Source organism: Bufo bufo, chromosome 3 (genome assembly GCF_905171765.1).
Source record: "Bufo bufo chromosome 3, aBufBuf1.1, whole genome shotgun sequence".
In the NCBI taxonomy this organism is placed as follows: Eukaryota; Metazoa; Chordata; class Amphibia; order Anura; family Bufonidae; genus Bufo; species Bufo bufo.
In genome coordinates, this window is record NC_053391.1 from 109,092,326 (window position 1) to 109,164,414 (window position 72,089).

At 41.9% G+C, this 72,089-nt stretch overlaps 1 pseudogene; it reads left to right on the top strand.

Moving 5' to 3' along the window:
- Positions 1-24,989: 24,989 nt before the first annotated feature.
- LOC120993646 lies at positions 24,990-44,698 on the top strand (annotated as a pseudogene).
- The last annotated feature ends 27,391 nt before the right edge of the window (positions 44,699-72,089 follow it).

A 72,089-nucleotide genomic window follows, 5' to 3' on the forward strand; every position in this document is an offset into this window, starting at 1 on the left:
CCACATGCCTTCTGCATTTTGCGGAACAGAATGGCCGTTCCCTTAATAGGAAAGTTCTATCCTTGTCCGTAATGCGGACAATAATAGGACATGTTCTATTTTTTGCAGAACGGCCATGCAGACATACCGAAGCAGAATGCACATGGAGTCATTTCCATTTTTTTAGCGGCCCCATTGAAGTGAATGGCTCCGCATATAAAAAATATGTTTGTGTGCATGAGCCCTTATACTGAAGCTAGCCAAATGCATAAGATAATGATCGGCAGCGAGACCGCTAATGCTACAAGCAAGATGAGGGACTACACTGAAATTGCTATGGGCAACTAAGCCAGTTTTCCGTCACACCAGTTTTGATAAGTCCCCCCTCTGTGATTGACCCTGTAGGTCTCTTTCACACAGCATTATTGTTTTGCATCAGTGTTTATAAGACAAAACTACTTATGGTTCCAGTACACAGATCTTTCTAAGATACTTTTTCTTTGTTTCGAGCATTTGTCCAGGATAAGCCATCAAATTAGATATCCTGGAGAACCCCTTTAATTTTTATTTCTGGTTTTGGCTTACACATACCGATCCAGGGCAATTCTGTCCTCTCTGTTGTCCAAGGTGGAATTTGCCATTTACACAAAATATTTTACCAGATCAGTATCCGTACACATTATTGTAGTAGATGATTTGAACTTTTATCTGGTTACATGGCCATTTAATTGTACTGTATATTTACACAAAAACTGAATTACTGAATAAATCTCTTATAATATGGCCACATGGGGCAGATTTTTCCATAGTGGAATTTCTGTGCAGATTTTGTCACACTTCTGCTGAAAAGTCCAAGATTACTCTACATCACACTCCACTTACATGAAGATTTGTTGCAGATTGCTGTGGATTTCACTCTCTGCAGTGTGCAAAAAATTAAATCCAAGGTGAACACTGCAGCATTAATTGACATGCTGCAAATTTTAAGGGGGTTCTCCAGTTTAATTATTATTTTTAATCTTCATTCTGTACGCAAAAAACTTCATATTTATGCACCAGGTACCTGTTTTTCATGCCTTGGCATTCCGTCCCCTGTTATTTGCATCATTTCATCTGAGCAGGATGTTTACATGCAGAACTTCCTGGTGAAACAATTACAAACATCAGATTGCAAAGCATGCTGGGTTTGGTTAGCAAACCCTGAAGGAAGCTGAGGAAAACAGGAAGTTCTGCATGTAAACATCCTGTCCAGATGAACTAATGCTGAAAGCAGGGGACGGAAAGCACAGACATGAAAAACAGGTACTTGAGGCAAAAATATACAGTGTTTGGAGTTCTGAATAGAGATGATTACATATGTACCACAGGTCAATTATTGCTGGGGACTGTTTCTGCAGGGTGTGGCTGAGATTTTTTTTAAAATATCATTTACTTTGTTGCTATTATAATACACTGCAGAATTTCTGCCCACAAATCTGTGGTGGTAAATCTGCAGTGTATCCCCAAGTGTGAACATGCCCTAGATGTTTTATTCAGTTTATAATGGTTATACCATTATCTTAAATGTATATTTTATTAAAACCAATTATTAAATATTATGAATACATTTTATATTCAGTATGTGGTCTGTATTTTTTTTTATCTTTTGAAAGAAACCAGCAATTTGAGCAATGTCTAAAAAAATGAATGCTTGTAATGTTATGTAAGCATGCAGTAATGTAATAGGTATTAGGCCCCATTCTAACAACCGTATTTTTGGTCCACATTTTTTTTGATTGGATGCAGACCCATTCATTTCAATTTGAACAGCCCACCGTGTGGTGTCCGCAAATCAGATAGAACATGTCCTATTCTTGTCCATTTTGCGGACAAGACTAGGTATTATTACAATGGGTCCACAGAAAAAACACATGCAGCACGGACATCACACGTATTTTTTACTGATCCACGCTTTGTATGATCGTGTGAATGCACCCTTAATTAGGGTTTTGGTACAGTCATGTGAATCAGTAAGAACACCCCATGTAATTTTTTTTATCTTATGTGAACATCACAATATGTGATGTTTATTCAAACAGTATATAAGATAAAAGGATAAAAGTGATATACTGAACAAACAAAAAGATGGCAAAAATTCAGACATGGCAATTACTTCTGTGGAATTGGTATGACCCGTTCTGCAGAAAGAAACCTGTAGCAGGCATTTCAAATGGTTACCAGTTTCTGACATGAACTGCTAGAAATATTTTCCACATCTCCATGGATTTCAGCCAGTGTACTCACCATAGAGGCAGATCCTGTGGCTGCTGTGGGCCCATTATGAGGAGTCGCCCAGCCCTTGATTTCTTCTCCTGTTTCCGACACAGATTTAAAGCATTTTCTCACATCTGCCCCTAGGGCGATCTGGGTAAAAGAGATATTACAGCTGTAAACAGTTTTACAATATACTGTATTAAGAGAAGGTGGAGACATAGAGCTGTATGGGAGAGATTCATCAATGTATTTATGCCAGTTGTGTGATGTATGTACATTGCGAAATATGGGGGCACCTTTTTTAAGACAGACATTTTAGACACCAGTCTTAAGAAGCCCCTGCGCGGGTGGAGGATTGCCTAAGTTATGTAGAGGCACCGCCGATTCTAAATGTAAGACAGCTTCCTAGATGTCTTACATTTAGACCATTTTCTATGCCTAAACCAGGCGTACAAAATGTTGAATGAGACGGACCTCTTAACCTCTTAAGGACACAGGACGTACAGGTACGCCCTGATGTCCTGGTACTTAAAGGGATTCTGTCAACTCATTTTAGGTTATAGAGATGCGGATATGCACGGCTAGATCAGCAATATACCGGTCCTATAGGGCTGTGTGCTTTTATTTAGTTTAAAAAATGATTTTAGAGATATGTAAATGAGTCTTGTAAGGTGTCCTGGTGCCCAGCCACGCCCCCCTGTGAAGGAGCTCAGCACCGCCTATGTCCTCCGAATCTCCTCTTTTTGATACAGTTAGATTGCTGCGCATGCGCAGTGCCAGTATAGTGTTCCTTCCCTGTGCTGGCATCAGCTTCAGGGAAGGAACTGCGCATGCGCGAGCTCGCGGCAATCTAACTGTGTAGAAAGTAGGAGATTCGGAGGACATAGGCGGTGCTGAGCTCCTTCACAGGGGGGCGTGGCTGGGCACCAGGAAGGTTCGTACAGCCCCTTGGGCACCTTACAAGACTCATTTACATATCTCTAAAATCATTTTTTAAACAAAATAAAAGCACACAGCCCTATAGGACCGGTATATTGCAGACATGCTAGCGGCGATCCAGCCGTGCATGTCGGCATCTCTATAACCGAAAACGAGGTGACAGAATCCCTTTAAGGACACAGGGTGTACCTGTACGTCCTGTGTATTTCCGATCACCGCCGTGTTTATAAAAAGTTAATATAGTGTAAAACATAAATAAATTTTAAAAAAGTAGACATATTAGGTATTGCCGCGTCCGTAAGAATCTGCTCTATAAAAATACCCCATTACCTAACCCCTCAGATGAACACAGTCAAAAAAATAAAATAAAAACGGTGCAAAAAAATAGCAAGCTATCAAAAAGTCATATGCCCCCAAAATAGTGTCAATAAAACCGTCCTCTCATCCCGCAAAACATTAGCCCCTACCTAAGATAATCGGCTAAAAACTAAAAAAAAAACTGACTCTTAGACTATGGAGATATTAAAATGTTTTTTTTTTTGTTTATAAAAAGATAATATAGTGTAAAACATAAATAAATGTAAAAAAAGTAGACATATTAGGTATCGCCGCGTCCGTAAGAACCTGCTCTATAAAAATACCCCCTCAGAGGAACATGGTCAAAAAATAAAATAAAAACAGTGCCAAAACAGCAAGTTTTGGGCAAATTTTCCATTTTAATCCGTTTTTTTTCCAGTAACAAAGCAAGGGTTAACAGCCAAACAAAACTTAATATTTATTACTTTGATTCTGCAGTTTACAGAAACACTCCATATGTGGTCGTAAACTGCTGTATGACCAAACGGCAGGGTGCAAAAGGAAAGGAATGCCGTATGGTTTCTGGAAGACATATTTTGATGGCCTTTTGTTTTGGCACCATGTCCCATTTGAAGCCCCCCTGATGCACCCCTAGAGTAGAAACTCCATAAAAGCGCCCCATCTAAGAAACTACACCCCTCAAGGTATTCAAAACTGATTTTACAAATGTCGTTAACCCTTTAGGTGTTCCACAAGAGTTAATGGCAAATGGACATAAAATTTCAGAATTTTATGGAGTTTCTACTCTAGGGGTGCATCAGGGGGGCTTCAAATGGGACATGGTGTAAATAAACCAGTCCAGCAAAATCTGCCTTCCAAAAACCACATGGCACTCCTTTCCCTCTACGCCCTACCGTGTGTCCGTACAGTAGTTTACGGCCACATATGGGGTGTTTCTGCAAACTACAGAATCATGTCAATAAATATAGCATTTTGTTTGGCTGTTAACCATTGCTTTGTTACTGGAAAAAATTTATTAAAATGGAAAATTTGCCAAACAATTGAAATTCTCAAATTTTATCTCCATTTGCCAATAACTCTTGTGCAACACCTAAAGGGTTAACAAAGTTTGTAAAATCAGTTTTGAATACCTTGAGGGGTGTAGTTTCATAGATGCGGTCATTTTTGGGTGGTTTCTATTATGTAAGCCTCACAAAGTGACTTCAGACCTGAACTGTTCCTTAAAAAGTGGGTTTTTGAAAATTTCTGAAAAATTTCAATATTTGCTTCTAAACTTCTCAGCCTTGTAACATCTCCAAAAAATAAAATGTCATTCCCAAAATGATCCAAACATGAAGTAGACATATGGGGAATGTAAAGTAATAACTATTTTTGTAGGTATTACTATGTATTATAGAAGTAGAGAAATTGAAACTTGGAAATTTGCTAATTTTTCAAAATTTTTGGCAAATTTGGTATTTTTTTAATAAATAAAAATGTTTTTTTTTACTCCATTTTACCAGTGTCATGAAGTACAATATGTGACGAAAAAACTATCTCAGAATGGCCTGGATAAGTCAAAGCGTTTTAAAGTTATCACCACATAAAGTGACACTGGTCAGATTTGCAAAAAATTGCCTGGTCCTTAAGGTGAAATATGGCCGTGTCCTTAAGGGGTTAAGCCACCCACGCCACGCCAACTTTTTTAGACCTGGTGTGAGCGGGGAATAAGTTGCAGATTCTGGCGCACCATGGCTTGCGACTGAATCTGCGCCAGATATACGCCACAAAAGTGGCATATATTTGGTCATAAATTTCCTCCGTGGTGTTTAAAAAGAGTGCTATATTTATAAAGCATCTATTCCATAGAAGTGAAATAATGCGAGTGAGGAAAAGAGCAACTTTTATACTGAATGATAAAAATGCATACATTTGACAAAAAGTCTCACAGGGAGTGAGGCCCATGCAAAGTTTAACTATGGGGCCCTGATTTCAGCTCCACGATGTTTGAGGAGTTTCTTATATGCACAGCTCATTTCAAGTCCCCTAAATATTTCCATAGGATTTACACGTAGATCTATTTTGACCATACACAAGCTCACTTTTTGTAGCCCTTCCTTGGTAGTATTTTCAAAGTAAAATAATAACAACCAGCTTTATTCCTTAGATGAACTGAATATGGCAATAGATTAACTCCATGGTCCTAGGGACTAAGATGGTAAAGGCCCATAATAAACCATGAGAAACAACACGAGGGAGTGACAAGCAAAAAAATACAGTAAAAGAGATATCATAGCGCTCAAGTAGAGATAAGTGAATCCGTTCGTAACTAACTGGGTTTATTACGAACTTTCCAAAAATGTGTCCACCAGACGAACCCGAAGCCTTCCAGGGTCACTTATGAATCCAGTAAAGCTGTGCGCAGCAACCTTTTAACTGCACATGTGAGCAGGAAGAATTAGATAAAGGAAGAAGAAAGATGCTCACATGACCCTAAGAGGAAGTGAGGGGGGCTAGTCCTGATTGGCTGACAGCCTGAATGAGCCAATCAATGCTGCAGCAGGCAGGGAAATGCCCTTACAGAAGAGCAGAACATCATTCTGTGTTGGGCTGTGAATTATGGTGGATAGGTCTATGCAGTGTCTGACAGAAGACGATCTTAGGTACAATGTGCAGTCACAATCAAGCTTCTATTCTAGGGTGAGGGACAGTTTAGGCTAGAAGGAAGAATTGGATAGAATAGTTAAAGGCAGGGAAAGCTTTCAGCAGGGAGTTAGGAATAAAGGGAGGCTGGGAGTGTCTTACAGATGAGGCAGATGAACCCACAGCTTTTCAGGTTCATTTCAGAGGAATCCAGTAAAACGGCTTGCAACACCATTTTACTGCAAATGTCAGCAGGAAAAAGCATGATGGAGGAAGAAGAAAGTACTCATGACCCTAAGAGGAAATGGGGGGCTTGCCCTGATTGTCTCCCAGGTCAACAGACAGCCTAGATGAGCTAATTAGTGCTGCAGCAGGCAGGGAAATGCCCTTGCAGAACAAGCAGAACATAATTCTGTATTGGGCTGTGATTGAGGGTGTATGGGTCTAAGCAGTGTCTGACAGAAAATTATATTAGAGACAGTGTACAGTCACATCAAGCTTCTATTCTAGTGTCAAGGACAGTGAATAGAGGCTACAAAGAAGAAGAATTGTATAGAATAGGGAAAGGCAGGGAAAGCTTTCAGCTAGGCAGCCTGGCAGTGCCTTCTAGGTGCAATTACTGTCTTATAACACAGCTGCAGCTGCTGTAGAATCTCAAAAGCAGCTACTTGAAAGACCATATGTGGGGGGAATAAACTCAAAACTGTACAACACATGTTTTACCATACAGAGGATACACCTGAAAACACCTGAAATACGGTACCAATCCAAAATCTGTGCCAGGGCTTCTCCAGACAGTTCAAATGTATTTATTTTTCTTGGAGGAGGGGTGGTTGGTAAATTACTGGGGGCATTATTATAACTAAAGGCACAATAGGGGCCATTATTATTACTGGAGGCACTATAAGGAGACATTATTGGAGACGTTATAGGAGACATTATTACTGTTGGGGGCACTATAGGGCCATTATTATTACTGGATGACCTATAAGGGCATTATTATTACTGGAAGCACAACTGGGGCATTGTCATTGCTGGGGGCAGTATGAGGCCATTATTATTACTGGAGGGACTTTTTTACTTCAGTATAGTATTTGGGTGCATTGTGGAGCATGGCGGGCACAGTATTGAGAGTAATAGCAGAATAACAATGTTAAAACATTGGGGAGAGGTGGATAATGGAAAAGATGAATAAGATGTCTGTGTGTGCCACACTGCAGAGACGAGAAGTGGCTGATAGAAGTCATCAAGGCAGTTTTGTCCGAATGGAGAAGATGAGGAAAGAAAATGTCTACATGTCTACATGAGAGGAGACAGGTATGTGGTGTATTCTCATGTATGTTTTTTAGCACTATAGATAAGATGCCTTTATTGTCACTGGACAATACAATGTAATACAATGTACAATACAATGAAATGTTGTTTGGAGCAATCCTAGATGCCATGGACAGAGGAACAAGAACTGACATTTAAACTAAAGTATTACACTAGAAAAAAACAAAACAAAAAAAACATTGCACTAGAAAGCATTGCTATTCACAGGTCACAGCATATATATAGCAAGAGCAAAGTAGGAAGTGCTTATAAGTGTATATATACACACTGATTCAGACACCACTGCAGACAAGAGATCATCATGGGTTCATGAATGCAGCAGTCACTTTCAGTCTGTGGTAGTTTCTATCCTAGGAAGGAGCAATAATCTCCGAGCATTTAGGAGACTGATTGCTTTGGGGTAAAAGCTGTTCTTCAGCCTAGTGGTGCGGGCATGTAGGGCTCGAAGACGCCTACCAGAGGATAGGGAAATGAAAAAGCTGTGGCCGGGGTGAGTTGGATCCCCGCAGATCATTTTTGCCCTGTTGCTGCAGCGAGTGAAGATGTCATCCAGTGATGGTAACTGAGTACCAGTGATTCTGCCAGCCATTCTGATGATGCGCTTTGTAATGTTTTCAAAGTATGTCTTCAACAGTAGGGCTGGAGGGATGGGGTTGGATCAGGATATGCATAACCCAAGTGAAGAGAAAAAAATGTCAGCAACACCCTTGTGCAATAGTGTCGGAAACCATGAAAAATATTAGGTGTATATAGACATATGCTCACCTATTCAGGTTATATACAAACCGAACACTACAAGGTCAGGATGAGGTACTTTGGAATCTGAGGTGGAGCAGGCTAATCCCCCCACCACCAATCAATTAAAAGTTTGTAATAAAGAGATTAAAACACATTTGAAACAAACAGTCAAGGGCAGATACAGTGACTTACAGGTGATTTCTCCACGGATTTGAGTTCTTCAATTCCCTTTTCTTCTCTATATGGTCCAGACCATCATGGGCGGATGTCTTTGGTCAGTGGTGTGCAGCCCCCTCTGCCACATAAGAAGACAGCAGTATTACAATATGGCACATAGTAGATGGAGGACTGTTACAGATTTTGCTAAATCGGCCTCAAAATTTATACAGACCTGAAGATCAGCCCCCAGATTTATTCAGCCCACTGTCATCCTGTTGTTATTCCTAATGCTGTGCCCGCTATACTGCCCTATGCTCACAAACACTGTAGTGTCAGAAATAACAGTGCCATACAGATAGTCCCCCCATAGTAATAGTGCTCCCAGGCTGTCCTTTGATAATTCTCCCGAAGTGTACCCCCATTAGTAGCGATACCTACATATTTTTTTCCAATAATAATAAGGAAAGAACCAAAAAATGTTTTCCCAAAAGGAGTTATACATTAAACGACGCGTATATCGTTCAGCTATACAACCTACAAAGATATACGAGTCTACATGTAAATAACTATATCAACACCGTATGCGTATCAAAAAAACATTTTATTAGTACATCAATTCATAATATCTATTCACATGATTGACAATACACAACAATTAAAATCAAAGTTAAAACAAAAATGGTGGTGCATGGCTTTTAACAGGATAATAAAGTGCTAGTGCAAATTTATCACGGTCAGTAAATAAACTACTCAATACAAATTTATATGGCTAGCTCAAAAAGTGCTGTGGGATTTTAATATCTACAGCCAAATTTAGTGCCTGATAAAAGCCCATGCTAAATACATAGATGATAACAAAATAAAAAATAAATCACACCAGTGAGCAATTAATAAATACCAGGACTGAATACATAAATAACATATAATTAAATCACAACAGGGGCTATATACACTCACCTAAAGAATTATTAGGAACACCTGTTCTATTTCTCATTAATGCAATTATCTAGTCAACCAATCACATGGCAGTTGCTTCAATGCATTTAGGGGTGTGGTCCTGGTCAAGACAATCTCCTGAACTCCAAACTGAATGTCAGAATGGGAAAGAAAGGTGATTTAAGCAATTTTGAGCATGGCATGGTTGTTTGTCACGAGGGTATCGAGAACCACGCCTGACTCCATTATACCCGGGGTCAGGAAGTCGCAGAGCTGCACGCTCTATTTAAGATAGGGCTGTTTTCCTTATGGTAGCTTTCTGGGTTTGCTTTGCAAACCCTTTTGGCTCACTCAGGGATCCGTAGCTCCTTCTCTTCAGCTGTTCCTTGTCCAGCACTCCCAGACCTCCTTATATTTCTCTCTCACACTTCTCTGGTTGCCAGAGATAGAGCTTCCTGCCTGGACATCTATTCTGACCTTCTGGAGCTGTGTTGCTGCGTTCTCTGGTAGTTGGTCCAGAACGCTACCCTCCGGATCCCTGTTGGACCTTTTTGGTCTATTGTGGTCGCCCACCTGGGTGTATGTGTTTGTCTGTTTTGTCTATCCTCTCCCTAATGTTTCCCTCTTAGTGATAGTGGTGCGGACTAGCGATCCCACCGGCCCGTTCACTATCTAGGGCTCATATTAGGGAAAAACAGGGTTTAGGCACGTGACCGCCGCACGGGTGAGGAACCCGTCTAGGGACGTCAGGGCAGTCAGGTGCCAGCCGCAAGGTGAGTTAGGGGTCACCACCTTTCCCTCTCCCTTGGGCAGGGCTCTCCCTGTTTTCCTCCCTGTGTGTGACGTCGGTCATTACATTATCTCTGGCCATCATCAACCCCGTGGCTTTTCGCCTGGAGTTACCTCAGACTTTTAAAATTCATAATGTTTTTCATAAGTTGTTACTCAAAAAATATGTTCCATCTCTAGAATCATTACCGCTGCCACCCCCTCCTGTTGTCGTGGATGGTAATCTAGAATTTCAGATATCCAAAATTGTTAATTCTCGTCGGGTCCGCCGCTCTCTTCAATATCTGGTGCATTGGAAAGGTTACGGTCCCGAGGAAAGAATGTGGGTTCCTGCGTCTGAGGTAAACGCCGACAGGTTAGTTCGGGTTTTTCATGCCTCTCATCCTGAGAGACCTGGTCCTGAGTGTCCGGAGGCCCCTCGTAGAGAGGGGGGTACTGTCACGAGGGTATCGAGAACCACGCCTGACTCCGTTATACCCGGGGTCAGGAAGTCGCAGCGGTTGGTTGCACGCTCTATTTAAGATAGGGCTGTTTTCCTTATGGTACACTGTAGCTTTCTGGGTTTGCTTTGCAAACCCTTTTGGCTCACTCAGGGATCCGTAGCTCCTTCTCCTCAGCTGTTCCTTGTCCAGCACTCCCAGACCTCCTTATATTTCTCTCTCACACTTCTCTGGTTGCCAGAGATAGAGCTTCCTGCCTGGACATCTATTCTGACCTTCTGGAGCTGTGTTGCTGCGTTCTCTGGTAGTTGGTCCAGAACACTACCCTACGGATCCCTGTTGGACCTTTTTGGTCTATTGTGGTCGCCCACCTGGGTGTATGTGTTTGTCTGTTTTGTCTGTCCTCTCCCTGGTGTTTCCCTCTTAGTGATAGTGGCGCAGACTAGCGATCCCACCGGCCCGTTCACTATCTAGGGCTCATATTAGGGAAAGCCAGGGTTTAGGCACGTGATCACCGCACGGGTGAGGAACCCGTCTAGGGACGTCAGGGCAGTCAGGTGCCAGCCGCAAGGTGAGTTAGGGGTCACCACCTTTCCCTCTCCCTGTTTTCCTCCCTGTGCGTGACGTCGGTCATTACATTGTTGGTGCCAGACGGGCCGGTCAAAGTATTTCACAATCTGCTCAGTTACTGGGATTTTCACGCACAACCATTTCTAGGGTTTACAAAGAATGGTGTGAAAAGGAAAAAACATCCAGTATGCGGCAGTCCTGTGGGCAAAAATGCCTTGTGGATGCTAGAGGTCAGAGGAGAATGGGCCGACTGATTCAAGCTGATAGAAGAGCAACGTTGACTGAAATAACCACTCGTTACAACCGAGGTATGCACCAAAGCATTTGTGAAGCCACAACACGCACAACCTTGAGGCGGATGGGCTACAACAGCAGAAGAACCCACCGGGTACCACTTATCTCCACTACAAATAGGAAAAAGAGGCTACAATTTGCACGAGCTCACCAAAATTGGACTGTTGAAGACTGGAAAAATGTTGCCTGGTCTGATGAGTCTTGATTTCTGTTGAGACATTCAAATGGTAGAGTCCGAATTTGGCGTAAACAGAATGAGAACATGTATCCATTCTCTGATGGCTACTTCCAGCAGGATAATGCACCATGTCACAAAGCTCGAATCATTTCAAATTGGTTTCTTGAACATGACAATGAGTTCACTGTTCTAAAATGGCCCCCACAGTCACCAGATCTCAACCCAATAGAGCATCTTTGTGATGTGGTGGAACGGGAGCTTCGTGCCCTGGATGTGCATCCCTCAAATCTCGATCAACTGCAAGATGCTATCCTATCAATATGGGCCAACATTTCTAAAGAATGCTATCAGCACCTTGTTGAATCAATGCCACGTAGAATTAAGGCAGTTCTGAAGGCAAAAGTGGGTCCAACACCGTATTAGTATGGTGTTCCTAATAATTCTTTAGGTGAGTGTATATTAGCAAAAAGGGTTTCACCAAACTGAATACACAAATAATATGTGAATAAGTCACAACTATGATCAAAGGATACGTATCCAAATTGAGTTCCTGACTAGCATGTAAGTCATAACCGTCAGCAATATACTGACCCGAGAAAAGATTCCCACCACAGAGATGCACCACCAGTCCACACCCCGATGTGCGTTTCGCATGCTGCTTCCTCAAGGGGTAATGGAACTGGTGGTGATGCTGAGTATATGTAGGGCAGAGATGGCCATCACATTAAAGTGTCTGACCAATCACAAATTTGACACATATGCACACAGAGCGCTGGTAGTTTGAAAAGTAATTTAGACGCCATGCCTCACCTGTGTTTGAAAAAATAACTGGCGCCGTTCACTATATGGCGCATGGATATCTCGCCATCTGAGCAGGGAGCGCACGCCAACCCCGAGGTCTGGAGGAGGGGAATTGCGCGAGTGTACGGGCGACGCCCGTCCTCACGGAGCCCGGAGCAGCGTCGCAATCCCGACGCATGTGCTGGGAGTCCAAGCGCACCACAAACGCCATATTTGGTGAGGGCAACAAGGCTGGCAATAGTCTTAATATATCAGTATATGCAGTGCCAAAAAGGCAGTAAGGCTGTCAATAGTGTCAATGTGTCGACATGTATAGTACATTAGATGGAGGTAATACCGTATATTGTACCTAAATATTAATATCCTTGTGCTAAGACTGAAAGTTGCATAAAGAACAAAATGTATGAAAAATAATTTTTTTTAAATATAAAATAAAGTGTGAAAACAATTTTTGAATAAAAAATTTGAAAAATGTAAAGTGTGTATGGTGTGAGAGATAAAAATAAATAGAATGAATGTAAAGGTGAATAAATGGATGACTGTTGTTATTGATATGGGTGATATCACAAAGTGAATGCAATAAATCTAAAACGTATTTTTTTACAGCAATTAACAAATAAAATATAAATACATTAAAAAAAATCACTACAATAGATACCACATCACATCAGGACTACAAGCGACATGGAATAGGTGAGAAAAATTCATATATGCAACATAGTACATAGAGCACAAATGATGACCCTAATCTCAGTAAGGACATCATCACAATTTTAACCCATAAATAGATCATCCTCGTGCCCAAGCCATTCAAAGACATTATCTGCACTTCCTTCACTTTCAAACCGAATACACCATGCATCCAAGGGAATGGTGTATCTACATAAAATCCTCCCTAGGGACCAACAACATGAAGACCTACAAGATAGAAACATATATATATAAAGTCACCACTCCCACACACATCCAGCATCACCCCAAGGCTAAAACAATAATATTTACAAACATGATAAAAAATAAGGATTACAGAAAGGACGCAAAGGGAATCTTATCGTTAAGGCCATTGTGGTGTCTGCGTTTTCAATTTGACAATCCACCTACTTTCCACTTGTTCCAGGCGTCTGAACAAATCACCTCCTCGAGAGCCGAGCAAACCTTGTCAATACCTCGAAACTTCAAATCTTGCCAGCGATTGCCATGTTTCTGTAAAAAATGTCTTGCTAGCTGTTTCAACTTAACAGTCTTGTCCCTCTCATGGTTCTCGATCTTAACAGCTGCACGTACCGTACAGACCAAAAGTTTGGACACACCTTCTCATTCAAAGAGTTTTCTTTATTTTCATGACTATGAAAATTGTAGATTCACACTGAAGGCATCAAAACTATGAATTAACACATGTGGAATTATATACATAACAAACAAGTGTGAAACAACTGAAAATATGTCATATTCTAGGTTCTTCAAAGTAGCCACCTTTTGCTTTGATTACTGCTTTGCACACTCTTGGCATTTTCTTGATGAGCTTCAAGAGGTAGTCCCCTGAAATGGTTTTCACTTCACAGGTGTGCCCTGTCAGGTTTAATAAGTGGGATTTCTTGCCTTATAAATGGGGTTGGGACCATCAGTGGCGTTGAGGACAAGTCAGGTGGATACACAGCTTATAGTCCTACTGAATAGACTGTTAGAATTTGTATTATGGCAAAAAAAAAGCAGCTAAGTAAAGAAAAACCAATGGGCCATCATTACTTTAAGAAATGAAGGTCAGTCAGTCAGCCAAAAAATTGGGAAAACTTTGAAAGTAAGGGCTATTTGACCATGAAGTGATGGGGTGCTGCGCCAGATGACCTGGCCTCCACAGTCACCGGACCTGAACCCAATCAAGATGGTTTGGGGTGAGCTGGACCGCAGAGTGAAGGCAAAAGGGCCAACAAGTGCTAAGCATCTCTGGGAACTCCTTCAAGACTGTTGGAAGACCATTTCAGGGGACTACCTCTTGAAGCTCATCAAGAGAATGCCAAGAGTGTGCAAAGCAGTAATCAAAGCAAAAGGTGGCTACTTTGAAGAATCTAGAATATGACATATTTTCAGTTGTTTCACACTTGTTTGTTATGTGTATAATTCCACATGTGTTAATTCATAGTTTTGATGCCTTCATAGTCATGAAAATAAAGAAAACTCTTTGAATGAGAAGGTGTGTCCAAACTTTTGGTCTGTACTGTATATCTTTCTGATGTTCCTGAATGCAAATGGGTAACTCTTGTGTGGTCATACCCACATATATAAGCCCACAAGCGCACATGGCATAATAGATAACTCCAGATGTGCTGCAATTAATGAAATGTACTATGTTGTAGACTTGTTGACCCGTTGAGTCACAAAAACTGTCCGGTTTCATCATAACTTTGCACGCACTGCAATGACCACACTGAATCGAACCCCATTTCGGGCCACAAGAATTAAATAGAAAGCGTGATTTAGGTGGCACATAATGACTCCGCACTAATAGATAGATTTTTGCTACGTTTAGCTACAAAGGCTGGAGCCAATGGAAGCACCCGTTCTAGATCTGAATCCGATCTCAGGATAGGCCAGAATTTAGTAAAAATCTGTCTCATGCTGTGCCACTGTGTATTATAATTGGTGATCATACTGACCACTTGGGAAGATGAAGAATCGTCCCTGTATCTGGGAGTAAGTAATGTTTCCCGTTTTGTATTCTTCGCACGTTGGTATCCCCGCTGAATGTCTTGATGTGAATATCTCCTTTGTTGGAACCGTTGTTTTAAAATGTCAGATTCTTTCTCAAAATCGCCACTAGAGGTACAAATCTGTTTGGCCCATAAGAATTGTCCAGTAGGTATGGATGCCTTCTGGTGTCTAGGGTGAAAGGAAGAGGCATGAAGTAGGGTGTTAACGGCAGTTTCCTTAGGATTTACAGATGTCTGTTACTGTCCATCTTCAGACACATTAATCCTGATGTCCAAGAAATCAATTTGTTTCAGGGAAACGGTTTGAGTCAGGACTATATTCCAGTCATTGGTATTTATAACCTTAAGAAACAAGTCAAGAGCATTCTGTGAACCCTGCCACACGAACAAGATGTCGTCAATAAAATGCATCCATGACAACACTTGTCCCTGGGCCTCAGCCATGGCAACCTGAACAAACTCACGTTCCCAGTACCCAAGAAAAAGGTTTGCATACGAGGGTGCGTATGTCGCACCCATTGCCACCCCTTCATAACTGTAAATAATTATAATCTTTGAAAAGGAAATAATTGTGAGTAAGAACTAAATACATCAGTTCCAGCAGGAGGTCTACCAATTCAGGTGTTAAATTACTCGTCTGTAAAAAAAAGACGCTCTCAAGCCCAAATTGTGACGGATACACGTGTACAGAGATTCAACATCACAGGACACCAAGACCATGTTACTCTCCATCTTTATGTCCTCAAGTTGTTTAAGTACATCTGTGGAGTCCCGTACATAAGAGGGTAAACATTCTACACAGGATTTCAAATAATAATCCTAAAAGCGATTTACTGGTTCACAAAGCCATCCACGACCTGAGACAATAGGCCTGCCCGATGGTCGTGATAGGGATTTGTGCACTTTAGGCAACATATATAAAGTGGGGGTTACCGGATGTTTAACTATAAGCCCCTCATAAACATGATGATACCTGTTGCCACAGCTTCCTTGAGAATAAGGTCCAATTGGGTTTTGAAATTGGTGGTGGGATTGTCAGGAAGTAGTTGGTAACGCTCCTCATCACTGAGTTGGCGAGAGGCCTCAGCCTCATGCATGTCAATTGGCCATACAACCACATTCCCACCCTTGTCAGGCGACTTAAAAACCACCTCCTTCTTCTCTCGTAGTAGTTTCAACGTATCTCTGTGATCTTTCGTTAGATTATCACACTTTCGTCCGCCGGGAAGCTTGTACAATTCCGCCACCACCATTCTGACAAACATCTCAATAGGCGGACTGAGAGACAGGGGTGGGAATGTGGACGACCGCTCCGAATAAATGGTGGAAATTTGGAGGCACCTACCTCTTGTTTGGCTAATAAAGATTCTAACGTCCTGAGTGCTTCTAACTCCTCCGGGGCTGAAAATATATCATCAGTCACAGTTTTAGAAAAATTATTTTTGAAAATCAATTTTCTAGCAAACAGAAAAGTATCCTTGATGGCTAAAAAATTATCATAGGCCAATACTGGACTGAAAGACAGCCCCAGAGACAAAACTTAGTTAATTGTAGTTTGAATACATTTATTACCTTAAGTTCACTGTTTCCAGAGTCGCTAGAGTGGTTATATTTTCTCTTCGCGCTTGTGGTAGTGGATATCCAGCCATCCGTGGCACCTGTGGCTGTTGTGACGCATTACTGTTGAATGAAGTTATTGAACTGGCCCCTGACCTGTATGTCTTACGCTGGTGTTGACATTTGAAGATCCTATTTTGTTGGTAATCCTGGATATCTCTTTGAAATTTCCTTGCTTTTATTTCCTGGATCTCCTTATCCCATCTGGAATGTTCAATATTTAATTTCTGTTCAAATCGTGCACATCCCTCAGAATCTGCCACCTCACGCAACTTCTCTTGTAATGGACCAATTGATTTCTCAATTTCCTCAAGGTGCTTCTTCTCATATCCTATGAGTAATTCGATAAAAGTGCTCAAACACAATTTGCACGTATCCTCCCATCTTTGTTTAAGTAGATCATCATCTAGTGGAAAGGAAGGATATACTTGTACCCGCAGGCCTCTCGGGGTCAATAATAATAATTCCCCCACAGTACCAGTAGTAATAATGCCACCATAGTGCCCCTAATATTTATAATGCCCCTCCTGCAGTGCCTCCTGTAGCTCTTATGCCCCCACAGATATAACTCCCCTGTAGTGCCTATAGTGAGACCTGACACAGGAGTGGTGATGTCATGTGGACCACCTGTGCCGGGTCTCACACAATGACATGATCATGTGGGAGCCAGTGAAGGAGGTCAAGGTGATCATAGCAGGTGGTTATCTCTACCACTTAAGCCGCTCTACTCTAGCAGCCTGAAGCCTATTAGATTGAATGGCCACAGATGTGGTCATGATTGTGCTCCCTCTTATGGTTAGCAAGGTGGCACCCAAGATGGGCGCCTACCTTTGCCTGCCCATTGTCCCGGCTCTGACACTAGTTACAGAATCAATCTGCATCTCTGCTATGCCTTGGGGGTTCTGGGGATATTTTCCTTCAAATCTTGTCATTCTTGCAGTACGTAATGTGGTCAGTACATCTAAACACACTGACATCAGTAACTTCAAATATTGCAGGAAGGAATAATGTTAAAATTCACACTGGTCTTTAGTTGTATAAGCAAGGGCAACAGGACATTCACATAAGGGAATACATAGGCTTAAAAATAACTGTAAAAGTTGTCCGAAATTCACTGTGATTACTGAGATGGGATGATGCTGCTAGGGATGAGCATATTTCTTGAAATTCGTTTTGGGTCCAATTTGCACAAATTGGTTGTCAGATTTGATTCAGGTCTGAATAAATTTGAGCCAAATCGAAGATACCCTAGTTGCCCTAAAGTTGTGTATAACACTCTGAGATCTCCTAGGACTCTATTCAACCCCTGTCAAGCTCTTTGAAGGGGTTGTCCAAATTATTTTTTTGTTCTTTGTATGTTTCTAACTAAGTAAATGTAAGGGGTTTTCAATTCACTTGCTTCATCTACAGTGGCCCTGTTTTCCTAGTTAAGGTCACATGACTTGTGATGTCAGCTTCGTTCCCTGCTCTGATGACGTTCCGTGCACAAGCCTGAGGAGCATCACTGTGAAGGTTGTGCTGCTTGGAGCAACAAGCCACGCCCTCTGCACCACCCGATCTGCTGGCTGCGACCATGTGTCTCCTATCCCACTGATTCTTCAGCAAACCCCTTCTACCATCAACAACATAGACCTATGGAAGGTAAAATACAGGATGCACATGTCCAGAATCCTTGTTTTCCGGACCACAAAAAGGGATACAGCTGTGTGCATGAGGCCTAAGGGTACTATTCAATATAGTGTCTGAGGTGGATACAATTATTAATTATAAAAACGTATACTGACTGGAGGCTAAATAAAATGGTTGACCTGATGTATTACTGCTTAAGCTAGAGACTGTCAACTTTATTCACTGTCCCGTATTTGTACTGAAAAAATACCGGTTGTTATTACAATATATGTTCATTGCTTTTGTGTATGGTTACAGTAACATCTTCAATGCATTTTACTTTATTCAATACATCTCTCACTTATGTTTATGGTTACTGTGACTTATTTATGTCATGTTTACTTTACTCATTATATGCATTACTTGTGTGTATGGTTACTGTGACATATTCATGACACATTTCCTAAGAGGGGAAATCCAGAGAACTTTACTGATTCAATAGTCTTACTTAAAGAAGTTTTCCCACACTACAAACATACCCTGTATGCACATGATTGCTGGGGGTCTGACTGCTGTACTTGGAAATCTCCAATAGTCCCATGGTAAATAGAGTGGCAGCATGCAGACTCAACATCCCGCTGCATTCATTCAGGGGGTCAGGATCCCAATTCGCATGGTTGGTAGGGTCCCCAGTGGTCGGACCCCAGCCTGTGGATCAGAGTGGCCAATCAGAATTTTTCTTTTTTCTGGAAAATGTATCCCAAAATCACGGACAGACATTTTGGAAAACCATAATGAATGATACATATACATACACAGCTCAACATACTGATAACACCTCATTACCACCATTTTCTGTGAGCTGTAAAATGATGATAATTACCTCCAAAATAATCTAGTCAAGTACCACCAACCTCAAAAAAAATCACAACAATTTTTTTCACGGAAACATGATTTTTTTTTCACAGAAATATTTTTACAGACTATCCAGGAATTTCTAGATGGTTGGCAACCCAGCTGTGGATATTGGAGAAATCAGCAAAGATAAAACTCCATGTGAGCAGGGCCTAAGGCTGGGTTCACACTTGAGCGTTTTACAGCGCGTTCAAACGCGCTGTAAAACGCTCAACACATGAAAACCAATGCTTCCCTATGGCCCTGGTTCTCACTTGAGCGTTTTACAGCGCGTTTGAACGCGCTGAAAAACGCCCTACTCTCAAACAAGCTCTTGAGCTTCTTTGGGGCGTTTTGACGCGCGTTTGCGGCCATAGGACACTGCAGTCAATCACACAAACGCGCGTCAAATGCGCGTTTACTATTGCAAAAAACGTGCATAAAAACGCGCAACAAAAACGCGCGTTAAACGCGCATATCAAATACGCTCAGGTCTGAACCCAGCCTAATGGAAAGACTTGTGGCTCTTCCATGTTGCGGACCTACTACTGGATGTGTCTTACAAACATTGATGAAAAATACTGACTGTGAATGTGGCCTAAAGATTGTCTGATAATGAACTTTTCATCTCATCTTGTTGACTTATGTAAGAATGGTTTTTAAGTATTTTGAAGTCAGTTTTTCCTGAGTCTGGGTTGACATACTGTAATTTGTGCCAAATTTATCAGAGTACCAATTTTTTACCAATTGACGGTTAATAAATCTGGCGTACACCTAATTAACTTAGATAACCATGGTCACTTTCCCATCCATTCTTCAAAAGTGGCAAGAGTGGTGCAAAATCACAAAAAAGTTGCAAAGTTTTGGCCACAAACAACAAAGTTCATCAAAGTTTCAGACTTTTTCATGGCAGAAAACCAGTGCATATCTTTATGTTCTGTCATCAAATGGACGAACTTATTCCAGCCCCTCACATCCTTTTACTCTTCTATGTAAATGTCCTGCTGTAGGCGAAGTAGACACTGGTTAAACAAGGACCATTGTGGATTTTAACTTCATAGGAATGACAATGACATTTTCATTGCGTTATTGTTTCCTCGAAAGGGCATGTTTCACACGGTCAGTATTTGGTCAGTATTTTGAATCAGTATTTGGTCCGTATTTGTAAGCCAAAACCAGAAGTGGAACCTACAGAGAAAAGGTATAATAGAAATTTTTTGCCTCTTGTGTGTTTAGGACTTACTCCTGGTTTTGGCTTACAAATACCAATGCAAAAATACTGACCAAATACTGACCGCGTGAAAGAGGCCATAGTCAATTTTTCTGACGTCAGCACTTTAAAAAGTCCCAGCCACATTATCTACTGCCCCATACAAGTCCTGGTAAACATGGCACAAATTTTACCAGTGTTCACCAAAGGTATAAAAGCTATCTCAGCCCTAGTTGTGTGTGTCTGTCCGGGTTGTGTGCCATAACCAAACTTCTCGCAGTGGCATTTTGTTAATAAATCCCAACAGGCTTTTTTTTTCTTGAATCTTTCAGAAAATTAAATTGGCCCAGATTTACTAATCCTGTAGATGGCGTGAACTTAGAAAGGTTGTTCAGATGTGCACCAGATTTATCACAAGGGCTCCAGCTGGATGATAAATGTGGTGCAGCGACAGGCACTTTTTTCTAACTCTACCAATTATTGATTGGGATAGTTTGAGACAAAATTTGATGCCAGAATTGTGTCACAATTATATTTCTAAATGTAGCCACCTTTCTGGTAAGCCCCACCACTTGTTAAGCTTGGCGGAGAGGATTTCTTAAGGATTTCTCTTACACCAGTTGGATAAATTACCCCCTATATGCGTCAAGGTGTGCTAAAAATGCATCAGATTACATTAAATGGTGTCAGTTTGTCTTAAAATTTTGGTGCAGTTTACAGTATTGCCTAAGCGCACTGACAATATTAAATTAGCCCATTATATTTTCATATGATGTATATTTTTCTATTTATACAAATACTTCCTTCTAAAAATCAAATATTGCAACATAACCATTCTTTTCATATACAATGTGACATATGTATACATTGTTATCTAGAAAGAGTCAACAGTTTAGAAAAAGCCTTGTAAGGTTCCCTAGGTATTTCATTCTCGCTCTCGTTTTTTTATTTTTTTACCTGTAATTTCCTGTTTCGTGATTGACAGGATCTCATCAACAGTTGCTGCAAGATTACTAGGCCTGCCCATGGGGTGTATCTGTGTCCAGGGACAGTACTCAGCCATTACTATAAATTGTGGCTGTCCTGTAACAGCTTTTACCTTTTAAGAGGGAGGTAAGAGATGCTCAGAATCTTCTACATACTTACAATAATATATATATATATATATATATATATATATATATATATACACAATATGTAAATACAATATCTTCTACTCTACATATACTACTATGTTTTAATATATTATAATTTTTCCAGGAGTCTTAAAATGAATCATCGACATATTTGTGCTGTATTTCTGCTAGCATGTTTCCTGGCACAGTCAAATCCAACTTCCATTCAAGGTAATTTTTTGTCATGTCATTGTGTCATAATATAATAAGATCTAAATGTAATGATCAGAATTGAATAAAAAAAAATACATCTTATTACTTTTATGTGCAATGTAATTGTTACAAGCATTCGTATTGATCTATGACATATGTGTTCTGTCTAAATAATGCTAATAAATTGTGCAATGGGAAAGGGGAGAATTTATTAAATAAGTTTTGACCCTTTTGTGGTGTTAAAAAGTTTCACATTTTGACACATGCCATTTTTTGCACAATTATTTGTAACTTTTTTTTATTTTTGCCCCACACTTGCCTATTTATTCACCTAGTGGGTGATGTTAGCTATGTTAGTTAGGTGCACGCCAGATTTATGAACTGTGACTTTTTAAACAGTCACAAAAAATGTAGCTATTTATATAAAAAGCTGGATTAGGGCTTGTTCACATCACCATTATGGATTCCGCCTTGTTTTCCATTATAACATGGTTATAACGGAAAGTAACGGAATCCATAAGACGGAAGTCAAAACGGAAGCCTTTAAGAAGCATTTAGTTTTGATCCTATGGGCAGCATAACGGATCCATCCTGGTTTCCATTATGCAGGAGTCCAGTCCTGCATGACGGAAACCAGGACGGATCTGTTATGCTGCCCATAGACTTGTATTATGACAGAATGCAAAACAAAAGCCTTTAAAAGGCATTCCATTTTGCTTTCCATCATAATAGAAGTCTATGGAAATCATAACTGGTCTGGTCTCCGTTATGCTGAACGGAAAAAAAAGTCCTGTCGACAGGACTTTGTTTTCCGTCTTGCACAACAGGAACCAGACGGATCCGTTATGCTGCCCATAGACTTCTATTATGATGGATCAAAACGGAATGCCTCTTTAAGGCTTCCGTTTTGATTTCCGTCTTATGGATTCAGTTTTTTCCCCCGTTATAACCATGTTATAGCGGAAAATAAAAGGAATCTATAACGGTGATGTGAACCCGCTCTTAATCTGTAGATATATTTAACAAGGCACTACATTTATCAAAGTGCAACGCTCATGAATAATATGGCAACAAAGACATAATAAGGCCTCTTTCACACGACCATATGGCTTTTTCAGTGTTTTGCGGTCTGTTTTTCACAGATCCGTTGTTCCGTTTTTTTGTTTCCGTTGTGTTTCCGTTTCTGTTCCATTTTTCCGTTCCGTTTTTCCGTATGGCATATACAGTATACAGTAATTACATAGGAAAAATTGGGCTGGGCATAACATTTTCAATAGATGGTTCCGCAAAAACTAAACGGATACGGAAGACATACGGATGCATTTCCGTATGTGTTCCGATTTTTTTGCGGACCCATTGACTTGAATGGAGCCACGGAACGTGATTTGCGGGCAATAATAGGACATGTTCTATCTTTCATACGGAGTACATGAAAGATAAATACTCAAAAAATATGGATGGCATCCATGTGCATTCCATATTTTGCGGAACGGAACAGCTGGCCCTTCATAGAACAGTACTATCTTTGTCCGTAATGCAGACAATAATAGAACATGTTCAATTTTTTGGCGGAACGCAAATACGGACATAGGGAAACGGAATGCACACAGAGTAACTTCCGTTTTTTTTGTGGACCCATTGAAGTGAATCGTTCCGCATACAGTCCTTAAAAAAAAACTGAACGGACACGGAAATAAAATATGTTCGTGTGCATGAGCCCTAATTGATACAACCGGATCCTGTTATTTTTTTCTCTACTTCTGATTGATTAGAAGAACGGAAAGCTAAACGATGATGTGAACTCAGCCTTAGGGCCGTTCTTTGTGGTCCGCAAATTGCGGATCTGCAAAAAACTGATGCCGCCCGTGTGCCTTCCGTAATTTGCGTAACAGAACAGGAGGCCCATTATAGAAATGCCTAATCTTGTCCGCAAAAGGGACAAGAATAGGACATGACTCATAATTTTTGCGGGGCCACGGAACGGAGCAACGGATGTGGACAGCACACAGAGTGCTATCCGCATCTTTTGCGGACCCATTGAAATGAATGGTTACGTATACGGACCGTATAAGGAACGCCAAATACGGCCCGTATACGGAACGCAAAAAACTTTCGTGTGAACGAGCCCTTAAACACACAGTGGCCCAGATTTACTAATCTTAAAGACGGTGTAAGCTTAGACAGGGTGTGTAGACCGGCAACAGATTTATCACAGGGACTCAGGCTCTGCTGCAATCTTTGTTTAATAAAGTTTTCTGACATTTTTTAACTGATAACTAGAGATGAGCGAATCGAATCCCTCGAAGTGGAATTCGATCCGAATTTCAGGATATGATTTTGATTCGCCTAGAAGCTGAATTTCCTCGTGCTTCGTGTCAGCGAATCGATTTAACCTGAAATAGTATAAAAAACTAAAATTCAAACTTACCTCCTCCATTTGCTCGCGACCGGCCGCCAGCCTTTATCTTGCTTAAAGATCTCGGCCGAAATCCTGTGCGGCGCGAGATTACATCATTACGCCGGCCGGCGAGAGGTCATATGTCACCACGCCAGCCAGCGTGATGACGTAATCTCACGCCGCACAGGATTTCAGACGAGATCTTCAAGCAAGATACAAATGGAGGAGGTAAAAAAAATCCTGTGTATGGCAGATAGATGCTTAGTAGCTTTCCAATAGCGGATCAGTTGTTGCACTTGTCAATAGCAATATATTGCCAAGGACATCTCATGCCCACTTGCCAGACAAAAGTAGCTTTTAGGTTATGTACATTCTACTAAGGCTACTTTCACACTGGCGTTTTGGTTTCTGTTTGTGAGATCCTTTCAGGGATCTCACAAGCAGTCCAAAACGGATCAGTTTTGCCCTTAATGCATTCTGAATGGATAAGGATCTGCTCAGAATGCATCAGTTCGGCTCTGCTCGGCCTCCATTTCGCTTTGGAGGCAGACACCAAAACGCTGCTTGCAGCGTTTTGGTGTCCGTCTGACAAAACTGAGCCAAGCGGATCCGTCCTGACACACAATGTAAGTTAATGGGGACGGATCCGTTTTCACTGACACGATCTGGCACAATAGAAAACGGATCCGTCCCCCATTGACTTTCAATGGCGTTCAAGACGGATCCGTTTTGGCTATGTTAAAGATAATACAAACGTATCCGTTCTGAATGGATGCATGCGGTTGTATTTCTGAATGGATGCGTTTGTGCAGATCCATGATGGATCCACACCAAACGCGAGTGTGAAAGTAGCCTAATTTGTTCAATCAAAATGAATGAACTTTCAAGCATTAGAAGACCAAACCCTTAAAGCTGTTGTATTGTATGATAAATTGATCTTTACTTTTTAAGATGGAGAAAAGATTCAACTTGATGACAGTGTTATTCGAGAATCTGTTGAAGAAGCGAAGAAGAGGGTGGATTCGGCATATGCCCAGACTAGGAAAGAGTAAGATTACTGCAGACTGGATTAAAAAATGTACCACAAGACAACTATTGGTATATGAGTGCTTAAAGAGCACCCCTATGTGGTACTATGTTATTACCCTAGTGTAATGTAATCTAGGCCAAGATATACAGGTTCTTATGTAGCAAGGATACTCAACTAATGATCGCGAGGGCCACTTACGATCAGGTGAAGGTCTGAGCTGCAAACAACAATCCTGGAATACTAAATACGTGCAAAAGTTCATTTATTTCAGTAATACAACTTAAAAGGAGTTGCAAGGTTCAATATTCTAGGCTCACACTCTAGTCAGCTAATTAATCCATATTCCCTGAGCAAAGGGTACCTGAGATTGTGACCAGAGGCGTATCTAGTGAAAATGGCGCCTATGGCAAGCACTGAAACTGCGCCCCTGTCAAAATATTTTAAACCCATCTTTCAGATAACCTTAACAAAAAAAAAAACACGATAGCTCTTTTGTAGAACCCCCATAAAAACTTACAGTTACTTGACTTGGCCCTTGGGGATCTCGGACGCCACTTCAACACTTTGGCCGGGGGCTCGGCGGAGCTGATGTTGTGTTTTAACCTAATGAGAAAGATTTCATAATAAGGATTTGGAGAAAGGGCAGAGGGATAGCAGAGCAGGGAGAGGCTGGTGCTGCTACTAGGGGGTCATACCATGGGGGAGTAATAAAGCCCACCATAATGCCCCCCCAGTAGTAATAATTCTCCTTATAATATGCAAAACATTTGTAATGCCCCCAGTTGAGCTAATGTTCCCATAATGTGCCAATATAAAATACCCCTTCTCAGTGCCCCCGTAGATGACCCCCATAGTGCCCCCCCCTTCCCCATAGTACCCACCATAATGTGTCCCAGTATAAAATGCCCCTATACAGAGCCCCCATATAAAATATCTTCTTTTTTAGCCTCAGTAGATGCCCCTATAGTGCCCCCCAATAATCTGCAGTAAGATGTGCCCCCATAGATGCCCCCAATCATGTGCCAGTAATAAGAGCCCCCCCACCATCATGTGCCAGTAGCCAGAGCCCCCCCATATCATGTCAGTAGCCAGAGCCCCCCCATATCATGTGTCAGTAGCCAGAGCCCCCCATATCATGTGCCAGTAGCCAGAGTGCCCCCAATCATGTGCCAGAAATAAGAGCCCCCCCACCATCATGTGCCAGTAGCCAGAGCCCCCCATATCATATGCCAGTAGCCAGAGCCCCCCCATATCATGTGCCAGTAGCCCCCCTTATGTGCCAGTAGCCCCCCTATGTGCCAGTAGCCCTCCTTATCATGTGCCAGTAGCCCCCCTTATCATGTGCCAGTAGCCCCCTTATCATGTGCCAGTAGCCCCCCTTATCATGTGCCAGTAGCCCCCCTTATCATGTGCCAGTAGCCCCCCATATCATGTGCCAGTAGCCAGAGCCCCCCCCATATCATGTGCCAGTAGCCAGAGCCCCCCCCACCATCATGTGCCAGTAGCCAGAGCCCCCCCATATCATGTGTCAGTAGCCAGAGCCCCCCCATATCATGTGTCAGTAGCCAGAGTGCCCCCATATCATGTGCCAGTAGCCAGAGTGCCCCCATATCATGTGCCAGTAGCCCCCCATATCATGTGCCAGTAGCCCCCCTTATCATGTGCCAGCCCAGTAGTCCCCCCTTATCATGTGCCAGCCCAGTAGTCCCCCCTTATCATGTGCCAGCCCAGTAGTCCCCCCTTATCATGTGCCAGCCCAGTAGCCACCCTTATCATGTGCCAGCCCAGCCCAGTAGTCCCCCCTTATGTGCCAGCCCAGTAGCCCCCCTTATGTGCCAGCCCAGTAGCCCCCCTTATCATGTGCCAGCCCAGTATTGTACCTATATAAAAAAATAAAAAAAAATAATACACTTATACTTACCTCCAGCAATGCGATGCGATGCAGGCCACCTCTTCCGTCTGTGTGTCCCTCGCTATACGGCTCAGGCGACGCGATGACGTCATCGCGCCATCACCGGCCTCTGATAGGCTGCCAGCACTAAGCCGGCAGCCTATCAGAGGAACAGGAGGGGACACACCTCTCCCTCCTCTGCCGCAGCACAGACAGGCATCTGTATTGTCGTCCTGAGGACGGCAATACAGATGACTATGGAGATGAGCGCTTCCGCAATGGAGGCGCTCATCTCCTGCTCTGCCCTGCCGCCGGCCGCGGCCGCCCCCACTTGTCACCAGGGCCGCAGCGCTGGGGTGCGGGGCCCGGGCACCCACTGCACCCCGTGTAGGATCGGCCCTGGTCGCCCCCCCCGCTTGGCGCCTATGGCACTAGCCATGGCTGCCATAGCTTGGATACGCCACTGATTGTGACTTTAGGGTTTTCATAAGCTGTAAGGGTGGGTTCACACTAGCGTTAGGGATTCCTTTATGGCTTTCCGTTATAACATAGTTATAACGGAAAATAACGGAATCCATAAGACGGAAGGACGGATCCGTTCTTCTGCCCATAGACTTGTATTATGACGGAATGCAAAACGGAAGCCTTTAAAAGGCATTCCATTTGTTTTCCGTCCTAATAGAAGTCTATGGGATTCAAAACAGATCCGTCTTGGTCCCGGTATGCAAGACGGAAAAAAAGTCCTGTCGACATGTTATAACGGAAAGCCATAACGGAATCTCTAACGCTAGTGTGAACCCACCCGAAGCCATAATCATCCAAATTATACCAAATAAAGGCTTCAAACATCTCACTTTGCATGTAATGAGTCTAGCTCATATGTTAGTTTCACCTTTTAAGTTGCATTACTGAAATAAATGTATTTCAGTAATGCAATTCAGTATTATTTGTCACTGGGAAACCAGACCACAAAATGAATTAGGACGTCAGACTCTTCAATTAATTCAGACCCCCAAACTCATTCAGATGCCAAACTAGACCCCTAATTTTGATTACGACCCTAAACCAAACCCTTAAAATTCATCAGACCCCAGAACAGACAGCTAAATAAATCCAGACCTCAGATTAAACCCTTAAAGGAAACCTGTCACCTAAAAAACGCCTCCCAAACCACCAGCATTACCTTAAAGTAGCCAACAGTATGTTTCTAAAGATCCTATTCTTTCTCCGGCCAGATGCACCAAAATCTTGAAAAACGAACTTTAATCCCCTGCATGCGCTATGTAGCAGCAGAGTTCGAAGTCAAGGGGACAGTGCCCTCCTCGCTTCAAGTCAGGATAACCACACCCCCTTTCTCTGCCCCATTGCTTTTAATTATCGGCTAGCTGTCAATTAAAAGCGAAGGGGCAGGGAAAGGGGGTGTGGTTATCCTGACTTGAAGCGAGGAGGCCGCTGCCCTCTTGACTTTGAACTCTGCTGTTACATAGTGCGTGCAGGGGATTAAAGTTCGTTTTTCAAGATTTTGGTGCATCTGGCCGGAGAAAGAAAAGGAACTTTAGAAACATACTGCTGGCTACTTTAAGGTAATGCTGGTGGTTTGGGAGGTGTTTTTATGTGACAGGTTCCCTTTAAAGCTGCACTAACTTTTCAAAAAAACTTTAGATATGTCAAAGAGATATATGAAAAGCTTTGATCGGTGGAGGTTTGAGTGCTGAGAACCACACCAATCTCTAGAAGGGTAGAATGGCATGTACATATTGCACAACATCTCTCGCTTCTGAGGAGGGAATCGAGACAGCCCATACACTTCCATGTCCCCCTTCTCATACAGCGAGGAGAGAGAGCGCAATATGTGCTTCTCTCCCTTCATTCTAGAGATTGGTGTGGGTCTCAGCACTCACACCCTATGACATATCAAATGTTTTTTGGAAAGTTAGTGATGCTTTAAAATCAATTTGAACCCAGACTAGCCCCTAAAATTAATCAGACCTGAGATCAGAGGGAAAACAATGAAGAGAATCACTTTCTGCTGGATTTTGACATTTTTGGGTTATCATTTCACATTAATAATAATTCCTTTGGAGAGAGTTCAGAGAAGAGCTACTAAACTAGTACATGGATTGCAGGATAAAACTTTCCAGGAAAGATTAAAGGACCTTAACATGTATAGCTTGGAAGAAAGACGAGACAGAGGGGATATGATAGAAACTTTTAAATACATAAAGGGAATCAACAAGGTAAAAGAGGAGAGAATATTTAAAAGAAGAAAAACTGCTACAAGAGGACATAGTTTTAAATTAGAGGGGCAAAGGTTTAAAAGTAATATCAGGAAGTATTACTTTACTGAGAGAGTAGTGGATGCATGGGATAGCCTTCCTGCAGAAGTGGTAGCTGCAAATACAGTGAAGGGGTTTAAGCATGCATGGGATAGGCATAAGGCCATCCTTCATATAAGATAGGGCCAAGGGCTATCCATAGTACTCAGTATATTGGGCAGACTAGATGGGCCAAATGGTTCTTGTCTGCCGACACATTCTATGTTTCTATGTTTCTATTGATGGTGTGGATCTTATGTGAAATGATAAAAACATCATGACATGTTCTTGGTCTGTAAAGTGGGTGGTGGTGGGTCTTCAAACAAAATTTTTCCAGTTGGCTTAAAGATATTACAGTCCGACACTTAGTCTCCCTAATCATTAATGTCATATCCCTACAGAAATCACAATGTTGATCACTAGATCCTCCTGGATATGTTTATTCAGTCCAGAGTTTAAGCAAGTATTTGTGACGCCCTTGGATAAAGGTCCAGGAATATTCATTTGTCCCTTTTATCCCTCTTTTCTAAGTTGTCTTAGATAATTAGAATATTTTTGTCTAATATTCTTGCTAATTAAAAAATTTCAATGTGCTTTAAGTTTGAAGGAACGTTCCAAAAGGGAAGCTGCAAAACTTTCAGATGTTATGGCATTCTTCAAGCAAGCAGTGGGAGCAGCTAGAAATATCATCCGATCAGCAGATTACTTGGACATCACTCATCAGCTCATAAATGAAAAGCTGAAAATGATCTACCCTGATTCTTTAAATGTTTCAGGTATTAAAATAAACAACGCTCTTATGTGCATTAGAATATCATTAATCGTATTGATGTGTTTGAGTTTTGTTATGTAAAAGCTGTTGAAAAGGCAATACCTTTTTTTAAAAATGAAAAACATAGCCAAAAAGCTGGAATTCAACCGGCTGATAATAATTATATAAGACAACATAGTCGTATTCATTTTTAATTGCAATATTTAAAACCATCCTCTAAAAGTAAACAGCAATTAGTCATTTTTAGTAATCAGTAGAGGTAGAATAAGCTTCCATAGTAAAGCTGCACATTTTAAGATGTAGCCAACATGAAGCAATTAAAAGATCTCTGTTTGCTGTTGTAGAGTAGGAACTTTGATTGTTCACCAGTGAATAAAAAAATCTGGATCATGTGATGGATAAACCTGGTGCACAGCTCATAGAAGGTACAGAACAATTATCAGACTTGCATCTTGCAATAGGCCAAGCACGTGTGGGACCATCACCTCAGGATAGGTCATCAATATCAGATCGGCGGGGGTCCGACTCCCGCAATCCCTGGCGATCAGCTGTTTGAAAATAACACAGCGTTCATACGAGCGCTGCCTTACCTACACTGTTTACCTGCATGCTGTTGCAATTGCAATGGTTAGCAGGTGTAATTACAACTTCAATGGAACGGCTCTGGCTTCAAGTGAATACGAAGGAGCCATCCCATAGAAGTGAATGCGAACGGCTTATTTGTAATAACGTCTTCTCACCTCTGCAATTACCGCAAAAGCAGGTAACAGGGAAGAGAAGGCGGCACTCATATGAATGCTGTGTTATCTTCAAACAGCTAATCGGTGGAGGTGCTAGGAGTCGGACACCTGCCGATCTGATATTGATGAACTATCCTGAGGATAGGTCATCAATATAAAAAAAAGCAGACAGCCCCTTTAAAATATATCTCTAATTATAAACAACTGTCCATAAATAAAAGCAGTGATAATAAACTTTGCAATAGTAACATAGTAACATAGTTTGTAAGGCTGAAAAAAGACATCTGTCCATCCAGTTCAGCCTGTTATCCTGCAAGTTGATCCGGAGGAAGGAAAATAAAAAAGTGAGGTAGAAGCCAATTTTTCTCATGTTGGAGGAAAAAAATTCCTTCCCGACTCCAATCAGGCAATCAGATAACTCCCTGGATCAAAGACCCATCTCTAGTAGCTATAGCCTGTAATATTATTACACTCCAGAAATACATCCAGGCCCCTCTTGAACTCTTTTAGTGAATTCGCCATCATCACCTCCTCAAGCAGAGAGTTCCATAGTCTCACTGCTCTTACCGTAAAGAATCCTCTTCAATAATCCTCTTCTGCAATAAAATATTTTATTGCATAAAAAAGGCCTCTTTCTCCACTTACCAGATTCCCTTTCTCAACATCCGTTATTCTCAGAAGAGGAGATGGATTTTCAGAAACGCTTCAAATATTTTAACATCACAGCTTCGTTTAATTTTTATACTATCATAATGGAGCGGCTTTTTATATGTATTTACTCAGCCTCTGATGTCAATGCTGAGCATTGTACAAATGTTTTTGATCGCTCTACAAACATTTATCTGCATATTGCTCTTTCATACAATGCTTTTAGGGGTGAAAACATTCAGAATACAGCCAGTGATGGAACATGCTATGATTTTTTACTTCCCACAGATTCTAGAGACTAAAGATCACACGGCCAGGTTTCCTGATGCAGTTTTGGAAACCAAAATTATGAGTGGATATTAAAAGGCGAGAAAGTATACAGGACATATACATCTTTTCTTTTTAAGTAACTTCTAATTCACTCCTGAGTTTGACTTCCAAAACTGCATCAGGAAACCTGACCGTGTGGCCGTACCCTAAATCTCTGTATACCCCCTTAGGAAATCAGAGGTGCACAGAGGTATAGTACAGGCCCCTTAGCATCTATTGCAAATCCATACAACACAGATCTGAAAAAGACAATTGTATGAGCCGTTACACGTGTGCAGCATTCTTCATTCACCTCCTCTGTATAGGTGACCCTTACTGGAAAGCACAGAAAATACTATGTTCCTGCACTGTTTTCACACATCTACAATATACATTTATTTGGATGCTAGTAATACAATACAATATCATGCTGTTATTAATGTGCACGTTTCTTGGTAGATGTTTTAACAGAGGAACAAAATAAAATAATTTCTCAGCTAACTGGATGCGCCTATCAGTTCTTACCAAAAGTGTGTGACCCTGAACCGTACCGCAGCATCACTGGAGAGTGTAATAATAGGTAAGGAAAATCTCAGCAGAGGAGTAATGACCTGCCTTATATGAAGAAGCTGTCAATATCATAGTATTAAATAATCATACTGAGATAAAGCTAAGAATAAATTGTATTCAATACTCCAACCTCTAATCAGGGGAAATATCTAAGGCCCCTTTCACATGGGCGAGAATTCCGCACGGGTGCAATGCGTGAGGTGAGCGCATTGCACCCGCACTGAATCCGGACCTATTTACTTCAATGGGGCTGTGCAGATTAGCGGTGATTTTCACGCATCACTTGTGCGTTGCGTGAAAATCGCAGCACATTCTATATTCAGTGTTTTTCACGCAAAGCAGGCCCCATAGAAATGAATGGGGGTGCGTGAAAATCGCATAGCATCCACAAGCAAGTGCGGAAGCGGTGCGATTTTCACACATGGTTGCTAGGAGAGAATGTTAGTAAATTAATTAAAGTCAATGTACTATATTATTTTACCTTATAACATGGTTATAAAAGAAAATAATAGCATTCTTAATACATAATGCTTACCAAAATGTTGCTTGAGGGGTTAAAAAATAAAAAAAATTAACTCACTTCATCCACTTGATCGCGCAGCTGGCATCGTCTTTCAGAACCTGCAAAAAGACCTTTGATGATGTAATCGAGCTCACCATTTATTTATGTTTTTTACAGAAAGACAGCTATTCTTGGTGCATCCAACACTGCGTACAAACGCCTTCTCAAGCCAGAATACGAGGATGGTATATCACTGCCACGAGGCTGGACTCAAAGCCGTCCCATCAATGGGTTTACTCTACCATTGGTAAGAATATCTTACACACTGTAGTTGCATAGTTCATAAGGTTGAAAACAAACATCCATCTGGAGCAACCTATAATCCTACTGTGTTGATCCAGTGAAAGGCAAAACCCTTATGAGATGGTTTCCAGTAGACCAGTATTGGAGGAACATTTCATTCCTGACTCCAAATATAGCAATCAGAATAAATCTCTGGATTAACGTCCCATCTGCAGAAAGCTAGTACCATAAATTCAAGAAAGGAATCCAGGCTTGTGAAATGACTCAAACATCTCAATATCCTGTGCAGATAGTTCCATAGTCTCACTGCTCTTACAGTAAAGAACCTCCATCTAAGATGATAGACATAAAGGATGCCCACTTGTCATTTTTACAGGCCTAGATATAAAAAGGTCATTATACAGATCTCTGTACTGTCCATTCATATATTTTACACTGTAATTAGATCTCCCCATCTTTTTTTAAGACTAAGCAAACTGTGTCGGTACTACAGATGACCTTCTTTATTACCTTGGTCACCATCCTTTGCACCCGCTCTACTTCAGTCATGTTCTTGTTATATACAAGTGTGGTAAATCGTACACAATATTCCATGTGTGCTCTGTGATTTATATAGAGGCAAAACTATGTTCTTCTCATGAGTATCTATCTATGCCTCTTTTGGTGCATCCCATGACTTAGCATTGGTAGCTCAAGTGGCAGTGGCAATGTCTACCAAGATCTCTAAGGCCTCCTGCACACGACCGTTTTTTCCCCCCATTTACTGGCCGTTTTTTGCGTTCCGTATACGGTCCGTATACGGAACCATTAATTTCAATGGTTCCGCAAAAAAAACGGAATGTACTCCGTATGCATCCCGTTTCCGTATTTCCATTTTTCCGTTCCGTTTAAAGATAGAACATGTCCTATTATTGCCCGCAAATCACGTTCCGTGGCTCCATTCAAGTCAATGGGTCCACAAAAAAACTGAACACATACGGAAATGCATCCGTATGTCTTCCGTTTCCGTTCCGGTTTTTGCGGACACATCTATTGAAAATGTTATGCCCAGCCCAATTTTATCTTTGTAATTACTGTATACTGTATATGCCATACGGAAAAACGGAACAGAAGCGGAAACACAACAGAAACAAAAAACGGAACGACGGATCTGTGAAAAACGGACCGCAAAACACTGAAAAAGCCATACGGTCGTGTGCAGGAGGCCTAAGTCTCAGTAGGAGTTTCAGTCAGTGCTCTACTATTTGCTACATAAATGTACTTTCTGTTTCTTGGCCTACATACATGACCATATTGATCTTAAAGGGGTTTTCCAAATCCTCCAACAGCCCCCCTATGTGCCGAGTCACTCACATGTAATATACTTACCCCGCTCCCCGCACCGCTCCTGGTCCCCACACTGCCGCTGCAGATTTTACCTGTACACGGATGAAAACATCCGGTGTCGGAGGGGGAGCAGCCAATAGCAGACGGGGACGAGCCTCCCTAGCATCGCCGGTGACGCTAGTGAGGCTCGTCCTCGTCCCCGCCTGCCATTGGCTGCTTCCCCAGACACTGGATGTCAGGGGTCTGGCACATGGGCTGGCTGTTGGAGAACTTGGATAACCCCTTTAAATTGCCATCCCTCTTCCCAAGCCTCCAGCTTACCCAAAATATTCTGCAATACTATATTATCATGCTCTTTGTGGATCACTTTGCAGGAACTTTGTATCATCTGCAAATACTCTAATTCTGCTGCAAAAACCCCCAGCAAGGCCATTAGTAAACATATAAGAAAGAACAGGGTTCAATATTGACCCCTGTGGCACCCCACTGGTGACTGTGACCCAGTCTGAAGATGGACCATTAATCCCTCTGAGACAGTTGTTATCCCATGTACACATAGTCTCACCTAGTCCCAGCATTCTTATTTTATGTACCAACCTTCCACAGCATTACCCTGGTACAGTCCAGAACGTATCTCCTCATGGAGATAAGATTACCTTGACAGATCCAATCCCTTATGAATCTGTGCTTTTCTAACAATCTTCCATGAAGGGGTGAAAGAATGGAATTAGGGCTTGGGGTATTTTCAGTAACTTGCATGGTAATTTGGGGGTTACTACTTCTACAACTACATTGTTTCTGGCTAGCCATTATATACACAGTTTGAGAGGCCCATCATTTCTATTTGAACCCATAATATTCATTTAAAGCTTATGTAGTTTGCTGGAAACAGCAGACTTGTCACAGTGAAGTGAATGTAATGGCATTATGTAGGAGGACGTACTGTGCCCCCCCCCTCCGCTCGCCAGCTGCAGCCCATGATTTGCAGAAACATCAGATTTGTCTATTAGAGGGGCTGTCTAGCATTTTACACCCATGGCCCATCCCTGAGATATTAGCTGTTCTGTAGTGGCTTCTGCGCTGGAACTAGTAGATATTGCTGGTTACTGCAGCGCTGCTCCAAGTCATTTCAATGGCAGTAACCAGCTCCATACACTATACCAGTCATGGTCAACCTGCGGCCCTCCAGCTGTTGCAAAACTACAACTCCCAGCATGCCCAAACAGCCTACAGCTATCAGCCTACAGCAGGGCATTGTGAGAGTTGTAGTTTTAGCTGGAGGGCCGCAGGTTGAGCATCCCTGCACTATACAATGGATGGAGCTGTCTAGTTCTCATGCCAATTTCCAGTGACGGAGCTACTCCTGAACAGCTGTTGGTCCCCCACATATCTGATAATGATGACCTATCCTGATGACACTGAGCAACATATAGGTTGATGTTATTGAGGTAAGAATTCTTCTATGACATACGAGATGAGCGAAGTTTAGAAAACTTAATTTCTCAAAGAAATTCGCTTCATGATTAAGTGCTTTGTCACTTAACTAGTTTCCTTGTAAGTAGCAGGCGCATTGGCGGGGAACAACAATTGTGCCGCCCCCCATCATTCAATACTGCAGATGCCGGGTTCATCACTGATCGCGGCATCTGAGATCAAAAATTAGGGCTTTCAGGGCTTAATCAGTGAAAAAAAAAATCATACTCGCCTCATCTATTTGAGTGCAAAGAGGCCACCGTGGCCATCTTGATTGAAGATCTTGCGCAAAATCTCACTTGGCATATGATTACATTATAATGCTGGCCTGCATGGTGACGTCATAAGTCATCGCGCACAAGATTTTGAGCGGGATCTTCAATCAAATGGATGAGGCGAGCATGATTTTTTTTTTTACCACCATTTCAGGGAAAATTGATTCGTTACCATGAAGCACAAGGAAATTCGGCTTCGCAGCAAATTGAATTTTCCCTGAAATTCGTATCAAAGTTCACTTCACTTCATCACTATTTGGCATGCTTATAACATAATGCCTTTTTTTTGCAACAGGCACGTGAAGTATCAAATCAAATTGTTAAATTATCTACGGAATCATTGAAACTGGATGACGGCCGATCTCTTATGTTCATGCAATGGGGTCAGTGGTTGGATCATGACCTTGACCTCTCTGTTGGTACACCAACAACTTCATCATTTTTGCAAAATGTGAATTGTGCTAAGAGCTGCGTCAACACATACCCTTGTTTCCCTTTAATGGTAAGACTTTTTTCATTGACGTATTCACATATCAATGCTCAGGTTATTTTACTGAGGAAATTGTAAGATTATAATATAAACATATTTAAGAATTTGACATATATCTGTCTTTTTGTGCTGGACATTTTTCAAAAAGTGACAAGTTTTTCATGTTTGACACGGACCCCATACAATCTCATCAGAGCCATGTGCACGGAGCCGGTACAGATGTGCATGGAGGCCATACTGCTCCTAGTACTGAGCCACATGGAGTCTGTGTACTGCCATATAGACAGCAATGCATCTACAGGTAATAGCTCCATAATGTGTCATCAGATTTGTATGGAATCTGACAGAATGAATCCTCTGTTTGCCTCCATACGTTTCTGCGGGTACAGTAAAGGCCACATGCAGTTTGAATAGGAATCCTATGCATGAAGCCTTAACTTCTAAGATGTAATTTGTCAGCATGTTTAATCAATATAATAAAATCAATAATCAAAAAAAACTATCAATTTATTATAAAAGTACAGTCAGGTCCATAAATATTGGGAGATCGACACAATTCTAACATTTTTGGCTCTATACACCACCACAATGGATTTGAAATGAAACGGACAAGATGTGCTTTAACTGCAGACTGTCAGCTTTAATTTGAGGGTATTTACATCCAAATCAGGTGAACGGTGTAGGAATTACAACAGTTTGCATATGTGCCTCCCACTTGTTAAGGGACCAAAAGTAATGGGACAATTGTCTTCTCAGCTGTTCCATGGCCAGGTGTGTGTTATTCCCTCATTATCCAAATTACAATGAGCTGTCACTATCAGTGAAGCAAGCCATCATTAGGATGAAAAAACAAAACAAACCCATCAGAGAGATAGCAGAAACATTAGGCGTGGCCAAAACAACTGTTCGGAACATTCTTAAAAAAAGGAACGCACCGGTGAGCTCAGCAACACCAAAAGACCTGAAAGACCACGGAAAACAACTGTGGTGGATGACCGAAGAATTCTTTCCCTGGTGAAGAAAACACCCTTCACAACAGTTGGCCAGATCAAGAACACTCTCCAGGAGGTAGGTCTATGTGTGTCAATGTCAACAATCAAGAGAAGACTTCACCAGAGTGAATACAGAGGGTTCACCACAAGATGTAAGCCATTGGTGAGCCTCAAAAACAGGAAGGCCAGATTAGAGTTTGCCAAACGACATCTAAAAAAGCCTTCACAGTTCTGGAACAACATCCTATGGACAGATGAGACCAAGATCAACTTGTACCAGAGTGATGGGAAGAGAAGAGTATGGAGAAGGAAAGGAACTGCTCATGATCCTAACCATACCACCTCATCAGTGAAGCATGGTGGTAGTAGTGTCATGGCGTGGGCATGCATGGCTGCCAATGGAACTGGTTCTCTTGTATTTATTGATGATGTGACTGCTGACAAAAGCAGCAGGATGAATTCTGAAGTGTTTCGGGCAATATTATCTGCTCATATTACGCCAAATGCTTCAGAACTCATTGAACGGCGCTTCACAGTGCAGATGGACAATGACCCAAAGCATACTGCAAGAGTTTTTTAAGGGAAAGAAGTGGAATGTTATGCAATGGCCAAGTCAATCACCTGACCTGAATCCGATTGCGCATGCATTTCACTTGCTGAAGGCAAAACGAAACGGAAAATGCCCCAAGAACAAGCAGGAACTGAAGAAGTTGCAGAAGAGGCATGGCAGAGCATCACCAAGGATGAAACCCAGCGTCTGGTGATGTCTATGCGTTCCAGACTTCAGGCTATAATTGACTGTAAAGGATTTGCAACCAAGTATTAAAAAGTGAAAGTTTGATTTAAGATTATTATTATGTCCCATTACGTTTGGTCCCTTAACAAGTTGGAGGCACATATACAAACTGTTGTAATTCCTACACCATTCACCTGATTTGGATGTAAATACCCTCAAATTAAAGCTGACAGTCTGCAGTTAAAGCACATCTTGTTCGTTTCATTTCAAATCCATTGTGGTGTTGTATAGAGCCAAAAAAATTAGAATTGTGTCGATGTCCCAATATTTATGGAACTGACTGTTTTTCTACATTGACTATTTTTCATTGGTTGCTATATTTCCAGATTCCACCAACTGACCCTCGGTATGTCAATGGCAGTGAATGTATATCGATGATTCGTACTGCATCAGTGTGCAGTCTGACAAGTCCTGTGCGTGAGCAGATGAATGGCCTGACTTCATTCATTGATGGAAGCCAGGTGTATGGAAGTGACCAGAATCTCGCCACCTTGCTTCGAAACAAGACAAACCAACTGGGTCTTTTGGCTGTTAATCAGAACTTCACCGACAATGGATTTCCCTACCTGCCTTTTAGTGGGAATGGACCTGACCAATGTTCTAGGACCAACCTAACATTGGGAGTACCGTGTTTCGTGGCAGGTGAGTTTATAAAAGTTTTTTTTGTGGTGCTTGTGGCATTTCTAAGTGTACCCAGGCTTGGACTGGCCCACAGGTGAATCCCCGGTGGGCCCCTGAGCAAGATGGGCCCCTAGTCTCCCACCCCCTGCACAAGTGGCACATAACACAGTAGACTTATCGCACTGCATACACATTTTCAATGTACAGCACCTCAACCAGCCTATGTTCATATAAAAAACTTGATAGATTATTAAAGAAACTCCCCAGTTTATTATTATAGACATGATCAGAGCTGAGATTCCATATAGGTATAGAGGAAAGCTGCCAGTGTCTTCTTCTCCCCAGGACCTACCTTCTCAAAGTTGCTGCAGGGACCCCCATATTCAATCATCTGGTGTCATCTTGCTGCTGTGTGAGCAAGTAATATTTTAATGTATCCATACGGAGGGCCCCCAAAATAAATTATACTAGTGGGCCCTAAGCACCCCAGTCCGACACTGAGTGTACCTATATAAAAAATGTCAGTCGTTGCTTAGGCAGGTGTAGATGTATATTTTATGTAGTGCAGGCAGAACTGTAATGTGTTTAACCAGAGTTTTTGGGTTGTGTAAAAATACCCTTTATGCCTTTTAAATATGCAAACTATAAGCCACTCAGAGGCCCCCTCTCCTCTCACAGTATGCAGTCTCACACCACAAAGAGGGAGAGATGCTGCAGCACCTTTCTCCTCTCCATTCCTCCCTGTCTCCATGTTATTCTGTTTATGGGTGTTAGGTTGTTGTTTTGAGGGTTTGGTCCTGATGGAACATTGTGGTCCCATCGCTGCAGTTCTAGAACTAGTGACTGTGCCCGACTCTGCCCCTGAACATTAAAGTGAATAGAGATGAGCTCAGGATAAGCTGCAGTACCACAGCCACACCATGTGTACAGATGTGCCTCTGTGTCTGAAGCAATAGTCCTAAGAGTCAGACTCCCACTATCCTGGGAACAGGTCATCAATGTCCTCCCCATATATCTGGTGACATTTCTTCATCTTTGCAATGGTTTCGATTATTATTTTCAGGGGATAGCCGTTCTAACGAGCAACCCATGCTGACGACATTCCATACACTTTTCTTGAGAGAGCACAACCGCATTGCTACTCAGTTGCGTAAGTTAAACCCACGCTGGTCAGGAGAGACGCTATACCAAGAAACCCGCAAGATAATAGGAGCAGTCCAGCAGGTGCAGTATGATTTTTGAGTATTATACCATCAGATACCGTAGATTATGTTGCCAGATAATTTTCCTTTTACTAAAGCATATTTTTGTTTTTAAAACAGAAAATAACATACAAAGATTGGCTGCCTCTACTATTGGGCAATGAGATGTCAAAAGTTCTACCTCCTTATACATCCTATGACGAAGATGAGGACCCAAGAGTATCAAATGTCTTCACTATTGCCTTCAGAATGGGTCACACGATGATACAGCCATTCATTTACAGATTGGCAAATAATTTCTCTCCATACAGCCCCGAGCCAGTTGTCCCACTTCATGAAACATTTTTCGCTTCGTGGAGAATAGTGAGAAACGGTAACTTCTACTTCTCTATTAATTATTTTTCTATCATAACCTATTTCTGTCATTTTGCATACTATGTAGAATTTATAGTATTAGTATAGTGCAACATAGTACAGTATATGTAATCCTTTTAGTCTTACTCTGCTTTTCTGACAACCGTATATTACGCCCGCAGGTGGAATTGATCCTTTACTCAGGGGTACGATGGTCAATAAAGCAAAACTGAACCGCCAGGATCAGATAATGGTTGGTGAATTGAGAGAACGTCTTTTTCCAGTCGTTAATCGCATTGGCCGTGATCTAGCATCTTTTAACATACAACGGGGTAGAGACCATGGCTTACCAGGTAGGTGGGAACACATTAGCCCCTTACCCCTTATGTCCACACATAGAGAAAAAAATGCAGTCTTTTTGATTAAATTGATCTTTTTCAATTACTATTTAAAAACAGTCAGTAAATAAACTGGACACACAATCCCATAATATTTCTCTGATGGTAGTGAAGTAATTCTACATTTCTTTACCTCCTAGGATACAATGCTTGGAGAAGGTTCTGTAATCTTTCTGCACCACGTGATGTCGATGAATTAGCCGCTGTGCTGAATAGTCAGGAAGTTGCCAAAAAGCTAATTAATTTGTATGGAACTCCGGAAAATATTGACATCTGGGTTGGTGGAGTCTCTGAGCCCTTAGTTCCCAATGGAAGAACTGGGCAGTTGCTATCTTGTTTGATTGGAAACCAGTTTCGTAGGGCTAGAAATGGAGATAGGTATGTGCCAATTATCAATGCAACATTAAAATATATGTTTCTTTTTTTTTGGCTAGCTTTTAAAAACACAAGAATAAATTATCAGGTTCCAAAATAAATATTCATATAGTAAATGTTTGTGAAGCAGCAACAGATTTGTTGCAGTCTGCCCCATTCATCTGAATGGACTTGTAGAACTTTATGGGCCAGATTTATCATTACTCTGACAGCTCACTCCACTTTCACATATGGCTAAAGACAGTTTTAGCCAAGTCAGATTTATGATCGGCCCTTTGAGGCATCTTTTACACGGGCGTTGCGGGAAAATGTGCGGCTGCGTTGCGGGAACACCCGCAATTTTTCCGCGCGAGTGCAAAACATTGTAATGCGTTTTACACTCGCGTGAGAAAAATCACGCATGTTTGGTACTCAAACCCGAACTTCTTCACAGAAGTTCGGGCTTGGGATCGGTGTTCTGTAGATTGTATTATTTCTCCTTATAACATGGTTATAAGGGAAAATAATAGCATTCTGAATACAGAATGCATAGTAAAACGTCACTGGAGGGGTTAAAAAATAAATAAAAATAATTTAACTCACCTTAGTCCACTTGATAGCGCAGCCGGCATCTCCTTCTGTATTCTTTCTTTAGGACCTGGGTAAAGGACCTTTGATGACGTCACTCCGGTCATCACATGATCCATCACCATGGTAAAAGATCATGTGAAGTACCATGTGATGACCGGAGTGACGTCATCAAAGGTCCTTTACCCAGGTCCTAAAGAAAGAATACAGAAGGAGATGCCGGCTGCGCTATCAAGTGGACTAAGGTGAGTTAAATTATTTTTTACTTTTTTTTAACCCCTCCAGCGCTAGTTTACTATGCATTCTGTATTCAGAATGCTATTATTTTCCCTTATAACTATGTTATAAGGGAAAATAATAATAATGATCGGGTCTCCATCCCGATCATCTCCTAGCAACCGTGCGTGAAAATCGCACCGCATCCGCACTTGCTTGCGCATGCTTGCGATTTTCACGCAACCCCATTCACTTCTATGGGGCCTGCGTTGCGTGAAAAACGCAGAATATAGAGCATGCTGCGATTTTCACGCAACGCACAAGTGATGCGTGAAAATCACAGCTCATGTGAACAGCCCCATAGAAATGAATGGGTTGGTATTCAGTGCGGGTGCAATGCGTTCAACTAACGCATCGCATCCGCGCGGAATACTCGCCCGTGTGAAAGGGGCCTAAGACTGTAATAAATGTAATTTGACGGTAGCAGTTTATCCGTCAGTAAGCAGCTTTAAAAAAGTCGCACGTCTTTACGAAAAAGTCGCACGTTTTTATGAAAAAGTCGCATGTTCTATTAAAAAGTCTCATAAGATAAGCATGGTCCTCACTGGAGTGAAATTGCACATTTTTTTGCGACTTTTTAGCGATTTTTTAAATAGTCCCAATAGTAAATATGTCTAGAGATTCATTTACATAAGAAAACACGCCCACTTTCAGAAAACTGCCGAGTATAGTGCAGAGCAGAAAAAAGTCGCAAATTTGTGCGCAGTTTTAGCATTTGCGCATTTTTTTGCGACTTCTTCACTCAATTATTCTGACTTGAGCTAATGATAAATCTGGCCCATATGTTTGACACAAAAATAACTCCATTCAACTGAATAGAAAAAGAATCATTGGCAGAGATCTCAGTAACAAATCTGTGTGTAAATCTACCCAATATTTTTATTTTACCTAGTACTCAAGATCAAATAGAAAACAGATTAATGTGGGTCTGATTCTCAGCACCCCCATCGGGCACCTGTTTAACCACTTCCCGACCTTCCCCATGTACAGTAGAAGTTGGGTCTTTAAATATGGTGCCGGCTAGCGAGTGCAGCAAGCGCCATAGCAGCCCGGTTTCTGCTGTTTTAAACAGCAGACCCACGGAGCTAATGTCTGCTATAGGCAGTAATGCTGTTCGCAGAAAGTTTACCCTTCAGATGCTGTGGTCAAAAGTGACCATGGCATCTGAGACCTGAAAATCTAGAAGCACCCTAGCTTCCAGGCCTGAAACGACTTCCATGCCAGTGATCGGGCATGCCGTTCCTTTGTTCTGATGTGTTGAGTCTCTTTGAAGAAACCCAGCTTATCAGAGCCTTAGTTGCTATGGGGTCCTGCAGGTGTCAGAGCTCCATAGGATAACAGCAAGTGGGGCTTACAGCGCTTTTACAAAATGTAAAAAATATATATAGAAATTCAAATCACCCCCTTTCCCCAGTATTACAATAACAAAAAAACTATAAAAGTACATCATAAGCATCACTGTGTCCCTAAATGCTGAAACTATTTATACCATACGGCGAATGGTATAACTGAAAAAATCTAAATGGCCATTTTGCGATGGTATCAATAAAAACTACAGATCTTCCTGCAAAAAATGAGCTCTTACTCAGCTCTATAGACCTAACTATAAAAAGTTATGGGATCCGAATATGAAGATGAAAAGAGAAAAAAAAAATCCAAAGTTTTTTTTTTCTTTCAATGAAATGTGGTATTGTTGTGATCATACTGACTAAGAGAATGAAGGGCATGGGTCAGTTTGACTGCATAGAGAACGTTGTAAAAACTAAATATTAAACTGCATTTAAAAAAAATAATAAAATTCCAGCTTCACACTACATAGCATGCAACAGTAAATGGTGCCATTAGAAAGTATAAATACAAGTACTGCAAAAACAAGCCCTCATATGTCTATGTGAATTGACAAATAAAAAGTTATGACTCCAGGGGGGCAGGGAATAAAAAAATGAAAATCTCAAGGGGTTGAAAGGACTGTAGTGATTGTCCTTTTCATTGTTTACATGGGTCTGCCACCCAGCACAGTATAGGATATTATGACTTCTTCCCCTTGATATGAATGACTGTATCCACTGTGTGCTGGTAAACTAAGCCATGCAAACAATAATGGAGACTTTAGCTCTTGGTTAAATATCTCAGCCACTGAATCTTTCTATACCTTTCTAGTTTTTTTTATGAAGATTCTTCGGTATTCAGCCTGAAACAAAGAAAATCAATAAAGGCAGTGACACTGGCACATATCATATGTGCTAATACCAAAATTAAACGAGTTCCTCGAAATGTCTTTTTGGCCAATGAGTTCCCAGCAGATTTCATTGACTGTTCCAAATTCGCAGCAATGAACCTGAGTCCTTGGAAAGCTTAGATCACTGATGGTAAGTACACGCTAATACAACAATAAAACTTAAAGGGCATGTGTCATCAGAAAATGACCTATTGTTTAAATCATATTTTTATGTTTACCATATTTTAAAATAATTTTTGGTGATGTTATTTTTAATTTTCCATGTCAATATTTGCAGTTAAACAAAAAACATAAAATCCTGCAGTTTTCCCACTGGCCACTAAGCCTAATAATAGGCACTACTTCTTGGTCTGTACAGATCACTTTACTGTAGTCATCTGCTTATCTGTCATTCTATACTCCTGCCTGTAATGATATCATCTCTGTGTATAGATAAGACAGGATCCACCACAATAGGGGATTGTCAAATGTTATCTATTCTTTCCTTGTACAATGACCTCTGCACAGGTCACAGAGCGTGCCTAGAGAACTCTCCCATAGAAGTCACTGAGGTCCCCTCCTGATTATTATCTCGATGGTCCATGGGGCTGCCGTAAAGCAATTTTCTTAATGCTTTCTAAATGCTGTTAAGAACAGCTCAAGCAAGATGGCCGCCTCCATAATCAGGTTCAGAAAATAGAATAAAAATATCTGTAATCAGAAAATAAAAACGGATTAGGAAAAAGGGATATGTGCTTTAACTGGCAGATAACATTTTTGGTGACACATTTCCTGTAAAAAAAAGAAACATTAAATTTGATGAGCTGCTGAAGGTTTACAGCATACTGCTTTTACACTGGTGCTATAGGTGACGGCCATTAATTTAGGATGACGTATTGTTTAAGATGATTATGGATACAGATAATTTTGCTGATTCAATAGGCATAGGTCCAAATCGTGTCAGAATAGTACATAGTACGTTAAGAATTGTATGTGTTATGAATATATAAGTTATGGGTCAGTCCACAATGCACGGGCACCTTCCGTGGGGCAGGCGCATGGGGATCGCAGACCCATTCACTTGAATAGGTCCGGGATCCCTCCGTTTCGCAAAAAGATAGAGCATGTTCTATCTTTTTGAGGTGTGGAGGCACGGAACGGAACGCCAGAAAGCACTCGGTAGTGCTTCTGTAGTGTCCCGTTCCGTGCTTCCGTTCCGCATCTCCGGATTTGCGGACCCATTGAAATGAATGGGTCCGCATCACTGATGCGGAATGACAATGGAAAGGTGCCCGTGCAAATGCGGTCCGCAATACGGGAACTGGACACCAACAGTCGTGTGAATGAGCCCTATCTCAGTTCATTACCTGCAAGACCAACTACGTTGTGTATGTTGTCATGTGCCGATGTGGAGCTTTTTACATAGGCAAAACTTTAAGACCTATGTTTGAGAGGTATAGGGAACATTTGAACTCTGTGAGGACGGGAAAAGGATGCCCCCATCTCATTGACCATATATGTAAAGTACATGGGGGAAATATTAGATATTTAAGTTTTGCGGGCATCGAGGTTGTTCCTCCAATGATGCAGGGAGGCGATAGACACCGCCTTTTGCTCCAAAAGGAAGCAAGGTGGATAATTCGCTCAGATGCTGTAGGTGCATTAGGACTTAACGAGAGGAACGATCTCAGTGCATTTATTTAATAGCTTAGTAGTGCTGTGTGTTAGTTAAAATACTTATCGTGTTTTGGTTTTAATGTGAATTGTAGCGTCATATGTTGCTATGTTAATTGTACATGATGACGCTTAAAAAGGGCGCAGATTCAGTGCCATGACGCCAGTAGCCGGAAGAAGCACAGTTGCGCGAAACGGCCGGCGCTACTTAGCTCTCTGGGAGAAGCTAGTCTGCCCCAGCCCTGTTTTTATCTCTACTCATATTGATGAATGATTCCAGTGGTGAGTGCCGCCTGTTTATTCTATGTCTACAATCAATTGTTGAAGCTGTACCTTCTTCAGGGCAGTGCACCACGTACACTGCATTATACAAGGTATCGGAAGGCGCAGTTTTGGTGGAGAAAGTACAGAGCGGTGCCGCCTGTGGCTTTTTTCTTTCTACGTGTTATTTGATTTGGGTTCAATTTGACCAAATAGGGCATTCGATTTGGATCCAAATCGATTAGACAGGAATTGAAAGTGCTTCAATTGCGATGAAAAGCTAGGGGTGGCCTTCTGTTTACTATTTCTATTAAAAAAAATGCTCCCGAATCAAATCACCTAAAATTTAGATTCTATAGAATCATTTTTTTTTAATTTGAATCAAAATTTGATTCTACAGAATTGATTTACTCATCTTTAATCACAATCAGTTTCTATAACTGTATTTTATATTTATCTGTATTTGTCTTCCTTACAGATACAATAATCCTATGGAAATTTTCAAGAAGCAAAACTGAAGACCCTTGAATTCCTTTGCTGATCTTCTGTACAAATATAATTTTTTTTTTTACTGTTGTTGATTCTGCAGCTGTAATGATGCCCCCTCTACAACATTTCACATTTATTTTTACATGTCCATTCTTGAACTTTATGACTTTAATGTCCATCAGGGATGGTACACACACTTATTAAAACACAAAGCTTGTTACACCATTGATAAATGCTACCAGTGTTATACTGAAGCCAAATGCATAAGATAATAATCGGCAGCGGGACTGTTGAACCTACAAGCAAGATGAGAGACTACACTGACTGGTCAGGGAGACAGCTTACAAAAACTTGGCTCACTGTGGCTTGTGCCCCAGTACTCCAAAACTGCTCATTTTTGCTCCAAGTACCTGTTTTTCATGCCTATACTTTCTTTCCCCTTATCTATGCATCATTTCATCTGGGCAGGATGTTTACATGCAGAACTTCCTGTTAGGTGAAACAATTACAAACATCAGAGAGCAAAGCATGCTGGGTTTGGTTAGCTGAGGAAAACAGGAAGTTCTGCATGTAAACATCCTCCACAGATAAAATAATGCCAAGAACAGGGGGATGAAAGCACTGACATGAAAAACAGGTACTTGGAGCAAAAATTAGCAGTTTTGGAGTACTGGGATGAAAGCACTGACATGAAAAACAGGTACTTAAGGCAAAAATAGAAAGTGGTAAATATAGATTAAAAATATGTACCACAAACCAATTTTTTTCTGGGGACTGTTTCTGCAGGGTGTTGATGAGATTTTGTAAAATCTCATCTATTTTGCTGCTATTGCAATACACTGCAGAAGTTTTGTGCACAAATCTGTGGCGGCAGCGTATCCCCAAGTGTGAACATGCCCTAAATGCTTTGTTCTGATTATAATGGTTGTACCAGTATCTTAAAAGTTTATATTTATTAAAAACAATCATTAGATATTATAAATAAATTTTATATGCAATATGTGGTCTGTGCGTGTTTTTTTAATTTTTTTTGAAGGAAAGCAGCAGTTTGAACATTGTTTAAAATGAATGCTTGTGATGTCATGTGAGCGTGCAGTAATGTAATCAGCATTAATTAGATAGTGTTTTGGGGTTTTAGTACATTCATGTGAATTAGTAAGAACACCCCATTTATTATTTTCATAATTTGATCTTTATTCAAACAATATATATGAAATACTGAACAAAGATAAAAGACTTCGCAGAAATTCAGACGTGTCAATTACTTCTGTGAAATTGGTATGACCCATTCTGTAGAAAGAAACCTCTGACACGTGTCTGACACAGATTCACAGCATTATCCCACATCTGCCACTGGAAGAGGGTTGTACAGATAGATTTTACAGCTTCCATTGAGTTCAATAGTAGCTGTATGAATACCTATGCTCTGAGCCCCTAGACAATTTTATAAAATTCTGTATGAAAGGAAGCTGGAGACATAGAGCTGTATGGGGGATATTCATCCATATTGTGTGATGTAAATAGATTAAATATGGTGTTTAAAAAGAGTGCTATATATAAAGCACCTGTTCTATAGAAGGGGAGTAATGCAGGTGAGGCAAAGTGGAGCATTATTTTTTTTAATTAGGAAATTTATCAACTTACATAGTAACATAGTAACATGTTTATTATTTTCAAATTGTTTTTATTGTTTTCCAATAAGAAGTAAAAACAAAAAGGTCAACAGTGTTTCAACCTTTTGGAAGTATACACATAACCTGAGCATACATTATATAAGCACAATAGTAAATACAAATAAATGACATGTTCATTATCATCAGAAAGATATCTTCAAAGATAACGTCTCCGCCGGTCTTAATATAACAGACATAAGTACTTCCATTAGAGATCCATATAAACTAAACAACAACACAATAATACAAAAAGAAAACATAGAGGGAGGGGGAAAAGGAACAAAGGGAAGGAAAAAAGCAAGAGGGAAAGAAGTGACCTGGGGGGGAGGGGGAAGGGAATGGAAGAGTAGCTTTGTATAGAACAAAATTCCATCGAGGCAGGCGCAAAGTGTAATGTCTCACACTATCTCCATCCAGGAGCAACTAATATGAGTGCTTACAACAGAAGAAAACCCATTAAGAGGGAGGCGGCTCACTTTCGCAAAATGTTCCTCTTACAGTAAAAACTCATACCCCGGAGAAATTCCGAAATGTTTTCCATGAGTTCCAAATATTTTCGAACTGGACAGAGGTGCGAGCATCCCAGTGTGCTATTTGTTCGAGACGATAGAGCTGATCGCATTTGAGGATCCAATTTTGAATGGTTGGTGGGTTTGGTTGTTTCCATGCTATTGCCAACATAAGTCTAGCTGTCGCTAACAAAGTGTTACATATCGAACGTTTATATTCGGGACATCTGATTTCTCCTAAAACTCCTAAGAGGCAAACTTTCGGGGAAATGGGTAACGTCAAGCTACATATGCTAGATATAAGTTTACAAATCTCCTGCCAGTAAGAGGTTATCTTGGTACACTCCCACCAGATATGGGTATGCGTACCTACTTCTAGGTTGCATCTCCAGCACATAGGGCTACACTCAGGGAACATGCGATGAAGTCGTTGAGGTGTGTAATACCATCTTGTTAAAACTTTATAGCTGTTCTCTTGCAACTTGACGCACCTGGACACCTTAAGAAACACTCTGAGCGCTTGTTTTACTTCTAAGGGGGATAATTGAATGTTCAGTTCTGCTGCCCACTGCTGAATAAATATAGGAGTCTCTGATCCCTGATTGGAGAGTAGGATATCATAAAGTTGGGAAATTTTACGCTTTGGTTCCTTTATTTGTAAGGCTAACTTTTCAAATGGGGTGTGAGCTGTAACAATCGGGAACTTATTTAAGTGTTTTTTCATTTGTTGGAGTAAATAGACCAGATGAAAAGTGGAAAGGTTAGACAACGACGGGTGAGAGCGCAAATCTTCGTACGGAGGAATGTCATCTTCCTTACATAGGGGTTGTAAGAGATTTCGTTCTAACCGGTAGAGTGTCTAGAAACTGTATAGGTGCTTGAAATAATATATCTCTCACTTGCATTAATCCAGGATAATTTGGGGCTAATGATGCAAGCAATTTAGATTCTGACCATATACTTATTGAATATATAGTTATAGAGCTGAATGTCTTTAATGCCTTCCTAGCAAGCGAACCATCCATAAACAGCAGAGAGCGCAATGGGATGTTGGCCATGTTGTATTCTATTGAAAGATCTAAGCGGTTCGTATAAGTTCTCAGCCATTCCAAACAGCGCATGCACATCACTGCTTTGTGGTATAGGTACACATCTGGTATACCCATGCCCCCTTTAGTTGTCCGTTGCTTGACCTGTTTAAAGGGTATTCTAGCTTTTTTTCCTCCGCATAAAAATTTCAGAAGTATGTTTTGGATTCTCTTAAAGAAGGCCTTGAGAATTGGTATAGGCAATGCCTGAATATAATACAAAACAGTTGGCATGAGAATAGCTTTAATCAAAGCTCTACGGCCAAACCAAGACACAAACGGGATATCCCAGGAACTTATAAGCTCCTCCATACGTTTCGGAAGAGTGTGGAAGTTTTCGTAATACATGCGAGAAAAACTAGGAGTCAATTTAATACCTAAAAAAGTGATATAGTCGGTTGTCCAATGGAAGGCCGCAGAGCTTTTTAACCTGGCCATAGTCGCCACCGGTAAAGAGACGTTCAAGATTGTAGATTTGGATAAATTTACTAGGAAATTGGACATTTCATGGAAATCCTGAAGCAACGACGCAATCTCCATAAAGGCCGTATCAGGATTAGTAATGAACAGCTTCACATCATCTGCAAAAGCTGCAGTTTGATGGGTCTCTGCACCAATCTTAATACCTTTAATTGCGGTGTTGTTCTGAAATGCTTGCAAAAGGGTTTCGATCACCAAAACAAAGAGCAATGGGGAGAGAGGGCAACCCTGTCTTGTCCCATTCGATATATTAAATGTCGGAGACAGTGTGCCATTCACCAGAACACGCGCCGTAGGCTTTTGATACATTGCCATTACACTCATAATGAAAGAGTCCGGAATACCGAACTTGGCCAGGGTTTGAGTCATGAATAACCAATCCACTCTGTCGAACACCTTCTCTGCATCCATGCTAAGAACTGCTAAGGGAATTTTCGAATGTTGAGCCCATTGCATCAGTTGGATAACCCTGATAATATTATTTTTCCCTTCTCTCCCTGGTATAAAACCAACTTGTTCGGCAGATATAAGATCCGGTAAGTATAATTTTAATCTATTTGCTAGCAATTTAGCATACAATTTAAGGTCGTTGTTGAGGAGCGAGATAGGTCTATAGTTCGCACAGAGTGAATGGTCTTTATTAGGTTTGGGAATGATGGTGATTTGCGCTGCAAGCATGTCACTGGTGAATGACCCTCCCTCTCTCGCCTCATTACACACCTTGACAAAACGTGGTAGAAGTATGTTTTGAAAGGCGATGTAGTAGGCAATTGGGAGACCGTCGGGGCCTGGGCTCTTATGAAGTGGTGAGTTCTTTAGAGCTGTTCGTAGCTCCGTAACAGTGAATGGAGAGTTTAAGGTGGCAATTTGCTCGGGTTTCAATTTGCGTAGTTTTAAAGTGTCTAGCCATTGTTGTATAAGTTGGGTCTTAGATGAGGTTTGTGAAGGGGGCAAATTGTCCTGTAGGTTGTACAATTGACTATAAAACTTACAAAACTGGTCTGCTATAAGATATGTTTTATGAATAACCTGGCCATCTCTTGTTTTAAGACATGAAATAAACGCGGCCAATTTCCTCTTTTTAGTCTGAGCCAACAGCACCTTTGAAGCTTTATTACCGTGGGCATAATATTTATATTGATTTGCTAAAAATAATTTAGCTGTATTGTTATTTAATATGTTTTTTAATTCCGAACGTAAGGTGTCCAGGTGCGCCAATACGTCATCCGATATCTGTCTCCTATATTGTTTCTCTAATTTGGAGATCTCAGAGATGAGGTCCTCTATCTTTTTCTGTTTTTGTTTTTTAACATGAGATCCTAGAGCAATAAGATGACCTCTTATCACAGCTTTGTGAGCAGCCCATAAGATTACTGGAGATGTATTGGCAACCTCATTTAATCGGAAATATTCTTCAAGTAGCTCTGTCACCTTTGGAATATTAGATCCGCTCAATAAGGTCTCATTTAGTCTCCATCTAAACTCGGTTTTGGGTAAAGTCGACACTTTACATGAGACGAAAACAGGAGCATGATCAGAGAGAAGAATATTTCCGATGGTAGAAATGACACAATGCTGGAGATTATTTGTACCAAGAAAAACGTAGTCCAACCTCTGGTAGGACTTGTGAGCAGCTGAAAAGTATGTGTAATCCTTCTCGTTGGAGTGCATCGCTCTCCACACATCGACCAACCCTTGTTGGGAAAGGGCCGACTTTATTTTGCCAACGCTACACCAGAGAGTGAAGACGAGCCAGTAGAAGAATCTAGGGAAGGATTCAAAGTAACATTGAAGTCACCCCATAAGAAAATAATTCCATCAGCGAAACTCCCAAACCTACAGATGGTATCTCTAAGCCAGGTAGCTTGCGCCGAATTTGGGGCGTAAATATTCCCAAAAGTAAATAATTGAGAGCCTATATTACCCTTCACAAAAAGATACCTCCCTTCTTCATCTCTCAGGGTATCCTGGTGTACAAACGGTACATTCTTGTGAATCGCTATACTTACTCCCTTAGAAGCTGAGGAATTTGAGGTACTATGTATCCATTGGTTATATAACAAATGGGACAATCTGGGGACATGATTTTTGCGAAAGTGAGTCTCCTGTAAAAGAGCAATTTTAACTTTCTTTTTATGTAAGAAATGGCAAATTTTGCTCCTTTTAGTGGGGGCATTAAGACCTCTAACGTTGTACGCACATATTTGTATATTAGACATTACTATATAGACATATCACCTCCAAGCGCACCTGCGTCCGCCTCAATGGTTTCCTGAGCAAACTTCGAGGGATGGAATGGAAGAGAGTAGGGGAAAGGCACATAATCAGGAAAGAACCTAAAAGGGAATAAAATGAAACAAATATGCAGTTATCTATACAGCTATAAGGGAAATATAAGCTATATAGAACGCGTGGGACCCACATACAGTCCCTATAGGGAGGAGAGGAATGGGGGGGGGGGGGGGGGTGGCCGTCACAACCGACCAAGGACCTAATTGAGCTTGCTATCATGGTCTATAAATAACATCTTAAAGAAAGAAAAACCATAAAGTAATAATACTCTTAGGAAGCCATCCTCACCACCACCACTAGATGTCGCTCCACACTCAATGAAACCAGTGCTAAATCAAATCCAGAAACAGAGAAGACTAGCATTTAAATGGTACTTATGAAGGAAAAGGGACAGAAAGGAAAGAAAAAGAAAAAAGGACGAGATGAAGAAAAACTGAGAAAAAATATTATGATCACAAGATCAAAGTTAGGAGAATGGTAAATGCATTAAGTATAAATAGAGCATACAAATAAATGTATATATAACCTTAATACAAACTAAGTATGCATTAACTCGATCTTCTCTCTCCTTTATGGTCAAGTCCTATCAGCCCAGTAGTACGGACAGGCCGATAGGTTAGGCTGAAAAAACTAAGGGACTAACGTCCACCTAATATAAATCTTCTTTTTCAGGTGGGGAAGCGGCCGGATTTCCTAGGTCTTTGCTTCTTTGGAGGGGCTCCACGCCATTCGTCTCTCACCGGCAGGGCAGGTAGGTCAGCTAAGTTCTGAACAGGGCACCAATCCGGCACCTCCAGACCTTTAATGTCCAAAACTTCGCACACCCGGATCAAGTCTGCATGACTCCGTATGACTTGCTTGTGTACCGGAGTGTTAATTAATAACCCGAATGGATGTAGCCAGCGGTAGGTTAATTTTTTCTGCAGTAAAATCTCCAAGAATGGCTTTAAATGACGCCGTTTCTGCAGGGTCATTGGTGAGAGGTCCTGATACAGCGATACTATAGAGCCTTCGATTTCTTCCATTTTGTTAGTGCGAGCAGCTGCCAGGATAGCTTCTTTTGCTGCAAAGCTTGATAAACGGCAGATCACATCCCTGGGGGGATCTTGTGGTCTTAGCACTGGACGAAGAGCTCTATGAATTCATCCAGGCTGTGTGAAACCTGTTCACCAAAGCATAATATAGCCTGTTGTGCCGTCTCAACTTCCTCCACTCTGTCATGTAATTGACGCATGTCCTTCTTTATTTCGGACAGATCGCGGTGGAGTGGCTCTAGAGACTCCTGTAAAAGATCCTTCATGAAGGACCTAGAAAGAGGTAAGTCCTCAGGCAAGCTGTTCTCTTCTTGTTCACTGTCTCCATCTCCTTCGGATTCCGCTTCCTTCTCCTCCAGCAAGCCCGTGCGCTGCACGGGCGCCATCTTGGATTCGGATCTCGTGTCCGTTCTTCTTATGAATTTATCTAAATCGCCCTGGCTAGCTGGTATTTTCAGCTTACCCAGAGTGTCCTTAGGCCTTTCTTTGCTGGTTTTACCCATTTTTAGCTGTGAAAAATGCTTAGAATCGCTCAAGAAGGGCTCGGTCCACAGCAGAGCTCCTCACACAGCCTGCATCCGGCTCGGCTGCAAGACTCCGCTCATAGTAACATGTTTATAAGGCTAAAAAAAGACATCACTCCATACAGTTCAGCCTGTTATCCTGCAAGTTGATCCAGAGGAAGTAAAAAAAGAAACTGTGAGGTACAAGCCAATTTTCCTCACTTCCAATCAGGCAATCAGAATAACAGCCCAGACCAGCAACACCTTGACCAACAGCCCATCTCTAGCAGCTATAGCCTGTAATATTATTCCACTCCAGAATCACATCCAGGCCCCTCTTATACTCTTTTAGTGAATTCTCCCTCACCACCTCTTCAGGCAGAGAGTCCCATAGTCTCACTGCTCTTACCGTAAAGAATCCTCTTCTATGTTTGTGTACCAGACATAGAGGATGTCCCCTCGTCACAGTCATGGGGATAAATAGATGATGGGAGAGATCTCTGTACTGACCCCTGATGTATTTATACATAGTATAAATCTCCCCTCAGTCGTCTTTTTTCTAAAGTAAATAACTCTAATCTTGATAATCATTCTGGGTACTGTAGTCCACTCTTTCCAGTTGTTACTTTAGTTGCCCTTCTCTGAACTCTCTACAGCTCTGCTATGTCTGCCTTGTTCACAGGAGCCCAGAAATGTACACAGTACTCCATGTGTGGTCTGACTAGTGATTTGTAAAGTGGTAGGACTATGTTCATGGGCATCTATGCCCCTTTTAAGGCAACCCATTATTATTGGCCTTGGCAGCAGTTGCCTGACACTGGTCTCTGCAGTTTAGTTTGCTATCCACTAAAAGTCCTTTTCCCTGTCAGTGTTACCCAGTGTTTTACCATTTAGTATGTACGGGTGACTTGCATTATTCCTTCCCATGTGCATAACCTTACATTTGTCAGTGTTAAACCTCATCTGCCACTTCTCTGCCCAAGCCTCCAATCTATCCAGATCCCTCTGTAGCTGTAAAGTGTCCTCTTCAGTGTTAATTACTTTACACTGTTTAGTGTCATCTGCAAAAATGTATATTTTACTGTGCAAGCCTTCTACAAGATCATTAATAAATATATTGAAGAGAATAGGGCCCAATACTCACCCCTGTGGTACCCCACTAGTGACAGTGACCCAATCTGAGTGTGTACTGTTAATAACCACCCTTTGTTTTCTATCACTGAGCCAGTTACTTACCCACATACAGACATTTTCTCCCAGTCCAAGCATTTTTTTTTTTATATGCTAATAATTTGTGTGGTACAGTGTCAAATACTTAACCCCTTCACGCAACATCACGTACATGTACGTGGGGGAATGTGGTGCCTCACCGCATCCCCACGTGCATGTACGTGATCGGCTTTCACTGTCAGCGCAGGGAGCGAAGCGCTGAAGCTTCAGTGAAGCCGGCGTGCTGGGGTTGCTAGGCAACCAGAGAAGCCGGCAGGAGCTGTATTGTAGCTCTGACCCGCCCACGATCGCTGTGATTGGTCCATTACTGCAGAGGGACCAATCACAGCGCATCGGGGCAGGTAAGGGGGGGTTAGGGAGGGACTATGTGTTTCTCCTTCTCTGATCGCCCCAATTCCTGTCAGGGAAGCGATCAGAGAAGGAGAAAGTGTAAAAATCTTCCCGATCTATGACGAGTATACTCGTCATGGCGCACTGCTACTTAGCGCGCCATGATGAGTATACACGTCATGGCATAAACTGTCACCATGTCTGCAGACATGGTGACAGCGCTGAGATCCCGGCTGTCACACACAGCCAGGCACCTTGGGTCAATGCCGAGGGGGGTCCTGTGACCCCCCCATGTCGGCGATCGCTGCAAACCGCAGGTCAATTCAGACCTGCGGTTTGTAGCGCTTTCTGCGGTTTCTGATCCCCGCGGTCCCTGACCGCGGGGATCAGAAACTTTAGTATGTCTAAAATAAATATTTTTCACCCCCCCCTGCACCCCTGAATGATAATATGTGGGCGGGTGGTGCAGGGGGGGTGTCACAGGCGGTGCGGAGGTGCGGTAAGGTGCGGGAGGCGGGCGGTGCGGCAGGCGGGATAGCGATCCCCCGCCAGCCTCCCTTTCAATGATCGTTGGTGTCTAGTGGGTATACCAGGGTGCCAGCACATTGCTGGCACCCTGGTATAAACGGCTGACATCTGCGATGCGATGTCAGCCGTTTAACCCTTTCCATACAGCGGTCCGTACGGACCGCTGTATGGAAAAGGTTAACAGCGCAAGGAGCTCCCTCCCTCTCCCATCGGGGGGCTGCTGTGCCTTTGCAGCCCCCCGATGGGAGAGGGAGAGAGCCCCCAGAGAGCCCCCCTCAGCCCTGTGCTTACACTTCCCCGTCTGCGAAGTTCTGAGCAGACGGGGAAGGTTCCCATGGCAACAGGACGCCTCTCAGGCGTCCTGCTGTCCATGGTGCTGAACAGATCTGTGCTAAAAGCATAGATCTGTTCAGTGTAAGTAAAATACAGTCCAGTACAATATATATTGTACTGTACTGTATTATACAGACATCAGACCCACTGGATCTTCAAGAACCAAGTGGGTCTGGGTCAAAAAAAAAGTTTAAAAAAGTGAAAAAAGTAAAGTTTCAAAAAAACACATTTATCACTGAATAAAAAAAAAAAAAAGAAATACACTACACATATTAGGTATCGCCGCGTCCGTAACGACCTGATCTATAAAACGGTCATGTTACTTTCCCCGCACGGTGAACGCCATAAAAATAAAAAAATAAAAACTATGAGGAAATTGAAATTTTACTTCCCAAAAAAGGTAATAAAAGTGATCAAAAAAGTCGCATGTACGCCAAAAAAGTACCAATCAAACCGTCACCTCATCCCGCAAAAAATCAGCCCTTACATGAGACAATGGCCCAAAAAAAAAAAAACTATGGGTCTCAGACTATGGAGATACTAAAACATAATTTTTTTTGTTTCAAAAATGATATTATTGTGTAAAACCCTGATAAATTATAAAAAGGTAGACATATTAGGTATTGCCATGTCCGTAAGAACCTGATCTATAAAAATACCACATGACCTAACCCCTCAGGTGAACACTGTAAAAAAAAAAAAAAAAAAAACGGTGTCAAAAAAGCTATTTTTTGTTACCTTACATCACAAAAAGTGTAATAGCAAGCGATCAAAAAGTCATATGCACCCCAAAATAGTACCAATCTAACCGTCATCTCATCCCGCAAAAATGATACCCAACCTGAGACAATCGCCAAAAAACTGAAAAAACTATGGCTCTCAGACTATGGAGACACTAAAACATGTTTTTTTTTTGTGTCAAAAATGATATTATTGTGTAAAACCTAAATAAATAAAAAATTATACATATTAGGTATCGTCACGTCCGTAAGAACCTGCTCTATAAAAATAGCACATGATCTAACCTTTCAGATGAACGTTGTAAATAATAAAAAATAAAAACAGTGCTAAAACAGCTATTTTTTGGCAAATTTTCCATTTTAATTCATTTTTTCCCATAACAAAGCAAGGGTTAACAGCCAAACAAACTCAATATTTATTGCCCTGATTCTTTAGTTTATAGAAATGCCCCATATGTGGTCGTAAACTGCTGTATGGCCACACGGCAGGGCGCAGAAGGAAAGGAGCGCCATATGGTTTTTGGAAGGCAGTTTTTGCTGGACTGGTTTTTTGACACCATGTCCCATTTGAAGCCCCCCCGATGCACCCCTAGAGTATAAACTCCAAAAAATGACCCCATTTTGGAAACTACACCCCTCAAGGTATTCAAAACTGATTTTACAAACTTTGTTAACCCTTTAAGTGTTCCACAAGAGTTAATGGCAAATGGAGATGAAATTTCTGAATTTCTATTTTTTGTTACTTTGCCTCACAAAAAGTGTAATATAGAGCAACCAAAAATCATATGTACCCTAAAATAGTACCAACAAAACTGCCACCTTATCCCGCAGTTTCCAAAATGGGGCCACTTTTTTGGAGTTTCTAACCTAGGGGTGCATCAGGGGGGCTTTAAATGGAATATGGTGTCTAAAAACAATCCAGCAAAATCTGCCTTCCAGAAACCATATGGCATTCCTTTCCTTCTGCGCCCTGCCGTGTGCCCGTACAGCAGTTTACGACCACATATGGGGTGTTTCTGTAAACTACAGAATCAGGGCCATAAATATTGAGTTTTGTTTGGCTGTTAACCCTTGCTTTGTTACTGGAAAAAAAATATTAAAATGGAAAATCTGCCGAAAAAGTGAAATTTTGAAATTGAATCTCTATTTTCCATTAATTCTTGTGGAACACCTAAAGGGTTAACAACTTTTGTAAAATCAGTTTTGAATACCTTGAGGGGTGTAGTTTCTTAGATGGCATCACTTTTATGGAGTTTCTACTCTAGAGGTGCATCAGGGGGGCTTCAAATAGGACATGGTGTCAAAAAAAACAGTCCAGCAAAACCTGCCTTCCAAAAACCGTATGACATTCCTTTCCTTCTGCGCCCTGCCGTGTGCCCGTACAGCGGTTTACGACCACATATGGGGTGCTTCTGTAAACTACAGAATCAGGGCCATAAATATTGAGTTTTGTTTGGCTGTTAACCCTTGCTTTGTAACTGGAAAAAAAATATTAAAATGAAAAATCTGCCAAAAATATGAAATTTTGAAATTGTGTGTCTATTTTCCATTAAATCTTGTGCAACACCTAAAGGGTTAACAACGTTTGTAAAATCAGTTTTTAATACCTTGAGGGGTGTAGTTTCTTAGATGGGGTCACTTTTATGGAGTTTCTACTCTAGGGGTGCATCAGGGGGGCTTCAAATGGGACATGGTGTAAAAAAAACAGTCCAGCAAAATTAGCCCTCCAAAAACCAAACGGCGCACCTTTCACTCTACGCCCCACTGTGTGGCCATACAGTAGTTTACGGCCACATATCGGGTGTTTCTGTGAACAGCAGAGTCAGGGCAATAAAGATACAGTCTTGTTTGGCTGTTAACCCTTGCTTTGTTAGTGGAAAAAATGGGTTAAAATTGAAAATTAGGCAAAAAAATGAAATTCTCAAATTTCATCTCCATTTGCCAATAACTCTTGTGCAACACCTAAAGGGTTAATGATGTATGTAAAATCAGTTTTGAATACCTTGAGGGGTGTAGTTTCTTAGATGGGGTCACTTTTAGGGAGTTTCTACTCTAGGGGTGCATCAGGGGGCTTCAAATGGGACATGGTGTAAATAAACCAGTCCATAAAAATCAGCCTTCCAAAAACCAAACGGCGCACCTTTCACTCTACGCCCCGCTGTGTGGCCGTACAGTAGTTTACGGCCACATATTGGGTGTTTCTGTAAACAGCAGAGTCAGGGCAATAAAGATACAGTCTTGTTTGGCTGTTAACCCTTGCTTTGTTAGTGGAAAAAATGGGTTAAAATGAAAAATTAGACAAAAAAAATGAAATTCTCAAATTTCCTCCCCATTTGCCAATAACTCTTGTGCAACACCTAAAGGGTTAACAATGTATGCAAAATCAGTTTTGAATACCTTGAGGGGTGTAGTTTCTTAGATGGGGTCATTTTTGGGTGGTTTCTATTATGTAAGCCTCGCAAAGTGACTTCAGACCTGAACTGGTCCCTAAAAATTTAGTTTTTGTAAATTTCGGAAAAATTTCAAGATTTGCTTCTAAACTTCTAAGCCTTATAACATCCCCAAAAAATAAAACATCATTCCCAAAATAATTCAAGCATAAAGTAGACATATGGGGAATGTAAAGTCATCACAATTTTTGGGGGTATTACTATGTATTACAGAAGTAGAGAAACTGAAACTTTTAAATTTGCTAATTTTTCCAAATTTTTGGTAAATTAGGTATTTTTTTGTGCAAAAAAAATTATTTTTTTTGACTTCATTTTACCAGTGTCATGAAGTACAATATGTGACGAAAAAACAATCTCAGAATTACCTGGATAAGTCAAAGCGTTTTAAAGTTATTAGCACTTAAAGTGACATTGGTCAGATTTCCAAAAAATGGCCTGGTCCTTAAGGTGAAAATGAGCCCGGTCCTGAAGGGGTTAATAATAAAAATTTATAAATTTGGCAAAAAATCTCATAGGAAGTGGGGCCCACACTAAGTTTTGCAGTGGGGCCCTATGATATTTGTGTGTATGATTTCAACTCTGCGATGTTTGAGCTGTTTGTTTTTTTATATGAAAAGCCCATCCTTACTATCTTTTTTTTAGCTGTTTCTTCATAGCGTTTCCAAAGTAAACTAATAACAACATTTGTTCTTTAGAGTTATACAGTAGGATTTGGCAATGGATTAAAGGTGGGGAAGAAAAGACAGATCTGAATCATTTAGGGCAGTGTTCCTCAACTCCAGTCCTCAGGGCCCACCTACCGGTCATGTTAGGACTTAGCACAGATGTTCATTCTGTGGGATATTCTCAAATCCTGACTGGTAGGTGGGCCCTGAGGACTGGAGTTGGGGAACTCTGATTTAGGGCTTATGCAAACAAACATATTTTTCCCTATGTGGAAACAGTCCCTGTTGCTGCAAAAAAAAAAGGAAAGGTCTGTCCGTGTCTGTATGTCCGTATGACCATTCCACAAAGAAATAGAACATGTGCTATTATTGTCTGCATTACAGACAAGGATAGAACTATTCTATTAGGGCTGACCTATGTATGATCTGATGGCTCAGAGATTTGGACACTGACAGCTAACCAAAGGCGAAAGAAATTGCCTTTGCACCAAGGAGATCTGGTGATAGTGCGGAGCCAAGCAGGTCGAGGGGCTGGGAAACTACACTGGAAATGGCCTTATGAGGTGGTGCAACATCCGAATCCAGATATACCAGTGTTTGAGGTGAGGCCAGAGGATGGGTGAGGATCCTCGCGAGTGGTGCACAGGAATATATTGCAGCCCTGCAATTTTGTGGGAAGGCTACCCAAGGTAGAATCGGTGCCGACTCCCATTCCTGAACCACCGGACATCTATGAGTAGCAGTGGTTTCTCCAACTTCTGACCCGGAGCCCTTGGAAAGACAGGAAGAGCAATCCACATCGCCAATAGCTGAAAGGAGAGATGGGACAGTAGAGGCCGAGGACCCCACAGCTTTTCATAATTCACAGCGCACTAACTTTGGATGAATGCCAGCCAGGTGTGAAGACTTTTTCTTCTGCAATGAAGTTGCCAGGACGACAACCCTTAAGCTAGGGGAAGGGGGCAGTGTAATGCCACAGGACTACCCCCAAGCCAGCAGAAGGAGCTGTGTGAGAGGTATACAGCAACCTGGAGGAAGCCAGAACCCAGGGGAGAGAGGTAGATGTGTGATGTGTGAGACAGTGGAAACTGAGCTGCTGAATGAGCAGGTTCAAGGGGCTCTGGCTCTGTCAGCCACAAAGCAGGCCACAGACTTGGCTGAAAGCCGGAATAGGAGATTCCAAAACAGGTTTACCGACAGGGACAGAGGCCGGCAAGTGAACTGTAGAATGTACACAGCAGATTACCAGAGAGTCCTGAGAGGACCTTGTGAGGACTGTCGGCCATAGTGAGACGCACGTGCAGGCAGCAACGGTGAGCGTAGCATTGCCCAGGACAGGGAATATATGTTGTGGTAGGTTGTGGTGGCTCACAAGCAAGTAGTTAAGGTATTGTGCTGCAAGCTCATATAGAGGGAATCACCCCACCCTCTCTTAAAAGGCAAATGTAGTAATAGGAAAATGAGCGAGCACTCATACACTTGGCAACCAGATTGACATGTGCAGAAAATATTTATTAAATCCCCATAAAATACAAGTAATAAAATTTATAAGAACAATGTAGCAATAATATACAGGGAGTGCAGAATTATTAGGCAAGTTGTATTTTTGAGGATTAATTTTATTATTGAACAACAACCATGTTCTCAATGAACCCAAAAAACTCATTAATATCAAAGCTGAATATTTTTGGAAGTAGTTTTTAGTTTGTTTTTAGTTTTAGCTATTTTAGGGGGATATCTGTGTGTGCAGGTGACTATTACTGTGCATAATTATTAGGCAACTTAACAAAAAACAAATATATACCCATTTCAATTATTTATTTTTACCAGTGAAACCAATATAACATCTCAACATTCACAAATATACATTTCTGACATTCAAAAACAAAAACAAATCAGTGACCAATATAGCCACCTTTCTCTGCAAGGACACTCAAAAGCCTGCCATCCATGGATTCTGTCAGTGTTTTGATCTGTTCACCATCAACATTGCGTGCAGCAGCAACCACAGCCTCCCAGACACTGTTCAGAGAGGTGTACTGTTTTCCCTCCTTGTAAATCTCACATTTGATGATGGACCACAGGTTCTCAATGGGGTTCAGATCAGGTGAACAAGGAGGCCATGTCATTAGATTTTCTTCTTTTATACCCTTTCTTGCCAGCCACGCTGTGGAGTACTTAGACGCGTGTGATGGAGCATTGTCCTGCATGAAAATCATGTTTTTCTTGAAGGATGCAGACCTCCTGTACCACTGCTTGAAGAAGGTGTCTTCCAGAAACTGGCAGTAGGACTGGGAGTTGAGCTTGACTCCATCCTCAACCCGAAAAGGCCCCACAAGCTCATCTTTGATGATACCAGCCCAAACCAGTACTCCACCTCCAAATTGCTGGCGTCTGAGTCGGACTGGAGCTCTCTGCCCTTTACCAATCCAGCCACGGGCCCATCCATCTGGCCCATCAAGACTCACTCTCATTTCATCAGTCCATAAAACCTTAGAAAAATCAGTCTTGAGATATTTCTTGGCCCAGTCTTGACGTTTCAGCTTGTGTGTCTTGTTCAGTGGTGGTCGTCTTTCAGCCTTTCTTACCTTGGCCATGTCTCTGAGTATTGCACACCTTGTGCTTTTGGGCACTCCAGTGATGTTGCAGCTCTGAAATATGGCCAAACTGGTGGCAAGTGGCATCTTGGCAGCTGCACGCTTGACTTTTCTCAGTTCATGGGCAGTTATTTTGCGCCTTGGTTTTTCCACACGCTTCTTGCGACCCTGTTGACTATTTTGAATGAAACGCTTGATTGTTCGATGATCACGCTTCAGAAGCTTTGCAATTTTAAGAGTGCTGCATCCCTCTGCAAGATATCTCACTATTTTTGACTTTTCTGAGCCTGTCAAGTCCTTCTTTTGACCCATTTTGCCAAAGGAAAGGAAGTTGCCTAATAATTATGCACACCTAATATAGGGTGTTGATGTCATTAGACCACACCCCTTCTCATTACAGAGATGCACATCACCTAATATGCTTAATTGGTAGTAGGCTTTCGAGCCTATACAGCTTGGAGTAAGACAACATGCATAAAGAGGATGATGTGGTCAAAATACTCATTTGCCTAATAATTCTGCACTCCCTGTACAACATTACAGTCACATATATTGTGGTAGATATGATCGACACTATATTCATATGACTCAATAGTGTCGATAAATTCAATAATATATATCACACCAAAAAACTTCAAGTATTGTCCAGATCTTATATATGCTGTTATTTGGGAAGAGGGGGTATTATCTTCTAGCGCTCTATCCCAATTTGGGAAACTGAATGTCACTGAAAATGTTGTAGGTGTATTCACTGGGAGTGCAACATGTTCATAAAGTGTCCACAGGAATCCTGATAATGTGAAAAGTCTCTTATAGCATATCCTTTTAAGGTCGATATGAGCTTTGAATTGAAGAAAACTTTAAATCGATATTTGGCTTACCGTCTAGCGTCTGTTGTCTCCCTATTGCTTCAATGGAGCTTTAAATATTTGCCGGCTTATTCAGTCGCTCCATACAGCAAGCTGGTTTAAATTTCGCGGGAGTTCCAAAGATCGCGGGAGTTGCCACTCTGTTCCGCAATTTCCTTTGGTGCAGCTTTTGACGATAAGAATAGTTAATCCTTCACTGTAGAAATTTTCTTCTGTATGGCCATACAGTATTATCGGAGGCTTTTCAATGCAGGTACATCACTTGTTTCACCATACGCGTTACGGGTAGATTCACTCTCCCTTCCTCAGTGGTGTTCCTCAGTGGCAGGTACAACAAGTGATGTACCTGCATTCAAAAGGGCTCATGCACAAGAACAGCAGAGAGTACTGGCTTAACTGGATGAGAGGCCAAGTCAGGCTGATGAGGGGCAATCACCCCAAAACAGCTGTCTGCAGATGAGGTGCTGGCTTAGTGAATATCTGAGACATGTCTCAAGGCCTATTTAAATGGTTGAACATTGCTTTATAAGATAGATGCCTTACATCTGTTGGCATTAGAGGCAGAGCTTGTTAAGAGCTCATTTGCATCCCTTTATTCCCATTTACTGCCAGTTTTACAGTAAAATCTTATGGAAAAAACGCTTCCAGTGTCCTGTACTTTACAGGGGCGGAATTTTACTTTGTAAAAAGAAAAATAGCCTTTCTAATTGTAAACTAATGAGCGATTCCTTTGTAGAAACTTGCACTAGTGCAGGAGGCCCAGGGAGCGGTGACTGTAGGGTTGCTAGTGCTTTATTCATCGTTCCTTGGTCACCCACTCTTGAAACCCACGCTGCACCGTGGGGAGATTTATAGAGAAGGGATAGGGGAGATTTATCAAACCTGGTGCAAAGGAAAACTGGCTGAGTTGTCCATAGCAACCAATCAGATTGATCCTTTCATTATCCATAGAAGCTCTGAAGCATAAAAGGTGGAATCGGATTGGTTGCTATGGGCAACTAAGCCACTTTTCCTTTGCAGTCGATTCACTAATTCCTATTCCATAGACATTCATCTTTTAATATGACATAAAATATATCTAAGTTAAGAAAACAGTTAAGAAAAAACATAATGGGCTTCATGGATGAAAAATGGTGTAGGCCAAAATGACTAATGACATCACTGTCTTCACAAGTTTAAATGCTGTGATATGATTATTTTAATTTAATTATATGGTTAGCCAGGAAATAGGGTTTAGAAAACCCTGAGATATAAAGTATGAACTAACATTGAATGAAGTATTTGTTTATTTGGCATGACTCAAAGTCTTCTGTAAAGGAAGGGTGTCTGTTCCCAGGCAAAGGTCTTTGAGATCTTTAGCTCTGTCTTCCGCGGTGAAAGCTTCCATGACTTGTTTGCTGTTAAAGGCAATTTTATGTATTCGCAGATTAGACTCTGCCAGCATTTGTTTTGCTTTGTTGAGAATGTTGACTGCTCCTTCAGGTGTGTTAGCGGAAGCAAGTCCATCGTCTACATAGAAAATGTCTTATCGCAAAGTGTTTGGCATCTTGACCATACTGTTATGCACCTTTCTGGGCAGCTTTGCGCATGCAGTATATGGCAACAGAAGGAAAAGGGCTGTTACCAAAAACATGCACTCTCATTCTGTACTCTGTTACCTCTTTATCTATGTCGTTATCCTTGTACTACAGGAAACTCAGGTAGTCACGATGGTCCTCTCTCACTAGGCAATAGACTCTTTCCTGAAGTGGAAGAGGACACCCAGAAGTGTGTTGTTTTGATCTGGGCCACTCAGTAGTGCATCATTTAATGAAACACCTTCATGTTGAGCACTCGAATTGAACACAACTCTTATTCGGTCTGGCTTGTGTGGATGGTAAACGCCAAACATTGGCAGATACCAGTGTTCTTTACCTTCATCCAGTGATGGTGCTACTTCAGCATGATTATTATCAAGCATCCTTTTTATGAATTCTGTAAAGTCTTTTTTCACTTCAGGTTTTCTTTGCAAAGTTTTACGTAGTGTGTTCATGCGCTTCTGTTACTAGGTAAATAACACCTTGGTGTGCGAAAGGGTAAAGATGCTACCCAATTGTTGTCTTCATCTTGGAAAGTCTCTTTATCCATGATATGGAGAAAGGCTCAATCATCTATAGACATTGCTTGTTTGTCATCATCTTTTGTTCTCTTGAATACTGAGTTCCCTAAAGTGTCAGACTCCATGCCACTATTAATGTCTCTATTGTAACTAGAAGGAAAGTCACCGTATGGTTTTAGGGTGTTAAGGGTTTCTTTAACAGCAAAGCTGTTCTGGCATTGACTAAGAAGGGAAGTCCGCCCATTCACTAGCACAGAAGTCTTTAAAGTGTTGACACTGTCAGGCCGATGTGCTGCTCCCAGACAAACTTCTCCTACTATAACCCACCCTAGGTCAAGTCTTTGAGCATAGGGAGCATTAAAGGCCCCATTAATTTGTTGGCGTACCTTATGTACCTGTAGAATGTCTCTTCCAAGAAGTAGAAGAATAGAGGCATCTGTCTGGATAACTGGAATAAGGTGAGATATTGAATTGAGATGAGTATGATGAAGGGCCACTTCTGGTGAAGGGATCTCTGATTTAACAAATGGTATCATATCACACTCTATCAAAATGGGAAGTGAGAGATGGACTCTCTTGTCAAGAGACTCAATAATAAAGGCAGTAGCTTTCTTCCTGAAGTTTCTATCACTCCTCCGCATGTTTTTAGGGTGTATGGGACTGCACTAGATGTAATGTTGAAGGCATCGAAAAAGTCTGACCTTGCCAGTGACCTGTTCCTCTGTTCATCCAGAATCACATGCATCTTAACTGCCTTCTCTTCTTTTCCCCTGTGGGTACACTGTTGCTAGGCAGATCTTGGAACATAAGCGTGGATTTGTACTCTCACCACAGATTTCAGTGAATTTGGACATTACTGGGGTAGCTGAATTATCTTTTTGCTCCCTGCCCTCATCTTATGGCGCTTTAGTGATCTTTAGTGGTTGATGCAATGTATCAGGGTGTAAAGCTGTGATGTGTCTGTTACTGCCACATTCTGAGCAATCCGCTTATATTTTGCAGTCTCTGGCTATATAACACTTGAAGCAGATGCCATTTTGTCTAAGAAAGGCTAACCTTTCCTTGATAGGTTTACTTTTGAACCCTTTGCACTTGTTTAGAGGATAGGGCTTTTTATGAGGTGGACAAAGTCTGTCAGGTCCTTTCAAAGGTGTTTACCTTGTAGCTGCTTGGACACCCTGGGTCCTCAGAGGGAACAATTGTCTTGTGGGTGATCACTGAAGTCCTATTTTAGGATCTAGGTGGCTTTTCTGCCTTTGGCAGTTGACTGCTGGTGATGAAGGAAAAGCTGGGATCACACCTGATCTTAGCTTGCTGTTGTACAAACCTAGAAAACACAAGGAAAGGGGGGAAGGGGACATAATGTTCTTCTTTGTATTTGGCTCCGACACGCACCCATTTTTCTTGTAGGTTGTGAGGTAGTTTCTCCACTATAGGCTTAGTACCGTTGGTGGTATCTAAATGTGCAAGTCCTCTTAAATAGCCTTTTTCTTTGGCACACTGGACTTCCCAAAAAATATCACTCAGCTCTTGCAGTTTCAAATTGTCTATGCTGTTTAGCTTGGGGAAAGACTCAAGTCTTTTCATTAGAGCACCTTCAATTGCCACTGGTGATCTATAACTTTCCTCTAGCCTTTGCCAGGCCATATCAAGTCCTGCTGAAGGGTTAAATATGTGTATCCTGCGCATCCTTCTTGCATGCTCTGCTGACTGAGTCCCAAGGCATTTTATCATCATGTCTAGCATCTCAGTTGATGATAAGTCTAAGTCTTTGACTGCATTCAGAAAAGAAGACGTTCCATGCCCAGTAATTCTCGGGGCAGTCATCAAACTTGAGAAAGCCTGAATTAACCATTTCTTTACGGATAAGATATTTAGTGACATATTATAGTGTACTCTGGTGTTTGGATTGCTGTAGTAAGGATTCATCTTTAATCGCTGTGGTACTGCTGACTTCATAGGTTTGTTTTTGTACACTCAGGGATTCTGCTGGTTTTGGTTTAAATCCAGCTGACTCTGGATTGGGGAACTGTTTTGTTGCATTGCTGCTTGAAAGTTCTTTGACATACTCTCTTGTGCGTTCTACTGAAGAAAGGGGTTTCTCAGGCACATCTGGGCCTTCGTAGATAGACCCACTTCCAGACCGCTCAATATCAGCATAAGCTACGGCCTCTGCTGCAGCGGCGGCTGTACACTGACGCTGAAGAATATGCAACCTTGCTTCCTGTTCTGATTTTTCTTTTCTCTGCTCTTTCCTTCATAATGGCGGCCTCTTTCTCAGCAAATTCTAGCTAAACACGAGATGCCTCTGCTTTGGCGCGAGCCCTGACTAAAAGGGCACTTGCTGATGAAATCTGGCTAGGCCTTGATGATCTAGACGGGTGTGAGCGTGCATCATCTTGCTGGATACTTGGCATGCTCTCCCTGCCGTGATGTGTCCCGGGTAGCTGATCTTCAGCCTTATACTGTCTTCCTGATCTTAGACTCATTCTGTCTGTGCAGTGACTCCTATCTCCAAGCTTGTTGCGCTACACCTTTTCACTGTTCCGTTCTCAAAACATTGACTATGTGTGGTTTTAAACGGACAACTAAACATGTGTCCGAGACTCCAGTAAACAGAAGCCCACTGCTTGTGCAATGAGCAGGACACTGGGTCAGTGGGAATGCTATGCAGTGGGTCAGTTTATATGTGTATAAGTTTGTGACGCCAGTTTCAGCTTGCGCAGGTACTGTAGCAGGGCCCTTTAAGATGTTACGAGCTCACGTACCAGGTGAGGAATGCCAGAGGGGGATATTGTCTCTGTATAGCAGATATGGTAGTGTCAACGGTGTCTCCTACCTGTAGTACGGCTGGACTCCTGTATCCCGGCTCACATGCAACAAATTGAGGAATTAAGGAAATCCACACAGATAATAGGGTCCAACTTGTCTTTACTTGGTGTTATGATATGCAGCTTTGATCCATACAAGTATACAGCAATAGTCTAGAGTCCCAGCAGGTTTTGGCAATATGTGGCAGGAATTTATATGTATTCTGCATCTGATCATATGCCTATTAGAATCTGGCAGGTATCTATCTTCTGCTCTGTCTTGAGTCTGCTTAGTTTGGGTCTGACTAGCTGAAGAGGTACTTATCTTCTCTTTGTCTTGGGATCTTTACTTACAGGACTGCTCACAGGGTATGGTGGTTTCTTCCTGGAGATCTATAGTTCTGGAGATGGCTGCTTGCTTGTCAACCAGCTGAGGTAGATGACTCAGGCTGGGAGGGGGATCTTTGGGCCTCAACCGAGGCTGGATCCTAGGTTGGGATACCTGTTTCTGGGAGCTCCTGCTAACACAGCCTTCCCCAAGGAGGGGGCTGGTACACACACTGACTAACTTCCTTCTCCTCCTCATAAAGCATGACATGGGACATCCCACTTCTGCTCATGTAGGGGAGACTAGATTGGAATGGTCTGTTCCAGGCTAGATACTAACTCTGACCTGCTGCATACTGCTGCCACCTGCTGGTGTACATTAAGAACTACAGCAAATATATATAAAACAGGCATAACAATATACATTTTGGCAAATACACAGTGATCTTACACAAGATGATAAAACACATTTATGTTAACATTATGAAGCAGGGGAACAGAAGTTTGGTGACATACTTCAGGATGTTACACTTGTGTTGTCTACCAAAGGAATCCAACTTTATTTTATAAACTTTTCTTACAAGTTTGTTTTTGCGAAACTGAAATACAATACAATACAATATCAACATATCAGTATACATAGTATAAATTAGTATAGCATAAATAACACAACAGAAAGGCAGATGATGTCTCAAGCCCCTTGGGAGAAAAGCAGACAGGCTGCATCCATCGAGAATAGCAATCTAAAATGGCTGAAGACACTTGCTAAACCAAGGTCACTGCCTGCCTGAGTGATTTACATAACCTGGGTAAAGCTGCCACTCACTTTTGCCACTAGATGGCTGTGATGAACTACATAGCCTATATGATAAGTTGAAGAGGACCTTTCATCAGTATAATTTTACTAAACTAACAACCCTACCTAATAGTGCGGCATCCACTGATGTTCCCCCTTTTTTTTTTTTTTTAAATCGACCACCGAATGTTGAAATAATAGCCCCGTTTGTTCTGCTGCTGCGCCAGTCACTCAAGCGCTTTTTTGTATGGGGCGTTGCTAAAGTTTTTTCCTTGCTATGGGCCTTGGCTGAGAGCGCAGCCAATCAGAGCGCTCCTCTCTCAGCCAGGCAGAAGGAGCTAAAGTTCTCGCGAGAACTTTAGCTTCATAACATCCTGTTGCAGCGAAAGATCAGATTGACCGGCCGAGGGACGCGACGGGTGTGGAAGCAGCAGTACGAGCGGCAGGGTAAGTATCATAATCATCCCCTAGACATCGAGCAAATAAGTAGCTGCCACAGCACCCCACTGGCAACGAGCATTATGGGGGTCTTGATCATGGACCCCCACCGGCAATCAGTATGGGGGTCATGATCATGCCCCCAGCAGAAACCACCCCCCCCCTCTGGCAACGAGAATTATGGGGGTCATAATCATGGACCCCCACCCCCACATGGAAAAAAGCAATAAGGGGGTCATGATCATGACCCCACCAGCAAAACCCCCCCCTCTGGCAACGAGCATTATGGGGGTCATAATCATGGACCCCCACCCCCACAAGGCAGACAGCAATAAGGGGGGCATGATCATGACCCCCCCCAGCAAACCCCCCCCCCCTCTGGCAACGAGCATTATGGGGGGTCATAATCATGGACCCCCCCTACAGGCAGACAGCAATAAGGGGGTCCTGATCATGACCCCCACAGCAAACCCCCCCTCCTCTGGCAACGAGCATTATGGGGGTTATTATCATGGACCCCCACCCCCACATGGAAAAAAGCAATAAGGGGGTCATGATCATGACCCCCCCAGCAACCCCCCCCCCCCTCTGGCAACGAGCATTATGGGGGTCATTATCATGGACCCCCACCCCCACAAGGCAGACAGCAATAAGGGGGTAATGATCATGACCCCCCCAGCAAACCCCCCCCTCTGGCAACGAGCATTATGGGGGTCATAATCATGGACCCCCACATGGAAAAAAGCAATAAGGGGGTCATGATCATGACCCCCCCAGCAAACCCCCCCCCTCTGGCAACGAGCATTATGGGGGTCATAATCATGGACCCCCACCCCCACAAGGCAGACAGCAATAAGGGGGTCATGATCATGACCCCCCCAGCAAAACCCCCCCCCTCTGGCAACGAGCATTATGGGGGTCATAATCATGGACCCCCCCTACAGGCAGACAGCAATAAGGGGGTCCTGATCATGACCCCCACAGCAAACCCCCCCTCCTCTGGCAACGAGCATTATGGGGGTTATTATCATGGACCCCCACCCCCACATGGAAAAAAGCAATAAGGGGGTCATGATCATGACCCCCCCAGCAAACCCCCCCCCCTCTGGCAACGAGCATTATGGGGGTCATTATCATGGACCCCCACCCCCACAAGGCAGACAGCAATAAGGGGGTAATGATCATGACCCCCCCAGCAACCCCCCCCCCTCTGGCAACGAGCATTATGGGGGTCATAATCATGGACCCCCACATGGAAAAAAGCAATAAGGGGGTCATGATCATGACCCCCCCAGCAAACCCCCCCCCCCTCTGGCAA